The sequence below is a fragment of the Marmota marmota genome, unplaced genomic scaffold (genome assembly GCF_001458135.2).
Source record: "Marmota marmota marmota unplaced genomic scaffold, marMar, whole genome shotgun sequence".
Taxonomy (NCBI): Eukaryota; Metazoa; Chordata; class Mammalia; order Rodentia; family Sciuridae; genus Marmota; species Marmota marmota.
The window spans coordinates 84626360-84688219 of NW_026000026.1; the positions used below are offsets into that span (position 1 = coordinate 84626360).

At 37.4% G+C, this 61860-nt stretch overlaps 1 protein-coding gene and 1 long non-coding RNA gene across 2 annotated transcripts; both read right to left on the minus strand.

The window, feature by feature from the left end:
- Nucleotides 1-15406: 15406 nt before the first annotated feature.
- Nucleotides 15407-18978, minus strand: LOC125619198. Its single transcript, XR_007350710.1, has 3 exons — nucleotides 18577-18978; nucleotides 18443-18493; nucleotides 15407-18333 (listed from the first exon to the last, which is right to left on the minus strand). It is a non-coding gene; the product is annotated as an uncharacterized LOC125619198 (long non-coding RNA).
- A 10826-nt stretch (nucleotides 18979-29804) lies between these two features.
- Prrc1 (proline rich coiled-coil 1) lies at nucleotides 29805-60684 on the minus strand. The gene is made up of 8 exons (XM_048811884.1): nucleotides 60573-60684; nucleotides 57302-57424; nucleotides 56168-56557; nucleotides 55003-55163; nucleotides 51093-51195; nucleotides 45516-45703; nucleotides 36808-36942; nucleotides 29805-33145 (listed from the first exon to the last, which is right to left on the minus strand). Exons 2-8 carry the CDS (start codon nucleotides 57402-57404, stop codon nucleotides 32936-32938), a joined length of 1290 nt encoding a protein of 429 aa, XP_048667841.1. The 5' UTR covers nucleotides 57405-57424; nucleotides 60573-60684; the 3' UTR covers nucleotides 29805-32935.
- Between the last annotated feature and the right edge of the window lie 1176 nt (nucleotides 60685-61860).

Below are 61860 nucleotides of genomic sequence, written 5' to 3' on the forward strand. Positions count from 1 at the left end.
CGAGCAGGTGGGCATTGAGGAGCTGATAGGTAAAGAGTTTCAAGGCTGCTCAGTTGGATGCTCTGTGAAATAACTCCTCTTTCAATGATGTCACTAAAGACTGATATTTTGGAATGAAAGCAGAAGTGTTTCCTTTTCCTAGTTTTCTTGGCCTGGACCATAAAGCAGGAGTATGATGGTACCAAAGTATTTGAGTAGAATCTGAAAAGGTCACATAAGGAGGTAATGACCTTTGAGGTACCTCCCCTGGAGAATGAAAAGTCATTAGAAACATTACAAAATCTGGCAAGATGTTGGACTCCCACTTGACCTCCAGTGGTACCCTTCTCCTGCTCCTCTCCCCTCAGATGGGCTCCTGTCGGGCATCAGTGACCTCTGAGCACTGCCATCTCTGCAGTCACCCCTACCTCCTTTCACAAACCTTTCCATATTGCTTCTAGAAAGAAATACCTCCCAAATGTAGAACTCTGAAATTGTTCATGATTCATTTTCTTCATACTGTGATAACTCCTATACATGGTGGTGCTAATAACAAGAAATGTATTTGGTCTTTATCCCAATTCCTGGCAGAGAGCTACTAAAACTTTTGGAATTTTTCAAGTGATAAGACTGCCTTGTTATGCATCATGGGCCCCTTTGATCACACCTGAGTTTATGAAGATGAGGCCATTTAGGTGACTTATGTGACCCCTCCATAACCTGGAGATGGTAATGGTCACCAGAAAGACCAAGTGATATCCAACCAAAGTTTTCAGCCCTAGCCATAAACCTCCAGAAAGGTGGAGAAAACTGTTGGAAATTAAACTCTATGAAAATTCTCAAACAACAAGATTTAATGATGGTAGGCATTGTAGTACCCAGTGACTCAGGAGGCTGAGGCAGGAGGATCATAATTTTGAGACCAATCTGGGTAATGTAGTGACACTGTCTCAAAACTTTTTAAAAAATTAAAAGGGCTAAGGATGTAGCTCAGTGGTAGAATGCCCTTGGGTTCAATTCTCAGTACTAAGAAAAAAAAAAAAGAATTGATGAGCTTCCAAGTTGCTGAATATGTATGTGTTAGTATGAGGAGGATAGAATACTCAGAGAAACGGGGGAAGCTCCAAGTTTCCCACCTTTACCCTATACCTCTTTTCCATCTGGTTTTGACTGGGTTGTATCCTAAATTGCTAAGAGCCAAGTATATGATGCATGGCATTTTTGGTCAAAGGTGATGCCAGCTAGCCATTGAGATGATATGATTATGTTAAGATTTGTATTTATATGGATATTGGACTCCTGCTGTTCACCTAGGCCGGCTACGGGACTCCTGGAGAGTTCCCATTGGTTGGGGAAGTACAGTAGGAGGGAGTTCCGGGGGAGGAGCTCTCTGAGGGTCCGAGAGGAGGCCTCGTGGGTGGAAAAAAATCTTCCCCGTACGGGCCACCAGTTGCTGCAGTCTGGCTGGACACAAAATCACGAGCCACTCAAGCAGGAACAAACTTTATTATTTTTTGAAACTGCCGCCAACGTCTGGTACACACCCGGGAAGATTTTTTCCACCCACGCGGCCTCCTCTCGGACCCGCAGAGAGCTCCTCCCCCGGAACTCCCTCCTACTGTACTTCCCCAACCAATGGGAACTCTCCAGGAGTCCCGTAGCCGGCCTAGGTGAACAGCAGGAGTCCAATATCCATATGAATGCAAATCTTAACATAATCATATCATCTCAATGGCTAGCTGGCGTCACCTTTCGACCAAAAATGCCATGCATCATATACTTGGCTCTTAGCACTAAATAATTAACTAGTAAACACAGTGTTTCCCCAAGTTCTGTGAGCTAATTCTTGCAAATTAACAATCATGGGAATCCTCAGTTTAGAGGTGGTTGATCAGAAGTACCTGAGCCTTGACTTGTAGTTGGCATCTAAAGTGAGTACAGCCTTGTGGAACTGAGTCCTTTATTTGTGGGATCCATGCTTACTCCAGGCAGTGCCAGAACCGATTTAAATTATAGGATGCCCAGCTGGTGTTTAGAGTTGGAGAACTGTGTAGTGTGGAAAAATCCACACACCTGGTATCAGAAGTGTTGTGTAAGGATACAGAGAAAGAGTCTGTTTTCCCAGTGGTTGCAGTCCCTTGACACACAGGGTTATTTACAAAGCAAGCAAGCAAATCATTTTTTCTGATCATAGTAGTGCTTAAACAAGTGGGACAAGTCACAGAGTTGCTTATAGATATGGACACAATGTCTGTGGATATTTTTGAAAATTAAAAACAATGACTTTAGTAAACTGGAACTCAGTCTTCCCAGAAGCATGACACTAGACTGAACAAAATATAATTGTCTCTTTCTACTCTATTATAAAGGGAATCTACATTTTAGCTCCCCTCCCAATCTACTCTTATACTACAGCCCACTGGATCCATGTCAGACAACACATACTTTGACAATGTTCACAAAGCTACAATATTTCCTTGTGATCAGCTGACTTAAGTCACACTCCTCCACCAGGTTTCCAAGGTCTTCCATAAAAAAACCCACTTTTCCTCAGACCTACCAATCTCAGCTGACACCTTCTGTCTAATCCAACATGGCCCATGCTCCACCATAGAACCTGCCCTAGTCCTGCTCATTCAGGCCACATCTGCCCTTGCTGTCTGAACCCCACACCCACTTTTCTCCTAGCTCCCCATATCCACAAGCCCTGTGAGGTCCTACTCAGATGTCTCCTTGCACCCTCTCCTATTGGCAAGGCTCACAGGCTGCCAAGTTGCACAGCAGGCCTACTGGTCCCTGCCGAAATGTGGCAGTAGAAGGGTGGAGCCCTGGAGTGGTGGGCCAGGTGGGTTGGAGTGCAGGTGGCAAGCATGGGCCTGAGGTCTGGCAGGCTTGAGGTGGGTGGGTCATTGCCACAAGCAAGCCAAGGTGCACCACCAACCTGTCATTGCACCACAGCTCAGCTGGCCCAGTGCAAACACTGCTTCACACAGTGTGGCAGCTCCAGACCCAACACTGAGCATGCACAGTCCACTAGCTTCAACCTCTGGCTTCCCGAGAATCAAAGAGAATGTGGAAGTAGAGCCAACTTGAATAGGATTCAGAGCTAACCAACAATATCAGTACTTTTCCAAACCCCTATTAACATAATTTTGGACCAATAACACATTAGTACTTTTCCAAACTCTAATTAGCAGAAGTTTGGACAAATAGCATTGACCCAAGTGCTCTATAAGTCCTTAGACTGGCACACATAGACAGCAACCCTTGTTGGGTCCTCTCCAGATGTGCCATTTCTATGCACACTTGAATAAATCGTACTCTTACATTCATTCATCCTGGTCTCTGGATTTCATCCTTCAAATTCACAGAACAAGGACCCAGAAAGAAGAAGAAATTGATGGTGAGCTGCTGGGGTCTGCTGCAACACTGGAGTGCATAGCCCCCATTAAGAGCTGCAATACTCCTCACAACCTTATGCAGACTCCACCAGCCAGCAGAAGTGGAGAAACTCCAGTCTCACCTGCTAGCCAAAGCCAAGAATCAAAACTTCAGTTATCAGCCATGGTCCCTGCCATGCCCATAGCATCAAACTTCAGATTCCTTTATTTTATTACTTATTCAGTCTTCAGTGGTTTTTCTGTGCTCTAATCCCCTTCTTAGTTGTTACACGCAACTCAGCCCTTTTGTATATCAATATACTATGATGCAGGTTGAGCATCCTTATTCAAAATGCTTGGGACCAGAAGTGTCTCTGATTTTTTTTTCAGATTTTAGAATATTCACATATACATAATGAGATAACTTGAGGATGTGATCCAAGTCTAAATATGACATTCATTTATGTTTCATATATACATCTTTTACATAGCCTGAAGTTAAATTATAGACTTTTTAATAATTTGGGGCATGAAAAAAATTTTCATAGGATCCTCTTGTGGAATCATGCCAGTGTTCAAAAAGTTTGAGTTTGGTGAATTTTGGATTTGGGATGTTCAGACTAGGAATGTACAACCAACACTCTTTTGATGCTGCCATTGTAATAAGTGAACTAATATGGCAGGCCCTCCTGGGAGTGAGTCTGACACAGAGAATCTCACCTGGCTCAAATAATAAGTCCATCTGGCCCCCAAAGATCCATCTGCTTCAGATTCTTATTTTAATTGTCTTGGAAGGGCTCTTACTAAGATTGTAAAATGATGATGAGAAAAGATAACTTAAGACGCAATGATTTCACATTATGGGCTGTGGAATAAATTACATTACTGAACATTTAAATGATGTATTCAAATTATACAACAAAATGCATGGGAAATTTGTTCTCTGGGACATTTATAGACGTCATACACATCCACAAAGAATGTTCAGTGGTCATATAAATTCACTAAGTACTGGATTAAATAAACAGATTTCCCTCTAGCATTGCTCAGAATCCCCAACATGTGTGCTGGGAATGCCCCTGAGTGGGTTAGTGTACACACTACTTTGCCAACTAAACTGACCACAGGGCTTTTTTTGGTACAATTTCTGTTCCAAGGAAATCTTTTTGTCCAACACTGGTGTGGTTTGGGTGTTACCTTCCAGCACCCTCCTCTTAGGGATCTTGCTTCAACACTAACTAATGGGCAACTCCTAGAAATGTTTGTTTTCTGATCTTGGGTTCTTGTTGTGTGTAGGCTTTCTGCTCTTTTATTGAATGTATCACATTTCTCCATCTTCAGTATTGAGCCACATCACAACTATGGGTGGTTCTTAGCCTTTTTCTGCATTTTCTCAGTTCGAACTTTAGTTCAGAGAGGCAGACTCAATACTGATTAATACCATGGATTCTGAAATCCCATAGCCCAGCTTTCAATTACAGATTTACAACTTACCAGCTGTGTAAAGTGGAGAAATTTTGTAAACTCTCAGTGCTTCAGTTATAAAGTAGAAATAATTAGAGAACATACCTCATAAGAGTTTTAAAGAGGCTAATACATATAAATTACTGTATTAATCTGTTTTCTGTTGCTAATAACACAATGCCACAGACTGGGTACATTATGAAGAGAAGAGGTTTATTTTTGCTCATGGTTCTGGAGTTGTGAGGCCTAGGGGCCTCATTTGCAGATGAATTTCTTACTGGCAGAGTCTCAAAGTGGCCCAGGGCATCAAGAGCCAAAATATAGGGAATGGGCATATGAACATGTCTGTGCATGTTCTCTTCCTCTTCTTATAAAGACCATGATTTAATCTTAGGGGCTCCACTCACTAACTTTATCTAATTCTGACTACTTCCCAAGGGGCCCCATCTCTGAACACTAAAGTTAGATTAACTTTCTACACTTTTAATATCTCACAATGGGGATCAAATTTCAATACATGGACCCTTGGGGGGCACTCAAACCATAGTCAAACCAAAAAAGTGTTTATACAGAATCTGGCCTCCAGTGTGTGGTGTTAGTATGAATTTACATCATAATCCTCCATTCTATTTCTGTCTATAGCGATACCTGTAACTATTACCTATTTTTGAAGACTCATATAAATCCTAAAATATGAAGAAGTCCAACTCTTAAGTTTTAAGAACTGCTTGCTTTAATTGCTTGAGAAAAGAATCTTTCTGGGCTTTGTTGGAAAAAGAGGAGAAATAGGAAGAATGAATTAACTAGTTTTGCTGAGAAGAGAACTGTTTCTGGGATGAGTGTTACCTTACAGAGTTATTCCCTTTTAATCTACTACAGAGGTCAGCAAACACTTTCTGTTAAGGGCCAGACAGTAAATACTTCGAATGACATAAGGTTTCTGTGTTAGCTACTCAACTCTGTCATTATAGTACAAAATCAGCCATAAGCAGTATGGAAAGAAATGGGCATGACTGTGTGCCAATAAAACTTTATTGTCATAAACAGGATGTTGGCTGAATTTCTCCTGCAGGCCTGGGTTTACAGATGTCTGCTGTACTATTACCAGCTCTGAATTTCCCAACCGTGTGATCAGAATACCAACTCCAATGTGACCCTGTCTTTTCAATGTGAAGAAGTCAATTCCTCTGGGATCCAATAGAGATCAAAGACCTGTCCAAGGAAAAAGCCAACAAACTTTAGAAGGCAGCAGTGAGACCATGGTGCATCCAACTTCTCTGAAGCCTGCCCTACCCCAAGCTTTTATGGTTATGGAAGCCAGTAAATTCCCATGATTGCTTCAGCCAGGTAGCGTTGGGGTATCCTGTCACATGCAAACCAAAGACTTCTATTGATATGACATGATTATAGCTATATTAAATACATCAATGAATACTTTATGGTGGAAGCTCTTGGCATTCAATTTGTATTTTATATCTAGTTAAAACTTTTGCTGACTTATTCAGAAAAGGAAATTTAACAACCAAAGCCCATTCCAAAATGAATTCAGAGCCATTCATCTAAAAATTTCCAGGACACTTTAGACATTTCTAAATGGCCTGAGGATATTATCTTTTTAAGTATCTATTATTCCTAGTTTACTTATAAAGCTCTCTTGTATTTTGGTTATATTGCTTGTGGTGGTTCTGTTATTTTACGTAATAAAAACAAGCGAGTTCATCCATCAATCTATAACCCTTCAAATGTCTGACTCTGGCTGAGAAGGCATCTAAGTAAAAACAGGAGAGGCACTTGTACCGCCTTCATAAATCAACTTCTTCTTGTAAGATTTCTTTAATATTTCAAGGTCAGTCTTACGTGGAAAACTCCAAGATGTGGTACCCACTGTTGTATCTCCTGTTTAAAACAAATAGGGTACTATGGGGTGCTTAGGTAAAGCATTCAGAAATGCCTGTTAAGTCCACTAAAGAACTTAATCTTGAATACTGGAGATGATGAAGGCCTTGCTCATAGTATTAACTCAGGACAAGGTCATTGCTTGTGAGAGCTCTGAACATACAGCAGGAATGCCTCACACAGCAGACACAGTCCCTCACTCACACTCTCACACACACACACCCTGTGTTCACATCTGATATGCTAATCACCACTGGGGAAACTTGTGGTAAAACAGTCCTAGGATGTGAATTTTTACACCCATCAAGCTTCAGATCCCATGTAGACTCTAGCAATGGGATTTGGTTCATGTTATGAATTAGTTTTCTACTGCTGCTATACCAATGTGGGGCCTAAAACAACATGAATTTATTACTTTACAGTTCTATAAAGAACAAATCTGACACAAGTCTCCCTGGGATAAAGCCAAGGTGTCAGCAGGGTTATACTTCTCCAGGAGGCTCTAGGGGAGAACCTGTTCTGTCATCTTTTCCAGTTTCTAGAGCATGCCCACAGTCTGGTTCATAACTCACCCCCATCTCCGAAGCTGGCAATAGCAGATTGAATCATTCTCACATAGAATGACTTCAACTTATGTTCTGCCTCCCTCTTTCATTTTTCAGGTTCCCTGTGATTATATGGGGCCCACTGAGATAATTCAGGGTAATCTCCCCCTCTCAAGGTCAGAGGCTTGGCAACCTGAATTCCCTCTGCAATTTTAATTCCCCTTTTCTATAGAGAGTCACAGATTCCAGGGATGAACCCTGCTGGGAGCCATTAGCCAAGTAGGTATGACAATTTCCTTGCCAGCGTACCCCACGTTGCTTAGTGGAAGGACTCGTGGAAATAGGACATTTTGCAGTGACATTGCATGTAGGTGACCTTGCTCAAGGACCAAGGCGGATCCGAGTTTAGGGCGTTCCCACTTTAGGACTATCCGGGTTTAGGGTGGTTCCAGGTTTAAGATTATTCCTGCTGGGAATAGGGAGTATCCTGCTGCCTGAGTTCCCCTTGAGTTCTCACGGGATTCAGACAGTATTTTTGGGGAGACAGAAGCCCAGTGGATGTGGATTTGGGCAGAGAACGTGGATTTCCCTAGAACGTGTTTGTAGACGGCTGGTGTGAGTTCGGGAATAAAGAGTTGCTGTTTGAATCTACAAGCTGTGTGGTGGCTCGTGATTGTGTGCCCAGCCAGACTGCGGCAGAAGCCATAGACATCTTTGAGGGCCAATTTTCTGCTTTATACATGGAAACAGAAAAGAAAAAAAATTAACTAAATAAAAATATATTGAATGACGTGGAGAGCACTCCTTTCTGTGATTCTCAGACTGTGCCCAACCTGAGTTTCTCCATTGTATAGAGTAGTAGTTTGCCACTAGTTATTCCATTTTGAGGAAAAGTGCTGAGGTAGAATGACTCTATACCTTCTTTGTACAAGTAAATAATTACCATTTGACTAACACAACCATAAGGCACAAACTTATAAATAAATTATTTATGCCAATAAAACAACCAACTGTGAGCTTATCAAATTAATCAAAAGCAGGTGGATGCAACAGTGATCACCCCCTATCAGAAAAACCAGGCCCATGAGCTCATTGAACACACCAGGTCACCAAATGTATCAATCCCCTCACCAGAGACCCATAAATGGAAGAGCACCCCAAGAGTAGACAGAGCAGTACAGTGACCACAACACCTGGTCACTTGTCATGAACCTGGTCTGGGAAAATTGCCACAGTGATGAACCTCCATTTCTGTCCCCAGGCTTAAGCTCAGCACAGTTTCTCCCGCCCATAATGACAATACCTGGCTCACTCCAAGCTGACACCCTGAAATTGATTGATGTCCATCCAGACCATGGCCCAGAATAAGTCTGGTGTTTTGACAGCTCTGCGCCCTGAGCAAGTTCTTCAGCTGGTTTAGCTGGTTCCTGGTTAGTAGTAATCTTATCTGACCATCTGCCATGACTCTTGCATTTGTATCTGCTCTGTCTTTGCTCTTAGTGCAGCCTCCTGAACAGGTCGGGCTGCCTTGACCCTTTCATAGCCTTTTCTGTAATACACACACATTTTCATCTCCACTGATGTCTTTCTCTGTCTCAGGATTAGTCCTCATGCCTCCTTAGTTTCCTCCAATCTGTGACCATTTCTTATTCTTTTCTTCTTTCTTGACCTTGACTCTTTTGAAGAATAGGGCATTTGTAAAATGCTCCTGAATGTGGGTTTGCCTGATGTATTCTCACAACTTCACTGGGGTAATTAATAGGTGGTGGAATATCCTCCTCACCTTATATCACAGGGTATGAGGCACTGGTGTGGCTTACTACTGTGACTAGGGTCACATGGTTAAAATGGTATCTGCTGGTTTTCTCTACTACAGAGTTACCGTTTTTGCCCTTGAAAACTCTCTTCATTGAAGAGAGTTATAAATCCAGGCCAGACTCAAGGGAAGTATTAAGTTCCATATTTTGGTACGAGGAATATCATTGGATTTGTGGACATGAGTAAAAACCACGACAGTGATTAACAAGAATTTTGGAGGAAGTACCTTGAGACAATGAAAATATCCCTGTTTTCCTTGAAGAGATGCTCACTAATGGTAGCACATCTCAATGGACCCTGACAACGGCCAGTGGTGTTCTAATGGCAACTTTCTATTTCCTTCATTGCACCTCTGTTTAAAATACTTGAAATTATGAAATTATTCTGTAAGGAAGATTTTTCCCTTTGTTTTTCTTCAATAAATTTTGTAGTTTCAGATCTTTTTTTTTTTTTTTTTTGAGAGAGAGAGAGAGAATTTTTTAATATTTATTTTTTAGTCTTCAGCAGACACAACAAACTTATTTGTATGTGGTGCTGAGGATCAAACCCAGCACCACGCGCACGCCAGGCGAGTGCACTACCGCTTGAGCCCCATCCCCAGCCCTAGTTTCAGATCTTACATTTAATTCTTCATGAGTTGATAACTGTGGTGTAAGATTAGGATCTAGTTCATTCCCTTGCATGTGGCTATCCAGTTTCCTAACCCTGTTTGCTAAACAGGCCATCCTTTCCCCCGTTGGGTATTCCTGGCATCCTTGTTCAGGATCAGTTGACTGTAGGTGCATGTATTTATTTTGGTGCTCTCTCTTCTGTTAGTTTATATGTCTATTTTTATGACAGTATCATACTCTTTTGATAACTGTAGTTTTATAATATATTTTGAAACAAGGAAATGGGATGCTTCCAGTTTGTTCTTTCTCAGGTTTGCTCATACATTATAGAAATGCTTTTCAATTTCTATACAAAAGGCCATTGGGATTTTGCTAAAGATTCATGTTGAATCTGTAGATCACTGTGGTTAGTATTTTAACAATATTAAGTATTCCAATTCATGACATAAAATGTCCTTCTATTTGCTTATGTCTTCATTAATTCCTTTATCAATGTTTTATGGGTGTGTAGTTTTCAGTATATAAGTTTTACACATCCTCAGTTTATTCTAAGTTGTTTTATTCTTTGGGGTACTATTGTAGATGAGAATGTTTTCCTAATTTGCTTTTCATATAGTTCATTGTTAGTGTATAGAAATGCAACAAAATTTTGTATGTTGATTTTTATATCCTGAAATTTAACTAAATTCATTTATTCTAGAAATTATTTTATGAGGTATTTAGGATTTGATATTTATGTCAGATTTGTTTCTTTCTAACTTGGATGCCGTTCATTTCTTTTCCTTGTTTAATTGTTCTGATTAGGACTTCTAGTACTATTTTGAGTATAAAGGGATGATAGTGGACAACCTTTCCTTGTTCTTGAGCTTAGGGAAAAGTTTTGTTCTTTACCATTGTGTATGATGTTGGCTATGGGTTTTTCATATATGGCTTTCATTATATTGGGGTACTTTCTATTAATAGTATGTTGAGAGTTTTTGTCTTGAAAAGGTGTTGAATTTTGTCAAGTGCTTTTTCTACATCTATTGAGAGGACTATGTGATTTTTACCTTTTATTTTGTTCATGTGGTATATCACATTAATTCATTTTTGTATTTTGAATGAGCTTTTCATCACAGGATAAATCTCACTTGGTCATGATATGTGATATATTTCATCATGCATTGTTGGAATTTTACATAATATTTGGATAAGTGTGTTTGTTTGTTTATTGTGGTACTGGATATTGAACCCAGGGATACTCTACTACTAGTATTATTTTGAGACAGTCACTACATCTTACCTCAAACTTGCAATCCTCCTGCCTCAGGCTCCAAAATTTCTGGGATAACAGGCATGCAACCCTGTGTCTGACCAAGGTGTTTTGTAATCTACTCTTTTTAGGAATAATGGTCTATAGTTTGGGGGATCCCCTCCCATATAATCTATCTGGCTTTGGTATCAGGTCTCACAAAATGAGTTTGGAACTGTTCCCTCCTCCTCAATTTTGTAGAAGAATTTGAGAAAGATCATTATCAATTCTTCATTAAGTGCTTAATAAAATTTACCAGTGAGGACATCAGATCCTGGAATCTTCTTTGATAGATTTTTGATTCAATCTCTTTAGTTTTTATTGGGTGTTCAGATTTTCTGTTTCTCCATGATCCAGAGTTCGTAGCTTGCAAGTTTCTACAAATTTATCAATTTTTTCCAGGTGACCCAACTTACTAGCATGTAATTGTTTAATCTAGCTAAATGTTAAAAACAAAACAACAACCAAAAACCCCAACTCTTAGTTTCATTGGTGTTTGCTGTTACTTTTCTAGTTTCCATTTCCTTTTAAAATTTTTAAATTTGTTTTAATTAGTCATACATGACAGAATGCATTTATGCACTTTGATACAATCATATGTAGATGGGATATAATTTCTCATTTTCTGAGTGTTCATATTGTAGAATCACATTGGTCATGTGGTCACGTATATCCATAAAGTGATAATGCCTGTTTCATTCTACTATCTTTCCTATCCCCACATCTCCTCCTCTCCCCTCCCTTCACTTTCCTCAACCTAATGTAAGGTAATTCTAATCTTCTCTAGCCCCTTCCCCGCTCTGTTGTGAATTAGCATCTGCATATTAGAGAAAGCTTTCGGCCTTTGGTTTAGGGGATTAGCTTATTTCACTTAGCGTGATATTCTCCAACTCCATCCATTTACTGGCAAATGCCATACTATTCTTCTTTAAAGCTGAGTAATATCCATTGTGTATATATACCACATTTTCTTTATCCATTCATCTATTGAAGGACACCTAGGTTGGTTCCATAATTCAACTATTGTGAATCGAACTGCTATAAACATATCACTGTAATATGCTGACTTTAAGTCCTTTGGGTATAAACTGAGGAGTGGGATAGCTGGGTCAGAGCTTATTTTGTTCTTCTTCTGTAGTTCCTCCATGTATAACATGTTGTTTATTTGAGAGCATTCTTTATTTTTCATGCAGGCATTTTCACTGCAAACTTCCCTCTATGAACTGCTTTTGCTGAATTCCATAATTTCTGATATCTTATGTTGCCATTTTTGTTTGTGTCAAGATGTTTTTAAATTTCCCTTTTGAGCCTGGCAGAGTGGTGCACAACTGTAATTCCAGTGGCTCAGGAGGCTGAGGAAGAAAGATCTCAAAATCAAAGCCAGCCTCAGCAAAAAACAAGGTGCTAAGCAGCTCACTAAGACCCTGTCTCTAAAAAAAATACAAAATAAGGCTGGGGATGTGGCTCAGGGGTTGAGTGCCCCTGAGTTCAATCTCCAGTACCCTTCCCCCCAAAAAATTTCCTTTTGATTTCTTCTTGGCCCTCTTGGTTGTTTGGGAGCATGTTTAATTTCCAAGTATTTGTGAATTTCCAGTATTATTCTGATTGATTTCTAGTTTTATATCATTGTAACAGAAAATGTGCTTGATACGATTTCAATCTTAAATTTGTTAAGATTATTTTGTGGGCTGGTGCATAATTCATCCCGGAAAATGTCTGTGTGCAGTTGAGAAGCCTGTGCATTCTGCTGAGGTTGGGTGGAAAGTCCTGGATGCAGCTGTTGTGTCCACTTGGTCTATAGTATAGTTCAAACGTAATGTCTCCTCATTGATTTTCTGTCTGGATGATCCATCCATTGTTGAAAGCTGGATCTTCAAGTCCCCTGCTATTATTGTATTATTGTCTATTTCTCCTTTCATTTCTTTTAATATTTGCTTTACATATATAGATGGTATGATGGTGGAATGCATACACATTTATAATTATTATACCCTCTTAATGAATTGGCTCTTGTATCACTATGTAATGACCTTGTTAGTTTCTTGTTGCAGTTTTTGACTTAGAGTCTATTTTGTCTGATATAAGTAAAGCAATCCTGCTCTCTTTTGTTTTATGTTTGCCTGGACCATCTTTTCCCATCCCTTTACTTTCAGTCTGCTCTTAAAACTGAATTGAGTGTCTTGTAGTTTGTGTATAGTTGGTTGGTTGGTGCTTTCTCTTCTATTCAGCTAGTCTTTTTTTTATTAAAGAATTTATTCCATTTACAATTAAAGTAATTATTGATAGGTAAGGACTACCTATTTCCATGTTGTTAATTTTGTACTGGATATTTTTTCTGTCCTTTCTCTCTTGCAGACAGCAAATCATCAAATCTTCTGTGATTTGATGATTTTACTATAGTGGTTGTTTTGTTTGCTCTTTCATTATCTTTTGTGTATCTAGTATAGGTTTTTCCTCTGGGGTGGTGATAGGCTTACATAAACACCTTGTAGTTATAATGATCTATTTTAAATTAATGACAACTTCACTTTGATGTTTCACTTTGAAAGAGCATGACCCAACTATGTGCCATGGTAGAACCACTTACTTCAGTTTTAAGAACAAACAGACTGAAGTAAAGTGATAGCATACAAAAGCTCTACTCTATGACCCCTCCACATATTTTGTGTTTTCCATGTCACAATTTACACCTTTTTTTATTTTTAAATTGTCATTGTGATAATCAGATTTCCATTGCTATGATAAAATACCTGTACTTCAGAGGTTTTAATCACTTGCTGTGAAGCAATAATTAAAGACCAGGCAGTCAGTGTAGATAGGTAATTAGGTGGGTTCAAGAAAATGAAGGCCAGTTTGGGTCCAGGAAGTTGGAGACTGCTGGGGAATTAAAATGTTAATGCGACCAGAGCCCTTCCTCCACCCTTATCAAGTTAACCTGTCCCTGCTCCAACCTGTTGCTAAGCTAACTTGTTCCAGGAATTGTCCCTCCCTATAAGGAGCTGTAAAAGTTGTTAATGCTTCCTTCCTGGATCACCCCATTTGGCCCTTCCCTTTGCCCATCTGCTTCTCACCTTTTGGCCATCCCACCTGCATCTCCTGAGCCCAATCACAGTATACAGGAGGGAGAGCTATAAGCGGGGAAAGAGCAGGAAAACAAAGAAAGTCTAAAATATATAAAAGGGGCAAGAGACCCTCACTTCTTGGGATACCAGGATACCAGCTATGGCCCCCATCTCCCTCCCAGGAGAAGTCTGTGTTACTATTTTTGAATAAAACCTGCTTTATACGCTTGCCTGGGCCACTTCTCTTAAGTTCAAACTTCAACGTTTGAGGAAGCAGAACTCGTCACTGATAACCAGTGGGTCTCAGTTGCTTGGTTCCACTGTTTCTGGGCCTGTGGTGCGGCAGAGCATCCTGGCAGGGAGCACATGGTAGAGCAAGGGAGCCAGGAAGCAGAGACAGGGACAGTAAAAGAGACACAGGGGGTTGGGACAAAAAAAATCCCTTTCAAGCCCATGCACCCAGGGACCTACTCTAATTAGACCCCACCTCCAGAAGTTTCCACCACCTCCCAGTAGCCAACCAGACCTTTAACACATAGATTTTGGGTGACATTTCAGATGCAAATTATCACAGTCAGATAATCCAGAGATCTCCAGTTCCTAGGGGTTGATTACTGGAATGTGATTTTATTTCTTTGGTAGTGTTACATTTTATTGATTTTTTTTATGTTCCTTGAAAGTCTTGTATTGGTATATTTGCATCTGAAGAGCCAACTCTTCTATCCTTACTTACTGGCTTCACCAGACAGCTCATTGAGGGTTTCCCTGCTCTCTTTTAGACATTTTCTATGTATGTGCCTGTTCCACCCCTATCTTTCCCTCTTAGTGGGTAATTCTTAAAGCAGTATGCCTTATCTTGATTCTACAAAGCCCAGCTGTGTTAGCTTTTTGTCACTGTGACCAAAATACCTGACAGGAACAACTTAGAGAAGGGAAAGTTTATTTTGGTTCAGTTTTAGAGCTTCAGTCCAGCGTGGACTGACTGTATTGCTCTGGGCTCAGAGTAAAACAGAACATCATGGTGGAAGGGCATGGTAGAGAAACTCCAATCCATTTATGGTGGCCAGGAAGCAGAGCAAGCAAAAGCAAGGGCCGGCAGAGAAGATGCACCCTTCCAGGACACACCCCCAGTGATTCCCTGCCTCCAGCCACGCCCCACCTGCCCAGAGTTACCTAACCTCTTCAAACTAGGATGGACAGATGGATTAGGTTATAGCTCAATCATTTTACCTTCAAACATTCCTGCATTATCACAGGAGTTTTGGGGGACCCCTTATGTCCAAACCATAACACAAGCTGGGTCCTGAGAGCCTCCTGTTTATTTTCTTTATAGTGGTGCCCCAAAAGTCTCAAGTTGGAGTATTCTCATCTTTTGTACTAAAGCCTGCTCTCCATACAAGATGTTTATGCTCTCTGTTGCTGTCTGCAGGTATGTGCTGAGGGAGCTGGTCTGGTAGGGCTGGGGGTGGGGGGGAGTGAGGCCTGAGCATCAGTTAGAGTGCCCGTGGGGCCAGTCGTCGCACAGTTGAGGTGCTCTGAGTGGTTCATGGTGAGCTTCCTGCTGGAGTCTACGGAGCACTTGGTGGAGTCCATGGCTCCTGACCCTGCTCCCAGCCTCTCCTAACTACTCAGCCATTCAGATCATCTGAGTATTCTTGGAGGGATGAGAAATCAGTGGGCCTCCTGCCTGGTATCCCTCACAGCTACACTCTCACGTTCCCTTATGGGGAAATCTCGGGCTGAGGGTGTGTTTCTTGGAACTGAGCTGTGCAAAGAGAGATATATGTGGGTAAGGCGAAATTCTTTTCAATGCATCTGTTCTTGTTTTGTTTTGTTTTGTTTTTCATTCAACAATGTGCTGGAACTTCTCTGCTGGACTCCCAGACTCCCATGGAGGTGATCTCATCTTTGAGTAGCTGTCACAGTGCACAGTCTTCTGCAGGGGGATAGTGATAGAAAGTTATTTTGCTATCTTGCTGATGTCATCTTTTGATTTATGAATTTTAAGGATTTATTTTATTGATTGGTTGAAAGTAGCTATATGGAGATGACTATTGTAATAATCCAAACTCCTTAACTTTAATTTAGGAAAGTTGATCAATAACATACTCACTATGCAGCACCTCAGGGTTTGCTTTTGCAAACCTCTGCACAGACCACAGATATTCTTCATTCATCAAACTTCGATTGAGCATCATTGTGTCCCAGGTATTGTGCCATTTACGGATGATGCAGATAGGAAAAAAACAGTTTTCTTTCTCTCTCAGGCATCCAGGTACAACACATAGAAAAAATTCAGCACTTGTAGTAGACACTGGAGTAAAAATTTATAAAAATGGCCAGTACTGGCACCAAAGAGGGAATGACTATTTCTTTTGAAGCAGAAAAAGCAGAACACAAGGTTAGAGCAAAGTTCTGGAGTCGTATTTATAGAACTGGAATCCCAGCCCTACCACATATAAGCCATTGACACAGAATCTTAGCACCTCAGTTCCCTCGCGTGGAGGTGATGACGAGACCTATCTACAGTAAAAACCAGGCAGCATGTGCCACACAGTTTCATTTTCAACCTGGATAAAAGGAAAACTCTATTTCCTGGTTCCCCTGCAGCTAGGAGAGACCATGTGTCAGACTTTGGGCACAGAATGTGGAAGAAGTTGTTGGATACCAGTTGGAGTCTGGGACCCTAAAATATCTATGTGATCCTCCACATGCTCTGTCCTTTCTATGGAAAGACTGTGGGATGACTGGGCCATGTTATGAAAGAATCTTAAACCCAGCACTCAATGACTTGATGACAGCTGCCTGTTTTAGTCAGTTTTTAGTCACTGTGACCAAAATACCCAACAAGAACAACTCAGAGGAGACAAAGTTTATCTGGGGCTCACAGTTTCAGAGTTCTCAGTCCAGAGAGCCAACTTCATTGTTTTGGTCTCAAGGTGAGGCAGAACATAACAGGGGAAGGGCATGGCAGAGGGCAGAGGTACAGAAAGAACATCTCTACATCTCTTCCAGGGCACCCTTCAGTGACCCACCTCCTCCAGCCATGCCCCACCTGCCTACAGTTACCACCCTGTTTTTCCATTCAAACCAGAATGGACTGATTAGGTTACAGCTCTCACAATCCAATCATTTCATCTCTGTATATTCCTGCATGAACAGGAGCTTTGAGGGGACATCTCATATACAAACCACAACATGCCCAAGAGGGCCGCCCAGCCAGGCACATGCACATCAGATTCTGCTTGAGAAGACAGCCCAGTCTCACTGCGATGCTGGAACTGCCTTATTCCAACAACCAGCCTGTCCTTCAATGTTCTACTTCAAAGGTCACTGAACGCTGAATGAGTTAAAAAGCTCATGAAATGCTCTCAGTACCTGCTAGCCACTAAGGCTGTCATCATTGCCAGGATACAAACAAGGAGCCCACTACAGAACTGGGACTTGAGGGAATGGACGGTGAAGGGGTTGTCAAGAGTTTTTGAACAGAAGGGGAAAAAAAAATATGAAAAGTCAAGGAAGGTAGAGAAAAAGTGACAGAGAGAGAGAGAAAAAAAAAAAAAAGAATATAAAAACCACTGAAATGGGACAAAGGGAGCAAGAGCAATCCAAACAGTGGCCAGAGCAGCTGCCCTGAAAATATGTCCTTGCCGCCTAGCGTCCAGCCTGCGCTGCTCAAGGCAGCGTGGCCAAGCCCATGGCGCCTGCAGACAGCTGCTCACTGGCGCTCTGAGATTTCTCCCTCATCCATTCCAGATCCAGATGGAGAGACAGGAGGCCTGGCCTTTTCATTTGTTACCACCGGATGGAAAGCTCTTTCTTGGACACTTGTTTTTATTACTTGAAATGTGTTTCTTTTATCACCTTCCGGTCACAGGCTCAGTCTTAGAAACAGCAGAAAGCTCTGCAAAGGCTAGGCCAGGCGAACAAAGCACAGAGCAGTCTTTGTCTCTGGGCTGTGAGGGAACAAAGGACAAATGTGTAGAATAGCACTAGGAAGCTGCAGAGGGCTGTCTCCAGTGCCCTCTGATCGACACAGTTCCCTAGGCCCAGGGGTTTCACCTGCAGCCAGGCAATGATCTTTCTTAGTGCTAAGCTCACCAGAGGCTGAGGAGCTAAGCAGCTTTCATCTCCTTATCCCTGACCCACAGACCCACTGAGAAGCATCCTGGAGGGGGACAGCCCTGGAACTTACTTGAGCCGAACTTCCTAAGGTTTGCTTATCCAGAAAGCAGTTGTTCTGGGGTCCCTGTTTGTTGAGCTTTGAGGACAGCTAAGCCGTCACTTCTGCTTGTGAGAAGAAAAGGAACCATCTACACAGTTAGAAAATCGACACCAAACCGACAAGACTGAATCAACCTCTTTAATATGTAAATCTTATGGAACAGAGAGCTACCTGGGCAAAACACAGTAGTTGTCCTTTCCAGGCAAAAAAGGCTACCTGTGCCTGAAAAATAGGAAGAAGCTATAAGGAAAATCAGATCCAGAAAAACAAAATGTGGTTGTATGTGAAATTTATGAAGCCTTTACCTTTCTCTCCAGATTCTTCTTCTGTCCAAGTCTTCCCTGCCAATTTCTGGCCCTGGTGTTTTCCCAGATTTACTTTCCATCAGGAAGCATTTGAGAGCAGTGCTTCTTGCGGATGGACTCCTTCTAACCAAGCCCCTCCTAGGAGCCCTGAGCATATAAATTAAAGTGCATTAGCCCCCTCAGGCCTTTTTCCCGGAGAGGAAATCACGTCTACTTACACATATCTGTAAATCAAGACCTATTTGTCTATGGTGTTTTTGTGGATATGGCAAAACAAAACCCAGGCTGGCTTGGCTTGCATGAGAGCTGAGCACACAAAGAGATCCATTCATGCCTTTGGGCTTCAGAGAATCCTCTGGTCCAACCAAGGTCAATGATATGATCACAGACTGATTTCAGAAGTTAGTTTTTTAAAGGTGCATTTCACTGCTGCTAAAACTATTTTTCCTCTTTTAAAACAAATGCTCAGAAATAAAAAACAAGCCTAAGAGGGCATATCAAATCTGAATGGTAGTTGTGTCTCTTTAAAATACGCAATGGTGTTATATAGTAGATTAGCTGTAAAGTCTAATCAAAAACACCTCCCATGCTGCAGAATTTGACTCACAATATGTAATACAGAAAACTCTCAGAAATGTTCACAATTATTATTATTACTATGTAAATGCACAACTCCTGCATCTTAGCTAGAATGGTCTCCTAGGGTGGGGAGTAGATTTTATTCTTTCTTTGACTCCTTTCCTTTCTACTTTATTTCCTCCCTTCTCTTATTTTTTCTTTATTATCCTTTTTTTAAAAAAAATGAAAAAAAGGGAAAGAAAAAGTGACATTTATTGAGCACCCACTCTGTTGACAAGTGCTTTCCAAGTATTTATGCAACCTCACAGCAACCACGATTCCTTCCATCAGTTTAATCTGATAAAAAATCCTGTCACACTTCCAATGAGCCCATTTTTAATAGATTTGATTTTTAAAGTAGCAAAGGCAATTTATTAAGTGTATTGCTCTAAGATGTCCAAGACCTTAATATGTCCAATATCTATTTAGATACCTGTGTGATCTGCAAAGCCTACACATTGTCTTTAATTTAATATGCACATCGCACATACTCAAAAATGCACACTCTTCCTCTTTACTCTGTGATGTGTGTGCAAGGTTTCATTTGCTGGTTGTGCTGTGTCCTGGCTCTCTCTCTGCCTCTTCTTCCTCTGTTTCTCAAATGCCTGATGAGTACAAGGCAGATGAACAGTCTTGAGAAAAGAAGTCCCTCTGCCCTTCCCATCACCGTTCTGACTTTCTTTGACTAATCCCTCCTCTGCAGCCTCCTTGCCCTGCCCTCTGCCCTGGTTGGCTCCTCCAGGATGTTGACCTGCAAGGGGTAGGGAGTTAAGGAAGGGAAGTTGCTCCAAGGGAGTGGGGAAGAGACCTGTCACTGCCCAGTATTTTCCCAAAGGAAAATTTCTTCAAATCAAATATCTGAAGAATGAGACAATTATTCAAATGGAAAGAAGTTGAATTTATTTAAAAGATTACATGGAATCTTGAGAAATTAGTAGATAATGTCCCTTATTTGACCCATTTCCATCTTGATGCTTGTCTCATACCTGGGGCAGCATATAGCTTCCAACAGATGGGACCCAAAGTTGCCTTCAGACCTGCTCTTCCTTAGTTGGGGGGAGGTCTGTATTTTCCCAGAGATGTATTCACTCTTCTCCATGGTTTCCCACACTTATCAAGCTCCTCCTCTCTTGCTTCATCACTTTCTTCCAGGAAGGATTAACAAAATCAACCTGTAAGTCAGGAATGGTGACTTAAAGTTTGAGGCCAGCCTCAACAAAATCCTGCCTCACAATAAAAAATAAAAAGAACTAGGGATGTAGCTTAGTGGTAAAGCGCTCCTGGGCTCAATCCCCAGTACCAAAATAAATAAATAAGTGGAAAGGAAAAAAGAAAATCAACCTTCACATATGCTTTTGGCCAAATAAATTTTACAGCGAAGAAATTTATACTTTTTACCAAAATAGCTTCTAAGAAGCATGTAGGGAAGTTAAATTTTGCTGGGCAGAATTGTGCCCTTGAGTTCTCCCTGGATGTAAGGAAAATAAAAGCTCCTGACTGTTGGGCTCTTTGCTCTTTACAATCATAAAGGAACGTAGCATTATATCTTCTGCTGAGACACAGGTTGTGTGACTTCTCCAGGTCACAAAACTAATCAATGGTGAAGCTGGAGCGTGGCCCACACCTGTCTGATTGAAAATCCTTATCTTACCACACGTTTCACATGCCAAGGGGACTGTGGGGGCACCGAAAGTCTGTCTGTCCATAAACATCTGTTCATATAGATGTCTCTACAACTAGCCCCACAAGTACCTTGTAGGGCCTGTAGGTGGTGCTGGTAGTAGCATGAGAGGGACTGCCTATGTCGGGTCTATTAAAAATGCTTTCATCTGCATTAACTTGTTTTACATATGGAACTGAGTCACAAATTCACAGTTTCTTCAGTATTCCAGGATTTCTCAGAGCTTTTTTCTATAGTAATGTTAGCTAAGAATCTCAGAGACAAATGGAGTTTTTAAATTTCCTAAATTTTTGACCAAGGGGCCCTTTGTGCAGTAGGCAGAAGCACGGAGCCATTGTTTTGCCAGGCATTGGCTGGGAGATGCTGGGGTTGGTGGTCTGAGTCTTAACACAACGTTCTCAGGTATGCCAGTGAATTAGTTCATCAGGATCCCCCCGCCCCGCCTATTCCTCTTCTATTCTTTTCTAAAAGGAAGCAGAAGATAGAAGATATGGGGGTAGTAGAAGGGTCATGACAGGACTGACGGGGTGAGGGGGTAGCGTAAAGGTGGGGGTCATTTGGGCAAGTGATTTAACCTTTCCCAGCCTGGGGCTTCTAACTCATAAAATGGGCATGGCAATGTCCCCCTAGCAGTCTTACACAAGAGATGCTGAGTATGGTATGGGGTACACGTATTATCATCAGTATGGCTGCTATTTATCATCCTATTACCTCTTTCATTGAGCATCGTGACCTGGGGAAAATTTTGAAACCAAGTGAAGCCCATTTCTTCCCCTTTAAAACAAAAACAAAGGTTCTATATCACAAGGCTGTTGAGATGCTGTAAGCCTCTGCCCAGTGACAAGCACATGGTGGCTTCTCACTGTGTGATGTCAGGTTGTTTTCCTCCACCAGCCCTGCCTCTGGGGGGGGGGGATGGGGTGGAGGGGTGGGGTGGGGTGGGCACCCTCCAGCTTGCTTGCCTCAGTCCTGGAGAAAACGCACAGGTTGAAGGCTGTTCTAATTCATACTTCTGAGTCCTTCTTTCACCTTCTATTTGGACAAATTTATTTCTCTTGGGATCATGAAGCTCATTCATCATGATAGGCATTTTGGTGTGCAGCTTTTGGGTTCACTTCCATGTTTAGGATGGACATTAATTACAAAGCACACCGACTGCAGATCTGATGTGACGCCTCACAGCAACTGCCACGGCAGAACCCAGCGCTCTTGCTCCCACAGTCTCAATCTTGTGACCTCTCGTCAGGTGCAAATTGTGGCTGACCTGATCCAGGTGTGCCTGGGGTAGGCAGTCTCTGTAATTTTATTTGGTTCCGAATTCTTGTCAGTGTTCAGCAGAATCTAATGGTTCTGTGGTGAATATTCCCCTCCTTTTTTTCCCCTCCTTTTTTTCCCCTCTGATCAAAGAATAACTATGAATTGGGGAAAACATTACAGATGAGAAACAATGAGCCCAGTTTTTGCTTGTGTAAACTCAAGCAAGGGCTGTCACAGGGATTCAGTTCCCTGAGGCAAACCCAATAGAAAATGCCACAGGCAGCTTCCCCGTGACACTTCATTTCTGCACAGTCCCAGGCAGTGTTACATAAACTGAATGTCCAACCTGCTTTTCTTTCTAAAATTTCAATAGACCTTAACTTGCAGGTCTTACAGAGACATAACTGTACTCCACACGGAGTGGCACACTATAGTTTTGCCAGGTGGAGGAGACTTCCTGTTGATATCAACCATTTTCATTTGTTGCAGGATCAGAAATAAAACCATATGAAAAATTCATATAAGATTCAGACATTAACCAGCACATGGTAAGAGCCAGATAGATAACTGGTAGCAAAGTTCGTGCAGAGTCCTGTAATTTTGTGAAGAACCATTTGGTCTTCAAGTCTGCAACTTATTAGATTTCTGAACAAAAGAAAAATCCAAGAGCACTATGAAGTCAAATTTAGTATGCTTACTTCACTCCGGAGCAGAAATGGAGTTACTAAAGACCGTTTGACAATTTGTAGTTATTTGAAGAGCATTGCTGGATTTAGACACCTAGGTATTTTATGTGCACCTGGTGCCCTCTAGTGACAGGGTGAGCAGAGTCCAGTAACACTAAAGCCTCCTTGAGGTTGAGAAAGCCTATCCATACTTGGAGGGAAGAGTCAAGAAGCTCTTGGATCAGGAGGCTGAGGCAGGAGGATTGAGAGTTCAAAACCAGCCTCAGCAACTTAGCAAGGCCCTAAGCATCACAGTGGGACCCTGTATCTAAATATAATATAAACAAAGGACTGCAAATGTGGCTCAGTGGTTAAGTGCCCCTGGGTTCAATCCCTGGTACCATGTTGGAGTCCCTTTATAATTGAGAAAGCACCTATCAACGGGCAACCTTAGGTTTATCAGATAAGAGTTCCTAAATACTTTTGAAGTTTCACTTTTCTTTAAGAGAAAGGACAGTTTCTGCTTCATATCTCTAGGAACTTCACTAGGGTGAGTGCTGAGTTTTTCAAGGTAATTGAGGTATACTCCCCAAATCACACAAGTCTCTCAGCTCCAGGAGACCCATAAAGAATCAGAATTCAAATGTTCTACAAGCCACAGCCAGAGCAGAATACAGGCCCCTCGTGGGCTGAGATCCTTTCAGGTCAGTGGAGGACCTAAGTGCCTCAGTATCTCCCACACACATCTGCTGGGCAAACCTTTTATTCCTCCAAGCAGTTCCTCGGCCCAGAGCACAATCTCTGCCACTGAGACCCACATAGTGCCAGGGAGAGACCATGCTGTCATTCTTATTTCCTTCCCTGTGGTGGCACGGTCATCAAACTATGTGACATCTTCTATACATCTGTTCCAGACACCGCTGCCCTAATTCAGGTCTTAAAACCATTTCCCACTGAGACTATTTTTTTTTTTCTCTTCCAAATTGAATTTGCTCACCAGTCATTCATCTTCTACACTGCTACTAGCTCCTTTTCAAAAGAAGCATTTTCTTATCTAGCAATATCATGAAACAGAACAATAATAAGAAATGGCCCCAACCCACTTCTTTGGGCTCTCTTCCCATTTCTTCAGATAGAACATGCTGTCTTTCTCTGAACAAACTAAACCTTCATCTTTTCAGGCTCCCACACACTTTGCTCTCTTTGTGGAGACCTCTGGCCATCCTGAGAGATCTATAAATGCCATCTCCTCCAGGTACCATCCCCCAACATCATGCTGGCTCCCACCCATGACCCCACACTGTGCTCTGACAGCATTGTTGGTCACAAGAGTCTTGTTATCTCATTTATGCCTTTGTTTCCATGTCAACCTGCTCAAGAGCAAAACTCTAGGCTTACTTTTTTCATATGTCCCAGAGTTGCCTAGCTTGCAGTAGTATGCACACACACAGTAATATATAATTATACATGCATGTAATAAAAGATATATATGCAATCTTAAAGGCCAGCTTCATTTGATCTACATCTCATCAGTCAAAATTCATTTTGGAAGACTTGTGAAAGAGCATGGAATTCAGCATCTGACAGGACAAGGTTTGAGTCCTTTTGCCACCTCTTACTGTGTGAGCTGAGGCCAGTAATAAACCTCTCTGAGCCTCAGTGTTTTCACTTGAAAAATGGAGACAATAATACTTCTCATGCAAAGTGAAGACTAACTAAGTCACTATATGTGATAGTGCCTGGAATGTCATAGGCACTCACTGGTTGGAGTTTCAGCTTGCTAGTTATTCTCTATCTATCTTATATACAACATATATATGCACAGGGTAAAGTAGATTTGCTCTTTCTTCCTTCAGGAACAGTGAAATTCAGAGAATCCAGTTGTCTCTGATTTCATGCCGAATATATCTATCCTTTACATCATGACTCCTTGTACATTTTCACTTGCATTGGGCATAGACTGATTAAAAAAAAAAAACTAATGGAAGCTTATTCAAGGGTCAAGTATTACCTCATGGAAATGTTTTTCTGCCATTCCTCAGTTTTATACTGAGAAGTGGGGGAAAGTGTGTTTTTACTAATAGGTGGTTTAATAATTTTCCCCCCTCTCACCTCCTATATATGCTCTGGGGTGAAGTCAGCTGAAAAAACAAATCATGTAAGTAAACTGCCACTTCATCTTGTTTCAGAAGCTCCTGCTAGCAGCACAGCGTCACCTACCCAAAATGGGTGATGTGAAAGAGATACGTGGACTCCACTCCCCCCGCACCCCAATTTCCTGCTTTCTCTCTATAGCATTGGATTCATAAAACATTGCCTGGGTGGCTAGCTCACTGTCTTGAGGCCAAAGCAAGGCACAGGGGGACCAGGGAGGAGAACTTGGTTGCCAAGTCCCTGCTGATGAGAGTATTTGTCTACACTCTTTCAGAGTACTTAACACAGGCAAGAGTACAGGGGAAAAAGACCCGGCTTGCCAAAAAACCATTACGCAAATGTAAAACTGTGGTATTAAGGCTTGTCCTTGTAAGTGTTCTTTCCATGACCAGCCCTATTAATTGGTGCTTAGTCTCAAAACTATTTCAGTTTTTATGTTACAGAAGAGACTTAAGAATCCAATTAGCTATATTTATTAGAAACACTTGTATTTTTCTTTTATTTTTGTATCGATAATGGGCAAAGTTACAGGAAGAGTTTTAGGCTACTGCATTAGGCTCTAATTTTTCACCAGGTGTTGGGACACATCCTGCATAACTAACTCTACACAGGGGAAACTCACCTTTCCCCGCTTTGGGAGAAAGAACAGATGAAATAGCTGGATTCCAGGAAAATAAACGGGAACACTGGGTAACCTGATTGATAACTGAATGTAATCTTGATGTTTAGGATACACGTTATGTAGCATCCCAGCAATTTCAGCAATGATCAGATCTTGAGTTCCATTGGTACCAACTCACCAAACCATATGTAACCATCACAAAACTCTCATATTAAAGCTCTGTTTTATTCCAATAGGTCACAACAGGAAGTCCAAAGATTGACTCCCAACCTTCTATCATAACTATTTTCATCAGTTACAAGAATTGGGCAATTTTATCTAAAAATCCACACATCTCTCTTGGGGAAAAAAGAAATAAAGATATATATATATATATATATATATATATATATATATATATATATGATATTATATATATAAATTAGATATTATATATATAAATTAGATATTATATATATAAATTAGATATTATATATATAAATTAGATGATTTGGCCACAGAGTGCAGTCTCTGAAGCCACAAGTGGCGGACACTGAGTGCGCCTGAGCCTCTGGATGGGTCTTGCTTTCTGCTGCTTGTCACCCATGTCCCCTCCCATCACACTCACTGCTGATTGCCTGACCCCTACAGGTGCTGGCTTTGCCTACAGTAGTTTACGAAGAGCTTTTATGCATATGGTCATTGGTTTCTAATAAACATTAGATGAATGGCAAGTTCAGTCTGTCCTGAAACAGCCAGCCCATGTTTCTGCCATAATTAGCTTACTCATAATTGATAGGCAGTGTTGGTTCATGTAACCAAGTAACAGCATCTAACTGCAAAATCACAAATGCAGGGGAACTCCTGAAGCCCTGCAGATTCCACTGATGACGATTTCAACATGTGTTGACATTGCCTTAGATGAGTTCCCTGCCTTGCCTCATTGCACAGTTCCCTGGAAGTGCTCATTGCACAGTTCTCCCTGAGCCTTCTGTAGTTTATCTTTTTTTTTTCCCCAAAAAATAACTTAGTACACTTGGCCCTTTATGACTGCCCTCCCTTTCCATCAAGCTAGTTTCCTAAGTTTTCCCCCCATTAAGGTAAAGGTCTGTACTGTTGTATTTTTTAGGAATGTAACATTTTAATTGTTTTTTCTTTTTAGATATACAAGAAGTAGACTGTATTTTGACATATTATACATATATGGAGTATGACTTTTTCTAATTAGGATCCCATCCTTGTGGTTGTACATGATGTGGAGTTTCACTGGTTGTGTATTCATACATGAACATAGGAATGTTATGTCCAATTCATTCTTTCCTATTCTGAACATCTCCCCTTCCTTCCCTTCATTCCCCTTTGTCTAAACCAATGAACTTCTACTCTCTCCCCACCTGCTTATTGTGAGTTAGCAATTACATATCAGAGAGAACATTCAGGCTTTGGTTTTTTGGGATTGGCTTATTTCACTTAGCTTGATAGTCTCTAGTTCCACCCATTTATTGGCAAATGCCATAATTCCATTCTTTTTTATGGCTGAGTAATATTCCATTGTGTATATATACATTTTCTTTATCCATTCATCTGTTGAAAGGCACATTGGTTGGTTCCATAGCTTAGCTATTGTGAATTGAGCTGCTATAAATATTGATGTGGCAGCGTCACTATAGTATTTTTTTAAGTATTTTAAGTCCTTTGGGTATATACTGAAGAGTAGGATAACTGGGTCAAATGTTGGTTCCATTAGGAATGTAACTTTAAAAATTTGGGCTATTATAGTAGTGGTTATTACCAGGTTTATTAGGACTCTGGCTTCAAAATTATAAAGGTTTTGATTAATCTGTCCCTAACTTATCTTTTTAGCTTCTGTTAACTTCGAGCACACAATTTTACAAAAAGCAGAGGTTTTCAGGAATACATAAATCAAAGTACAATAGAATATGTAATATAGTCAAAATGACTCCTGAAAAATTGTTTTAGAAGTAATTGACATGTCAAATGGTCAAGTCCAACAGAGTTTATCCCCTTGCCCTATATAGTCTTAAGTAACTGGCCAGCATTTGGGGGCTGTTACTCAGCTTTTCATATCTGCAACTAAAATAACTGATAAGAATAACTTAGAGCAGGAAAAGGTATTCTTCTTTCTTCTTTGTATTGGGGGAGGGGAAAAACTGGGGATTGAACACAGGGTCTTGTCTTTAGGACCTCATTAAATTGCTGGCTGTTCTCAAATGCAATCCTTCTGCCTCTGCCTCCCAAGTTGCTGGGATTAGATGTGCAATACCATGCCTAGCAGAAATGGTTCTTTTGACTCACTGTCCCAGAGGTTCAGTCCATTGTCAGCTGACTCCTCCATTACCCAGGATCTGAAGTGAGGCAGAAGGGTCTGGTAAAGGAAAGTTCTCTCCTCATGGTAGCCAGAAAGCAGAGGGAGGAGAAGCGCGGGGAGGGGGAGGGATAGAATCACTCAAGGGCACACACCTCCAGTGACCCACCTCCAGCCTTGTCCCACCTGCCAGCAGCTACCACCCAGTACGGTAGTCCTGGTAGGTTCCAGCTCTCATAATTTCACCTCTGAATATTCCTGCAACAACACAGGAGCTTTGGGGGGACTCCCATATCTAAACCCCAACAGGCACCTTTCATGAACAGTCCATATACTTAAATGCTTCTGAGTAGAGAGTTGTTCATGAGAGAGACCAGAGCTGAGTACATATCTTGCTTCATTTATATCTCACAATGACCTTTGGTATCTCCAATTTTATTTTTCTGATGAAGAAAGTGAGGCCCACAGGGATGCAAAATTTGCTCGAAATTTCTGTACTCCCAAGAGGTGAGCACAAGTCTCAGCCTAGGGTTTTAGGCTCAAGTTCTTCCTTCCTCTAACAGCTTCCTTTCAGAAGTCACAGAGCTCCACCGGACCACTCTTACATCCATTCAAACCCCTTTCTACATCATCATGTAAAATTGTCAATGGATTTTTAAGTCTTTTAAAATCTAACTAGCATGTGGCATTTTAAAAAAGCGTTTTTATCGAAAATAAATGAAAACATCAATTAACACACTGTATAATATGGAAAGAAAATAATGGCCTATGGAATCAGACTTGTGCTCCTTTTATCAAATATCTATTCATTTTTATTAATGTGTTAGTACTTATCATTATGTTAGGCACTGAGGCAGAGTGGTACGGATGCCACCAGGGTGCTGGAGCTCAACTTCTAGTCATTTAACTTTATTTTAAAATGTACAGAACAGAAATATCATCTATTTTGCAGAATTTGGAACTATGAATATAGTATATCACACAAAGGAGCTGAAAATGTAGTCCACCCAAAAGCCTGCACGTCGAATTTTAGAACAACTTTATTCATAATTGGCAAAACTTAGGATACAACCAAGACGTCCTTCAGCAGGTCAATGGAAAGCAGTCTGTGATATATCCAGATAATAGACTATAATTCAGCATTAATAAGAAATAAATTGTCAGGCTATGAAAACACATGGATGAATCTTAAGTGCCTATTACTAAGTGGAAGAAGCCAATCTGAGAAGGCTACAGAGTATATGAACATTTGACATTCTAGGAAAGAAAAACGAGGGAGACAAAAAAAATATCAGTGGTTGCCAGGAGTTTGAATAAGTAGAACAAGAAGTTTTAGGAATGAAATCACTCTATGAGATTATAATAATGGATCCACGTTTCTTTTATCCAAACAGTACGCACAACACCAAAACACCATGTAATGTGATCTAATGAAATCACCCCATACATTGGGATGATTATGATGCATCAATGAGATTCTTGATTGCAACAAATGAACCACTTTGGTGGGAAATCTTGATAATGGATGAGGCTATGCATTTGTGAGACAGGGGCATATGGGAAATCCCTGTACCTTTCTCAATTAATTTTTCATGAACCTAAAATTAATATTATAAAATTATTTAAAAACACTTCTGGAGGTCAAGGACAAATTAAACCCAGTACTAAAAAGGTTTCCAGAGAAGCACAAGCCTTAACTTCTTGCCTATTACCTTTATTTCTCATGTATATCTCTCCTAATAGCTCTTTCTCTAACCCTGACCCTACCAACTGTGGTGTATTTGAATGCGACAGTTCCACCAGAAAGATGGTGTTTGAAGTTGCTGTTCTGTAAGAACTCTTGACAATCAGTAATCACTTCAGATAAAAAAGTAATATCTAATGTAGTATCAATATAAGTTAGTATTTAAAAAATCACTATACAACTTTGAGAAATAAGTATTTATTTATGTAATATGTACATACTTACAAAACTGATTTTATCTAACACATGATTCTGCATAATATCACAAAAAGAACACCATGTCCCAGAAGTAAAAATCCACATAATTTATGTTTAACCCAACAACTTTTAAACATAGAATGTTATCAATTTGGCTTTATAAGTCACAAAGTCCTATTTTGAATTTTTTTTCCAGCCAAGGAACAGAATAAATTCAACATCATGTTAATTTAGTCGACCCTGAGTAATTGCTAATTGCATAATTCGAATAGATATACATTATACAGTTTCATTTATACTCTTAAATGTACTCACACTTACTACCATACTATCTTTTTGCCTTTTTACATCCTAATTTTCTACTTCATTAATCCTCAAAAGACTGAGGAACAAAGAATGAAAAAGCAATAATAACAAAGAATCAGAAGATGAAACTACCAGCATCACCCAAGGCCTTTCCAACTTAAGAAGTACATGGCATAGCCAGGTCCATGGGTGTCTCAAAAACTCAATAGGGGCGTGGGGTTATAGCCCAGTGGTAGAGGGCTCCCATAGTGTTCTTGAGGTACTGGATTCTACCCCCTAGTACAACAAAAAACAAACAAGAAAAAAAATCCAATACAATAAAAAAACAATACAAGGAGAAACCTGGAACTGAGCAATAATCTGAGGTTGATGTTAAATTAATCTTCAGCATTTTTCCTATTTTTCTCGCACCAATTTAAATAAGTGTACAAGCTTATAGAATTCAACAACTTGGATTAAAATACATAAAACATGAAACTCAATAATCTGGGGTTCTTCAGAAGAAAAAAATTTTCAAGCAACCACAATAACGATAACAAACTGTGTTAAAGACAGGTTTTCCTAAAAGCTTGGGAAAGAAAAAAAGCAAATAGCTATCTACTCACAACTTCCCAAAATGTTCTTGTGGAGTTATTAAGGAAATGGACAAGAAGAAAAGGCACAGAGGAGATGGAGGCTCTGGCCTTAAGATTGATGATCACAGCAAGACTGTCTGGCTAAGCTGCCAGGAGAGAGCAAGTTACTTTCCTTGATCATAATGTAAAAGGGAAATTCCAGGAGGTTGGGAAAGCTGAGAATGTGGAGTCAGCCATGCTCTATTGCCTTTCAGAGAACTGGGCCAAGGAAACGGAGGCCAGACGAAAGCATGTATTTCTCTCTTCTATCTGCCCTTCTCTCCTCCACCTCTCCCACTCCTACTGTTCAGAAAGCAGCAGAAGGCTCACCAATAACTAGGTACAGGAACGCTATCAAGCTCCAACCTAGCCATGGAGCAGCTCTGCCCCAGAAATTTGAGGATTCCAGGAAATGGCAATGTTTGTGATTCTATCAGAACAATCCTCAATGATATCAAATAAGATGTTTCAGACTTGGGAAAACAAAATGGAAAGAAAAACTCAGATTTTTAGGCTCTATAAAATTTCCCTATAGTAGGAGGGAAAGTAGCAGAAATATTTTAAGTTTGGGCATACTTGTCTTCAGTCTATAGTAGATTGTTTGTGTCATGGGGCCAAAGCCCTGATAAAATACTGTTAGAGAAGGATGGACTTAAAGGAGCGAGGAAAATAGTATAAAAGGCTTCTCTTTTCACTCACAAAGAGAGAAAAATGTATTTTGATCCTATTACCCCAAACAAAAGTGCACCACAGCAACTTGTTATGTCTTGTTTCTGTTTCTCATTACTCTGAATGATATAAAAGTTGGAATTTCACTTTATGGTGCTCAGAAATGAACATACATTATAGTTTCAAAATGAATACTTAATTCTTCTCACTCTCAAGTAAAAAAGGGGAAAAATGAAATAATTACTTTAAATAACATTAATACAAAGCAAACCTTACATATGAAGACAGTGCAGGATACAACCTTCATCACCCTTTATAAAACTGCCAGATTGTGCTAATTCTTTTACATCAAAATAACAGTATAGAAGAGTAAATAAAATTACGTTTATATGTGAAACTATTATCAAAGTTATTTGAAGTTGCATAGAGTTCAACTGTACAAGAAAAAACATTTACTTAATTTTTATTTATATAAATCCCAACTGTAAAATATATTACTTGAGGGGGGAAAAAGCTTTCATTAAATACAAACATAACGAACTAAATAAGCCAGATTGAATATAAAATAGTTTATTTGAAAATTTCCATAAAAAATAAAGGCAGAATGGCAGTTAGAAAAGTTGTGCTTAAGGCAAATGAAAGAAGAAGCAACCATACTTAAAATCTGAGGCATACCCTCTCATAGGCAATAAAGTAATCACCTCTCAAAAATGTCTTTTGTAAAAGTTTGGAGAATGGGTGGAAGCACATAAAATGGCCACTGTCAGAATTTATTCTTGGAAGTACTGAACAGTATTATACAAAAATAATATGAATACTCTGATCTAAAATATACTCAAATTATTTGCCCTTTAGTTGTCATATAGCAATGAAAAAATAAAATGTATTACCCAATGTTCATAGTATAAATCTATAAAATGCCAAAAATTAGTTTTTTAAAAAAAAGGAAACAAGGATGACTTTCCAGATTGTATGTGTACATGATGACTAGATAGAAATGATCAATTCTGTATTTGGCCCACTTTGTATAAAACATGCATAAAAATGTGTGACATCTCTCTAAATACAAGTAGGTGTCCTAACGTAAATTGTTGAGCAAGCTGCTCTCCATCAGACCTGAGGCCATGTGCACATACAAAAAAACAAAAAGAACAATGTTTTTAAAGAATATTCAATAGACATGTTCCTTAATTAACTATGTCTTCTTTAAAAACAAAACAATCAAGTACACATCTTTAAATTAAATGTCTTTGCACATGAATTTCCACTATATGAATTTGGTATATTAAACTGTGCTATAAATATATTTGTATATTTTTTTCTGAGAACTATATGTATAATTATATGATTATAAAAAGGATCTATTTCTTTTCTTCTATTGGAATGATAACATGCCTCTCTAGAAAAAAAAATTACAGCCTACAGGAAAATTACAAAACTGTTAAATTCATTGAAGCTATTCAAGAAGGTATAACGACATCAAGCTAAAAGTGAAGAAAGTCTCAGTATCCTAGACAGGTCTTCCCTCACACGGTCCTAAGGGGCAGGCGCTGTTTATACATGCCTGCAATTGCTTTGGCAGCACTGTAGATCATCTGTCGACGAGACATGCCAGTAAAAGCCATGTGCCAATCAGTCCGGCTGACATTCAGTAAACTCTTTTCCAGAACTTCGCCCACTGTCACCAAAAGGCCTGACCACCTCAGATTATAGTCCTGGGGAGTTAGGCTTTGAGCCTACAGAGAAATAAAATCCATATTACTTATAATGCATTAAAATGTTGGAATTCGATATGTAACATCTCAAAGTAACATCTCTCAGGTTACTTTTAATATAGATTATGACAAATCCTGAGACACAGTTATACAGGCAATGGTATGAAGTTACAAGGCCATGAAAGAATCAAAATAATACAGCACATATCTACTTTGTTAAAAAATAACACCATTATGCTCTTTGGTTGTTGCTCAAATATAATCTTGTGTGTGTGTGTGTGTGTGTGTGTATGCGTGCATGTGCGCGTGTGTGTGTGGTGCTGGGAGTTGAACCTAGGGCCTTGAGCATGTCTAAGTCTTAAATCTCAGAGCTGCACCTATACAGAGCTCAGAGTCAGACGACTTAAATTCTAGTTCCATATTCAGTGTCACTAGATTATTATCTTTGCTAAAGTTATCATTCTATAACCATAAAATTGCAACCAGAAAAAAAGGAAACTGCAATAATAAAGGCTTCAAAACTGCATGATTAGTCTGTAGAAAGTATCCCCAGAAACATGATTAGCATGTCAAGTAATGTCCAGTCCAGGACAGCAACAATCATTATTATATCATTTGTAGCTGGCCCAACCTAGCTATATCTGCTTCCACTCAAAAGCCAGAAATGGTGTGGTTTTTCATTAGATGTGGTCAGAGGAGGTCATCCATACGTAGAATGGATCTACTGTACAGTGATCCCCAAATGTGGTGGGTATTACTATCTGAGGGGCTTCCCTCCACCAAAAAACCTTAGTTTCTCACACCCTAACTAAGAAATCTAATTGGAAACTCCATAGCTGGTTCCAGGAGAAACAAAACAAATATAAAACAGCTTTCAAGTAAATTTGACAGAAACAGCATACCATCTGAAAAACCTGCTCCAGTGTTGTTTTCCAAAATATATATTGCACTGTCAGTATCTGACTATATGAAAGAGACATGGCAGAAAAATGATTAAGGTCTCTAGAGACACTATAAAACTGTGCCTCTCAAATTGCTATATGAACATAAATCCCAAGAAGTTCTTGTTAAAATGCATATCCTTATTTAGTAGCTCTGGGTAGGGCCTGAGAGGCAACATTTTTATCAAGTTCGCAGGCAATATTTAAGATGTTAGGCCAAGGATCACACTTCTGAGGAACAATGTATTTGATATTATCTGCAAAAATCCAGAATAGCAGGCTTGTAAAGTGGGAGAAGGAAGAATCGTTCGCATTTAAGTTTATCAAGCATAAATTACATAAAACTTTTTCCACATTTTCACTACTATATCTATTGATGGTAACAGTTATTCCTTTAAAGGCTGATTTCTATTCCCTTAAATTAAAAAATTCCAATAATTCAGTAGCACAAACTTAATATATTGCGGGATGGATAAAAAGAAATATAAAGAGTTGAATAGCTAGAAATAAAAGGAAGGCATTTCAACGCACACACTACTGTATCTTCTGAATGTTAAAACCATGTGGCAAAAAAAAAAAAAAAAAAAGACAATAGAATGAAAAGTAAATGCCACCCTTTGAATATCACTCTTCAGTTAACCACATTAACAGCCTGCTGTGCACCTTTCCACGCCTTTTCCCTCTATTCATTTATATATACTTTAAAGGGTATATATGTACCTGTTAATAGGTAGGATCATACTAGCTGTGTTGGCTTTGACATTTACTTAGCAATATGTCATAGGTATCTTTAGATACTAGTATATGTAGGTCCACTTTGTTCTTTGAGTATCATGTCTATTTTTTTCCAATCTATAATCCTAAAAGTGAAACAAAAATTGTCTTTTTAAAATGGTCAGACATCTATCACAGGGGTCAGCAAACTTTTTCCAGAAAGAGCCCGAGAGTAAATATTTTAGGTTTGGGAACCAAAAAGTCTTTATTACAACTACTCAATTCTGCTGTTGCAGCACAAATGCAGCTATAAACAACATGTAAGCAGACTGCAGGGTGTGTTCCAATAAAACTCACTCACAAAAACAGGGAGCAGGCCAGATTTGACTGTGGGCCACTGTGTGTTGACCTCGATCTACAGCAACGTTAACAATGGCTGTGATAGGAACATCCTTGTAATTATCAGGTTTCTATGTTTTATCATTAGACCTGAAGTGTAGTTTGATTTTCTGGTACACTTATATCCTTCTAATCTTAATTAACAAAGGCTATTTAATAGTACAGTTAATATTTCTAGCAAATACCTTCAATTCTACTGAAATCCTTTTTATTCTTTACTCTGTTCATATGTTGAACTATTAAACTAATTTGCTATTGGCAAATGGTTCTTTGACTCTTGGAATCAATTCTTTATGGTCAGGGTATATGTTCTTCTAATGTATTTCTAAATTTTATTTATTAATTTTACCAATAATTCTGACCTTTAATTCTTAAGTGATAGGACTAAAATTTTCTATGGCGTTAAGAGAGATGCTCTATCACCACGAGCATCACCTGTGAATATTCTGTAGGGGGGTTTCTGATTAGATGGAATTCTTTCACTATACTGCTTCGCTGAGGTAATTAGGTTGAATCATATGGAAGTGACAACATTTGACTGTTTTTGACTATGAATGACAGCAACTTTGTATGGTTCAACCTAATACTCTTGAAGCAACAAGTAAAATTTATATTTTTCTAGAAAAATCTATCATTTTATTTAATTTTTAAAAGTTAATGGAACAACAGTAATCTATTATTCATTTACAATCTTTTAATCACCTTCTCATTGGAGTGAATTTAGTTAACATCTATAAAATGGTTTTCTTAATCCTCTGAAAAGAAATTATGGTATAAATAAGTTTCAGCAAAATTTCAAAATTCCAAGCATTAATTCTTGGTCCCTTTTCGAAACCATAAACCTATAAAAGGCCAGTGATTGCTTTTAGCAATTTGATAAACTCACATGCCAAATTAATATGTAACTGTATACATGCATATTCTTGGGAGAAAACCCAGTAATTTCAAATGCCAATAGTTTCAGATTCTCAAATGCCGACATGTGCCAAATAATTGTAAGAGGGGAAAAAAGTCTAAATGCCATTTAACAGTACAGAAATTTCAGTATAGATACATGTTCCATTTTGTCCATTAGAGAATTAGAAAAAAATTTATACAAAAATATAGAAGGATCATTACTTATGCTTACAATCTTATGGAAACTACACAGACAGGTACATGGTTAAATCTATTTTCAGTCAACAACCTTAAAGACATACCTGTCACCTAAAGTTTCTAATACTGACTTGTTACTAAAGATGAGTAACTAGAAAGGAAGATCAGATGAAAGAAAAAGGAAATAGAGATAACAGTGAAAGTAAAGATGTGAAATAAAGAGGAAAGTAAATGAAATGTGGACATAAGCAGAAAAGCAAACATTCTGATCTCAGAGTAAGAAACATAATCATAAAAAAAAAAAAGAAGCAAATGACAATTGGCCATTGAATGTATACCTCTCAAAAACAGGTAGAAAACAAAAACAGGGAAATAGTAAGACATGGAATGACCAGAGATCTGCACAAAGAAACAGACTACAAGAGAAATAAAACAAACAAAATTAAAACATTTTAAACAAAAAATAAATTTAAAATTTGAAGGATAATATTGCAAGTTTCTCTGGAGCATAATGAAAAAGCCAAGAAAACCAACCTGTTGTACAAATTCCAAAGGCACCGGTGTGGCTTGCGTGAAAGCTTCTAGGTGAATGCCATGGACAGGGTCTTCAACTATCAAACAACCAATGTCAAACCACCTGCAACAGAACATGAGTTTCATACTGATTACCTGCTAAATACGTTACAGTGAACAAACAAAAAGGAAAAACAAACTAATTAAAAGAAAAATTAACCTGTAAGAAGACAATCCATAAAAACAACATAAAAAATTTCTTGGCTGGCTAAATTCCAAGAAGAGAAAAACAATCTAGAACAACAGCAAAGGAAATGTTTAAAGGTCCCCTTGCTAAGACAGGGAAACAATGGAAACTGGGAGCTTAAATATGCAACAGATAAACTTATATTCATTCAAACATGAGTATAACAGCTTCTCATGAGTGATATTTTTAAAAATATTACTAGGCTCAACATGAGAAAGTTAATATATTACCAATTTCATTAATATTCAACCAATTAGTAAAGTTATTAGCAATTTTTAAAAAGTTCCTCCAGAGGGAAAGATACTTATAGGGGCTGGAGTTACAGCTCAGCAGTAGAGCACTTGCCTGGCATGTGTGAGGCATGGGGTTCCATCCTCAGCACCACATATAAAAACAATAAAGGCCCATCAACAACTAACTAACTAAATAAATAAATAAAGTCTATTAAAAAATACTTATAAAAAAGCACGAGTTTCAAGTTATCACCTAAAGTTTCTAATACTGAGTTGTTAAGACAATTACAGCAACACCAGAATCTCTATTACATGAATTATGAAACAACCAGACACCGTGAAATCATGAATTTAAACAACAAAAGCATAGGAGCAGGAAAATAATCTCTATTCTTAAAAATATGCACATCTAATAAAGTGCAGTGTGTCAGGAGACTATTTACATATTCAGGGAAAAAAAACAAGTAAAATATGGAGTAATATAAGCAACTCCGCTGAATATTAAAATAGCAATCTGTAATGCCTATAGTATTCATATCCTAAAACTGCTACAAATTGAGAACACTATTACAAATATTTTATAATGTTCTAATATCCATAAATAAAATTTTTCAATCATCTAATTTATCCTAAAATGTAATTCCATAAAAGGTTAACCCACTAGTTTGGCATGGTAGATCACTCCTCTAATCTCAGCTACTTGGGATGGCAAGTTCCAGGATCAACTGGATGAGACTCTGTCTCAAAATAAACACTACAAAGGGCCAGGCATAGTGGCATACGCCTGTAATCCCAGTGACTTTGGAGGCTGAGGCAGGAGGATTCCAAGTTCAAAGCCAACCTCAGCAATTTAGCAAGGTCCTAAGAAACTTAGCAAGACCCTATCCCCAAAAATATATAAAAAAGGACTGGGGATGTGGCTCAGTGGTTGAACACCCCTGGGTTCAATCCCCAGTGCCTAAATAAATAACTAAATAGTGACTTATTTTATATGGTATACTAATCAATATTTCATATTTTGTTACAATAATTTTTCTCACTCAAGAAAATGTATTTATGAAATATCCACAAAGCCAAGCTTAGCTGAATTTTATTTTGCATTATTTTGCATGATTTGTGTACATTAATGTCTATCATGAATAGTATACTGACTAAACTGTTAAGCATGAGAAGCAGAGTCACTGAAGCATAATAGAATTTCTCTTGTCATGCAAGTGAATGCACATCAGAACTTCAGGGTCCCTTATTCTTTAAAATACTACCATGCTAGAGATTGGCTTCCCCCTTCTCTTCAAATCAGTCAACATGAAACTGCAATCACCATTATCCCTCCCCACAACTCCTCCACTTCTGTTCCCAGTGCTTCTTTCTAAGGAAACTTTCAGTTTCTCTCCCCGTCCTAAACAAGCTCTATTCCTTTTTAGGGGCCAAACACCTTGTATTTCTTCTTTAACTGCCTTGCTTTTCCTGAATTTGTCTTTTCTAGACTCAGTTCTAAGCATGCATTTTCTTGAATTTATTTTCTGTGCATTTATTTCCAGGAACTCTGAAAGTAGCCACAGTATGAAAGATCAAGTGTTGGGGATTCTAGCTTTTACTCTGTTGTCTTCTCTTCCCTCTCTCAGCACTCTGTGTACTTTACGGTCACAAACCCTCTGTCCTCTTTCCTCCTCAATCCATACTAGCAACCATCACCAGACTTCCTGATATTATTTAGTATTTAGCATTCTTGGTCTTTGTAGTATTCTACTGTTTTGCTTAAAAGGTATTTGAGGGGGGAAATACCACATTAAGGTGTGATGGAGGAATTTATGGCAGGTCAGTGCTCCCGGTGAAAAGCTACATGAGTTACATCATATACTGAGAAAAACTGAAAAGCTGCAGAAATAAGGACAAAACACGAGGACAAAAACCTTCCTTCCCCAGCTTAAAGCCTTAAGCTGACAAAGCTGAGACTGTGACTAAAACACACACTGCCAGCTTCCTCATACAGCTCTGCTTATAGGAGAAAGGTGTGTACTTCTCAACATCACCTGAGGATTCCGGAGTGTTTTCTAAACAACATCTGGTTTTTGAAGATTAGTAGGCCTTCAGGGACAGCACCATATTCAGGGACAGACTAGAAGGAAAAGGAGACTAAAGTCCCAAATATTAGGACTCACAGACAAGGAGTTAAAAATAACTGATGCAAAACAACTGAACAAAGAAGAAAGATAGTCAAAAGAGATGAATATATGTAGATACTCAGCAAATACATTTATTTTTTAAAAAAGAATTTAACATATGAGCTGCCCAACAGGCTGCAGGATCAGTGGACTAGAGAAGGAAGAAATTAATGAGGAAATAGAAAAAGCAGAGTTTGGAATAAAAACCTGACAATGTGGAAAGTGTGTGACTCTGTCAAAAGGTGAACAAGTTGTAATCTGAGTCCTAGACAAAGCAGCAAGTCTTAAAGAGTGATTTAGAATCCCAAACTGATGAAGGACATCAATCTACAGAATCAATAAGCTTAATAAGCTCCCTGTTCCCCCAGAAAAAAGAATTATAAAAGGAGGCCAGCGAACAAGACAAACATACCTAGGCATACCACAGAAAAACTGCAAAAACAAAATGACAATGTCCTAAAAGCAGCCAGAACAAACAACAAATTATCTTTACACAAATGAAATAATATGATGATGGCTGACTTCTTTTTTTTTTTGGTATCAGGAATTGAACTAAGGGGCATTTAACCACTGAGCCACATCCCCAGCCCTATTTTGTATTTTATTTAGAGACAGGGTCTCACTGAGTTGCTTAACACCTCGCCACTGCTGAGGCTGAGGCTGCCTTTGAATTCACGATCCTCCTGTCTCAGCCTCCTGAGCTGCTGGGATTATAGTCATGTGCCACCGTGCCCACCATGGCTGACTTCTTAATTGAAAGTGTTGAAAGAATTACCAACCTAGATTTCTACATCCAACAAAAATTAAGATGAATTAAAGCAATTTCAAGTAAGTAAAAGCGAAGAAAATTCACAGTGAGTAATCCTATATTATAATGTAGTATCAAAGGAAGTTCTTTAGGCAGAGGGAAGATTACTGACAGAAAAACAAAAATGTAGGAAGAACTTCAGAATCATAATAAATGAATACTGACTGCACAGAACAATACTAGTGATGTCTTAGGAGTTTAAAACATATGCAGAATTAAGATACTTGACAAGAATACTGCAAAAAGTAAAAAAAAAAAAAAAAAAAAAAAAANGAGCTAAACAAAGAGAACAAGAAAAAATGATCAATCTCATTCAAATGAAAATTAAGAAGGCTAGAACATTTTTAGGGACAAATAAATTTTTTTAAGACAAATGAAGAGAACATGACCACTCTAGGAGAACAGGTACAACATTTTAAGACACTACCTTGGAAAAATGAAATTATTTAAACTACAATAAAATCAAGACCAGATATTTTTGCTTGCTCTAGCACAGAGCCTAACCTAACAGGCATTCAAGTAAGAACTTGCTACATGAAACACTAAACTAAAGGAAAAGAAAATAAAGGCTTCCCAAGGCCTAGGTAGCAAATGTTCATTATATAAATAGTATAAATACAATGCCATTAAATCTAATGACACTGAAATAAGGAGGCAACTGCTGACTCTGAAAAAAAACATAATAGGTAAGGTGAACTTATTTCTTTATAGTAGATATTATAAATTTCCCTAATTCACTCATCTCAGGAAGGAGTTATGGCTAAATTCTTCATTGATAAAAAACTTAAGGGCAGGGGACATAGCTCAGTTGGTAGAAAAGTGCTTGCCTTGCATGCACAATGCCCTGGGTTCAATTTCCAGCAACACACACACATACACACACACACACACAAAAAAAAAAAAAAAAAGAAAGAAAGAAAAGAAATGAAACTCAAATACATGTTAATTAACAAAAAAACAACTAATAGATTAGTGGGATTTTGCATCATCAAACCTAGATATCATGCTTCCAGGGAATAGAGACTGTTTCTTCACTTTTTACTATCCCACAGTGCAGAATTTATATTTAATATGATTCACAAAATATTCACCAAATTAATTGGTACCTGCAAGCTACAAGATGATAAACTAAGCAGAAAAGTTTAATTCTTTTTTTGTTTGTGGAGTCCAAAAGAGAAAATCAAAATGAAGTCATATCTGGCCTTTTTTTTTTTTCCTCTGACTACTACATTAATTAAATGTGGCCTCTTTCATTGGAATTACAAGATACTTTAACATCAATCATTCTTTACAAATGTTTTAAGAATGAAATTTTATATTGTAGGAGGGATCAATAATTAGGTAAGTTAGAGCTCACAATGAAATAATCATCAAACTGAGCTATGAAACAGAAGGGTCCTAGAGCTTACATTGTACTCTGAGAATTTATACTAGGCAACTTGGTTCAGATAAGTAACTATACTTTTACACATCTTGAAATGGCTTCTAGGTATTATCTATATCTTTATTTGTTGAAAATAAGCTATGAAACACTGATCATAGCTATGATTTGCTTTTTGATAAAACTAATACCTGGCATAGAAGTTTCAGAAACTTCCTAACTTTAATTTTGGCTGAATTGATTTATTTCCTTAAATTATTTCATATATTTAAAGGGGCAAATTAAGTTTAGTTCAGAAAAACCACTCACTTCAAATAAAATCTGATAGGATGAAAAAACAAACTGGTTAAGTTTTGTATTTTAAGATTCTACATTAATTTTTTTTCTCATTAGCTCCCTCTGTTTCTCACACACACACACAACAACAACAACAATAAAAAAACCTGACAAATTAATAAAAATATTAGTTTTGATATTTTTAAAATATGTATATATTTTAAAATATCTTTATTTATCTACTTTTATGTGGTGCTGAGGATTGAACCCAGTGCCTCACATATACAAGGCAAGTGCTCTACCACTGAGCCACAGCCACAACTGTAGTTTTTATTTATTTAAAAGATTGTGAAAAAAAAAAAAAAAACATATCTAAATTTTAAAGGCAAAAACTTTAGAGCAGAAGTAAATCTGTCAAATATGAATAAAATCATGAAACAAACCAAACTACCAATAATACTCTCAAATAAGGTTTTTCTTGAGGAAAAACTCCCTATCAGCCTTTCAAGTTCAGTGTCGCTTTAAAGTATCTTGTGTGTAATAATATCTAATGAAACAAAATACTTAAGACCCATTAAAAATCAGAATGAAAAAGCAGGCTTTCTACATGATCAATTTTTCTAAATTTATATTCTTTTGTGCTGCTAAAATTTTGTAAACTGTCCCCGTCTCCATTCTTAATACATTTTATCTTCTTAAATATGTATATTTGCACCCTTTCTTTTTCCCAATGACAAGCTCATACTTCAGTACCCAATCATCTTTCTGAATGCCTGCAATCTCAGCATCTATTCTTACTCTAACCCCTACAGTCTTCACCATCTTTGCCTTGAAACCCAAAGCCATACATTGTCACTGCTTAATACAACAATAGCAAGTTCTAATCTCCCAGATTCAAATAACCTCTACTAGAGAATTAAATGAATAAATTTTTTTTTGCCATCCCACCTATGTAATACCAATACTGTCCTCCATATTTATATAGTACTTCACAATACACAAAGCCCTTGCTTTAGTCTCTAAGTTCAAAGAAATGTACTTACCATTTTCTTTGTTCAATAACCTGTTTCTATTTTAGGATTTTATCCAGGTTATCCTCTCTAAAAGTAAATCTGGAAAAGTCTTCTTTCTCAGATCATTAATACTTTCTAATTTGCAAAAGCACTCTTGAAATTTGGCAAGTACAAACTCAGTCTTAGGTATGTGACTTGCATCTTTAAAGTAAACATAATCTTTTATAATGTTAATATTTACCTGTGCACAACTGATCAAATGTACAATTATTGTGTATACAAATTTAACTTACCATACTTTTTTCAAAATTAGATTGAAGACAAACCCCACAGTCCACAGTTAGCTTTGCTATATTTTATAAAGAGTAAACCTCTAGCACCATAGAAATTCTAACTGAAAATGTGTAGTGAAAGCCAAGTTCAAGGGAAATCCCCCAGAAAGTAGAAACATTTCAAAGTGCATGTATTCTTCACAGCATTCTTCTGTAAGAACAGATAATTATGAAAAGTAATCTGATTTGTATTGTATATAATGCACTATATTTAGATATAATGTAACCATTTTACCTGACAGCCTCAAATTCTGAAAAGTGATTTTGGGTGGTGGGGGGCATGTAAAGGGCTTCATATTCTATTCAAATAAAGTACTAAACATGAAAAAGTACCTCAAATTCATAAAGCACTATCCAGTACAATTTAAAATAACCTAGTATCAATGTGGGATAATTATATTTAATAGCTAATTATAATCAAAACTTGAAATATGCTATGCTAGTTACCTCATTCTGTTATGAAGAGAGTGAATAAGGTAAAGTGGCTTTCAGATGGTCTCAGTAATGTACACTATTATACATTCCTTATGGCCAGCATGTCATACCAGAACGTATTTCTCCTTAAATGCAAATACAGTTATCCTCATTATTTGTGAATCCTGTATCGGTGAATTTTACTCATCACTAGAATGTATTTGTTATCTCAAAATCAGACATACACAGAAGCACAAGAAATTTGAATTGTCTGATATGCACATTTCCCAATATGCACATTTTCAATTACATGAACAAGGAATACTATCTGTGCCTTCTTGTTTCAGTTTGTGTACTGGAAACAAGTGTCTTTTTCTCTATCAGTGCCTTGGTTTGGCATTTTTGTGCTTGTTGTTGATCTCTCTGTTTCAAATGGCCTCCAAGTGTAGTGCTATATGCTGCCTAGTGTTCCTTAGCACAAGGAGGCTGTGATATACCTCATGGAGAAAATGTGTGTATTAAATAAATCTCATTCAAGCATGAGCTACAGTATTGTTGCCTATAACATTTCAATATAATGAAGCAAAACAAAACAAAACAAAAAACACCAAAAACATGTATATAAAGATGTATTTAAACAGAGCACAAAAAATATAGGCTGGCAAAAATGTAATCCTGTATTTCCCTTGCAAACAATGGTTCAGTATGCCCTAATTCAGTGTCTGAGGCAACCTCCTAAGACATAACCAGAACAAAAGCCAAGAACTATCTGTCTCACAAACAAGATTTCTTAATGAATTATAAATGAGAAGTACGAGAAGCTAAGAATGATTCCAAGGTTTCTTGCCTAAGAAAATGGAAGGATAGAAATGCCATCTATTGAGACAGAGACGAGTGGGAAAGCAAGTCTAGGGGACAGAAAAAGTTTAATTGTAGGCATTAAATTTAAGATATTCAAGAAAGTCATCCAAAGGGCAAGTTTTATATAAATTAGGACTTAGGTCTCAGTGGAGACAGAAACAGAACCGCTGGTACACCTAAGAGGCTTAAGACCAAGAAAGGTAGGAGATCACTAAGGGAGTAGACAGAGAAGAGGACCAAGAAGATGCTGAAAAGAGGCACAGAAACATCAGGGAAACAGTGAACCAGGAAGCCAAAGTGTGGTATCAGGAAGACAAGTGAAAAAAAAAAATTAAGAAAGAGATGGAGACAACTGTCTAGAAAGCCACTGATAAGTCAAATAGCATGGAGAACCCTGAACTGTCAGGGGAGTGATGCAGGCAAACACCTGCTTGGGGCAGGTTTAAGAGACTGCAAGAGAAGAATTAGAGAAAAGTGTTGGCAACTCTCAAAGAAAGCAAATTTAAGTAGTAGGGTATAGGGCAAATGAGGTCAAAGAATTTGGTGGTGCTTCCTTTGGCTTATTTCTTTTTTAAGTTGGGAGAGACACTTGTATGCCACTATTTATCGGTAACAGTACAATAGAGACCAAAGAAAAAAGAACTTAAAGAGGAGACTGCAGAATTCCTGGAACTTTAACATTTTCAGGATTATTAATACTAATAATAACAAATTTGTGAGATTCAATATATATTATAATTCTAGGTGCTGATCTGAATGTTGTTACTAAGTTTTAAAGATTTCTTTTGGGACTCTCTTTTTGTGCTGAGTATATTTCAATCCTTCCACCAATAATTACAACCTATCTTAGATTTCTTTAAATTAAAACTCCACTATATCTTCAATATACCTAAGAATTTTCTAACTAAAAGTAATCATTAATTCAACATCATTATAAAAACACAATTAGCTCCATATAAACCACAACATCATTATCACAATGATGAAAAATTAATTGAAAGGGAAAAAGGTGTTTTTACTCACTTTTAATCCAGCTGCATAGCCCACTGGTTGTGGGGCAATATTAGATTGTCCAGCTTCCCCTATAACCACAGCTAAGCCAAAGACTTCCTGAAAGGCATCTCGGACAGCAGCCACTTTTACTTCTTTATTTGAAGTCACCACAATATCCAGCTCACCTCCAGATTCTACAAAAAAAAATTACAATTCCAAATTAAAATAATGAAATTCTCATAATTACTACCATACCATATGCTAATATTTACATAATTACTCCAACTTCATAAAACCAGGCAAGATAAAAATCATTACCATTTTTGTATGGCTAAGGAAACTGAAGCTGACAAAGTCTTGCCTTAGGCAACACTGCTGTTTAGTGCTCATGTCAGGACCTGAACCCTCTTTTTAGCACACCATTTGATATAATCAGATACATTTTTCACCCTTTAATCAAGTATAAGAGCATCTCATTCCAACATGTGATTAGCCCCAAACTGCTAATTTTTTCTGAGTTTCAAAAATAGGAATTTAATACAGTATATGAAGGAGTCTTAAATGGTACATACCTTCTAATAATTCTGAGTATCATATCTGCCATAACTAGGATATTTTTTGGTAGTCTATGAAATGTTCCTGAATACAACAGTAGTTTGCCTGAAAACAGTATTCTGTAGTCAAACACTGTGGGAGATACTGCACACTGCATCCCCTTCTGTGAAATTCACAACATACACTGACAGAGCAGAGATTCTGAGAAATCTCACAAATCATGAGTTTAGCCAAGTTCTTCCCACATTTAATCTGTTCATTGAATACTTTTACAGCATCTAATAATGGTTCCTAAAAGTACTCCACAGATTATTTATTTGGGAATTGATGACACAACAGATATGAAAACAGCTTATTTGTCTACTACACTAATTTAGCTAAGCTTCTTCTAATTAAAATTTGGGTGGAGACATTAATTGCATTTTTAAGATTATAAATACAAATAATTATTCTGTTATTAGTTAATAAAAACAGATACTTATTATATGAAACTTCTAATACCATGTGCTTGCCAGTTTGCAGTCCTTCAACTATACAGCAATCCTAGACTTAAACTTCCAACTTGTGAAGTATAAGTTATATATTTGTGATATTCCAGAAAATGAAAATAAAAACTATTACTAATGGCAAGTGGTGCATCAAAGAGTTTCATAAAAACTATGAACTAAAAACAAGAACTCTCATAACATATGCTTTTTATCAAAGAAATAGTTTCAGTATGGGGATCATCAAATTTTTTATTCTACATCTTCATCGTTTTTTAAAAAAGCATTTATCACACATTTATTTGTAAATCACACATGCACTACTGTCCTAATAACAATATTTAAGCATATCTGAAAACCGAAATAATTTATGAAATTTGAAATTTTAAAAAGGTGAATATACCACATTTTATTCATCAGTTCAAATACTTTAACTTTCAATTATACTAAAAACCTGTGTTTTTGTCAGAGTACTAATCTCCAGGATATATAAAGAACTCAAAAAACTTAATACCAACTAAACAAACAACCCCATCAATAAATGGGCTAAGGATCTGAACAAATACTTCTCAGAAGAAGATACACAATCGATCAACAAATATATGAAAAAAAGGTTCAACATCTCTAGCAATTAGAGAAATGCAAATCAAAATTACTCTTAAGATTTCATTTCATTCAGAATGGCAGTTGTCAAGAATACAAACAACAATAAGTGTTGGAGAGGATTTGTGGGGAAAGGCATACTCTTACATTGCTGGTGGGACCACAAATTGCTGCAATCAATCTGTAAAGCACTATGGAAATTCCTTGGAAAACCTGGAATATAACCACCATTTGACCCAGCTATCCCACTCCTCAGTCTATACCCAAAGGACTTAAAATCAGAATACTATAGTAATGCAGCCACACCAATGTTTACAGCAGCTCAATTCACAATAGCTAAACTATGGAACCAACCTAGATGCCCTTCAATAGATGAATGAATAAAGAAACTGTGCTATATATACACAATGAATATTACTCAGCATTAAAAGAGAATAAAATTATGGCATTTGCTGGTAAATGGATGGAGTTGGAGAATATGCTAAGTGAAGTAAGCCAATCCCAAAAATGTTCTAATAAGTGGATGCTGACCCATAAGGGGGGTGGGTAGGATATGTGAAAAATGGAGGAACTGTAATTGGGCAAAGTGGAGGGGAGAGGATATGAGGGCAGGGATGATGGTAAAATGAGCTGGACACTCTCACACTAGGTACATGTACGACTGCACATGTGGTGTGATACTATATCATGTACAACCAGAGAAATGAAAAGTTGTGCTGCAATTGTGTACAATGAATCAAAATGCATTCTATGCTGTCATATATACCTAATTAGAATAAATAAATTAATTTTTAAAACCCTGTGCTTTATTTCTAAATATAACTATTTGACCAAGTATGTTTCATTATTTTAAAAAATCTTAATCTAATATTTTGCGATACAAGTTGAGTATTATCCCTTATCCAAAACGTTGGAGATTAGAAGTGTTTTGGATTTCCGAATTTTTCAGATTTTGTAGTATTTACCTATATATACCTAATGAGATATTCTGAAGACAGATCCATGTCTAAACGTTAAATTCATGTCTGTTCCATATACACCTATACACATAGCTGGAAGGTATACTATTTTTAGTGAGTCTGCATTTTGACTGTGACCTATCACAGGTCAGGTGTGGAATCTTCCACATGTGCCATCACAACAGTACTCAAAAACTGTCAGATTGAGCATTTTGACTTCAAATTTCCAGATTAGTGATGATCAACCAGCATGGTAAATTCAAAGGCCTGGTTCTAAGCACAGTATATTCTGATATTTAATAGCCATTAATGGCTATCCTTGGTAAAAGAGATATCTCATGAAAGATGTTTGTAAGTAAAACATCTGCCTCAAAAGCAAGGCTATTTTTTCCAACTAAATATCTGTGGAACAACTGAAGGTTATTTTTTATCAAAGACTCCTTCTCCTTGATTATGTAATATTCCACAGATCACTTCTCAACTGGGAATTTCAGCAGTTATCAGAACCTACAAGCAAAGGGTCACATAGCAAAGAGAAGAATAAACACTCCTTTCTCACTTTTTCTTCCACGTGGGACATGTCATTTTTTTAAATTGATGAGTATAATTATACATAATAGTGAAATTCATTATTATATATTCGCACATGTACACAGTAGATCAATATAATTGACATATCTTAACTATCACTAAATACTGATCCATTCAGATGCAGCTCAAAGGCTTTTCAGTTTGTGATGAGTGGCCCTGTCTTTAATGATAATAAAGAGAACTAGTTAAAAGAATTTAGAAAGATCCAATTTGGAGGCAATTAAAATCTGTTTCTCACAGTTCTTGTGATTTCTTTGATATATTTGAAATTTTATATCAAGTGATTTCTAACATATTTGTGTAAAAATGCCATAAGTTTTATTGAGTTTTGTTAGATCAGAATGGTATTGCTTTTGCTGTCAGTAAAGTGTCAGCTTTTACACACTGTTGTATCACATATTAAAGGTAACTAATTATATGTTGTCATAATAACAGAAATTTCATTTCTTTATCTTTCTTCACCAACCCCGCCTTTGATTTTATGCCTTTTTCTTGATGTTGTGCAGATTACTGGTTTGAGAAATTATCTTGGGTTGGAGTCCTGGCTTTATCATTTATCAGCTTTGTTACTTTGGGGAAGTCACTGAGCTTGTTTCTTTGTAGAAAACTACCTGCCACCACCTGCTGTAAGGATTAAATAATTGCTTTTACAGTCTAACACAGACTACATCCATTAAAATAGCAAAACCTCCAAAAATATACATTTCTTTCCTTCATTCAAAATACATACTTCTGAAGAATAGAATATATATAATGCATTAAGTATGTCAAACTGGTTATTATGAATATACAAAACCAAATATATAGAGAGTCAAACTTCTCAATTCTTAGACTGTTAGAAACATAAAGAACAACTGAATTGGTCTAATTTTTTTTTAAGTTTCATAGGCACTTTTTATTTGATATAATTTAATTCAGAGAATTATCACAAGACTACTTTTTTCATTCCACAATGAGTCAGCTTATTTTAGAAAGGGACATACAAAATTAGCTATGTTGTCATGGTTTCTTGGCTTCTAGGAGTTCTTGTGAGATGCCTTTGTATTTTCACTTGATATATCTCAGCACTATTTTATTTTTTATTTATTTATTTTTCTTATATATGCCATTCTTTTATTTTTTTAATTTGTTTTAATTAGTTACACATGACAGTACAATGATCTTGACATATCATACATTTGAATCAGATGGGGTATAATTTCTCATTTTTCTTGGTCTAATTTTTGATTGAATTTTCTACTTCAAGGGAAGCAAAGTGGCTAAAATGTAAAAAATTAAACTTGGATTCAATCTAGCTTCACCAAGCTATGTGTATGTGACCCAAAATAATTACTAACACATCTTTGAATTCAATTTCCTGACCTAAAATTTGAGAAAAATACCTACCTTCCAGAACTCTTATGAGAATTAGTACCTGGCAGAATAAGTATTCAATAAATGGTACTTAATCATTGCTAGGTCTTGTCCACTGACATGTACTAGACAGTGAACTAACAACAGAGTTAAGACCAGTGAATGCTCTTGATTTTATACTAACACTAAAAATAATTTTCCTATGTACCTATATGAATACAGCATAGTGAATCTTACCATGATGTACATCAACAAGATTGGAGCCCTAATTAGAATAAGATATATTCTGTGATTGTATAATTATATCAAAAATAGATTCTACTGTCACATATAACTATTAAAAATAATAAAAAATATAAACAAACAAATTTATTACAGGTACTGTTTGAGTACCTGTAATAAAGCTCTGGTTTGCAAAAGATTTTCTATAGGATTACTAATAATGGTTACTGACCTAGATAAGAGATATTACTTTACATGCTGAATATGTATACAAAAGCTAAATAATAGAGAGTATCTCTATGCCAACTGTCTGAAGGATTCTTGGTGATAGGAGCTTAAAGGCATTTAAAATAGTTCTCCCAACAAATCTAGTAAACATTTATTATTAATAACTAGATTAGCATCCTTAAAAATATTATTCTTGACTTAAGCATACATACATTATCTAAAACAACTGGAAAAAATCCCAAACCAAGTATGAACAAAAGCATCACTTCAAATGTCAACAGTGAATAAAATAAAACAAATTAATACAAAGCAGTACTAATTTATATTTTTAAGAAAATAAGTAATGACACTAAAAATTCATATTGTTTTTACAGTCTATTCTGTGGAGTTTTCAAAACTTATTTAATGGTGACTAAGCAAAGGGTGAATTAATAGTACCAAAGCTAAGATGGACAGCTTAATACAAGAATATAAGAGGAATGTCCACTGATTACATGACCAATGGAAATGAACTGAGAATTACAATTAGTGGCTGACATTTATGCACACTTTAAAACATGGCAGATACGTTTAACTTATATACATACTAATATATGGAGCCATGCCAGGGTCCAGCGTTGTAATCATGCTTTCTACTGAATGTTTTGTCTTATCAAGCACAGACTTCACCATAGGATTTCCAGCCACACCCTGCATGAAACAAATTAGTACATAAATTCATAGATACTCATTCAAAACAAAGAATATCATGAATTTTTTGACTGTGAGGAAAATTTTTAAGTTTACAATGCATCCCAGACCAGAACTTTTTAAAAATATTTATATATAAAAAAATGAGGTTGGAGCAATGTAAATTGTTATTATTAATATTTCTAAATGGTCCTCTCAAGTTCTCTTCCCGTTGGCATCACAGATCCATAGCTGTGTGTAAACTAGCAGCAATCTTCAGACCACATTTTGAATGGCCCTGGCCTGGAATGTATGATATTCTATGTACATTTTATTTATAAATATATTTTTATACTTCATCTCTACTTATTTACCTAAAATATTAGATGAAACATCCCTCAGGTTCTCAAATACAGACTGGAATCTGATGCTATACATATCCATACTCTGTTCCCTAATATACAAAAATAGTAAAAAAAACAAAAACAAAACAAAAAAAAAACACTTTTCATTTGCATCCCCCTGAATGGTTCCCTATTACTTTAACATATAACATTTAGCTATCTTCTTTTAAAGTTTCCTTTCTTCCTACTTCCAGTTTCTCATTTTGTTCATTCCCATTCTCTTCTCAGCCAGACCTCTTCCTCTGGAGTCTTAGAACCACACTGTTAGGCTGAGGAACCACATCTCAGGGCCCATTCTTTCCTTCTGCTTCTCCCAGAGTGAAAGCACCTGAGGAAGCAGTGCCTCCTGAGATGGCATCTGAGTAATAAGTCAGATGCCCTCTCTCCTAACTTACCATTAAACTAAGGCAACTCAGAACAAAATGAGTTCCTGAGACTGAAATTTAAGACTACCTACCAACTGCATGCTAGGAACCATGAGCTATTACTATTCCAAGCCCTGGAGAGCTAAGCTGGGGATGACGAGTGGAAAGAGAGACGTTCTTGGCAAGGGATAAAATAGTTATAGTCTCTATGCAAAGAAAAGTTTAAAAAAATTGTTTTGTAGTTGTAGATGAACAGAATGCCTTTTGTTTATTTTTTATGTGGTGCTGAGGATTGAACCCAGTGCCTCATACATATACTAGTCAAGTGCTCTGCCACTGAGCTACAGCCCCAGTCCACAAAGAAAACTTTTAAATTACAAAATATTTTTTTAAAAAAGGAAGCTCTGAACAACGCCAGTCATAAAACATGAAGCTTAAATAATGTAAAATTTCACTGAATCACTTACCAATGTAAAAAATATTTAACATATGTAAAAAAAAAAAAAAAACCTTCAGAATATTGGGAGTAATTTGGCAGAATGATTCCAAAATTCATTGATAAAAATAAGTGGGAAAGACCAACAATTAATGTTTTGTCTCAATAAGCACAGATAAGACACAACATTTGAAGACAAATCAGCGAGCTTATGCAACTGAATACTGACATATTTTTGAATGGAGAGACTTCAACTGCCCTCTCTATCGTATGCATCACTGAATGCCCCCTATACCCATCTCAGCACACAGCAGGCTTTCAATATATACTAGTATAATAAATTAGCCTAGAGTTAAATTAACCCAGGATGTTATTTATCACTGTGCTAGATCTTTTCCCATATAACATCTTCTTGGGACCCCTGTCCCTACCCTATCCTTTGTCAAACACTGTATTAATTTCTTTCTGTTGTTTTGCCTTATTTAGGGTGTCATATATGAAATAAAATATGGCTTAATTTTCACTTAATATAATGCTTTTGAAATTCATCTGTTATTGGAAGAATCCAATTGCTGAGGAGTATTCCATTGTATGGATATATAATTTTTCAATCCATTCAGCAGTTGGTAGATGGTATGATTTGGATGTGTTTTGTCTTCTAAAGGCTCATGTGCTAAAAACTTGGTTCCCAATGCAGTGGAGCTGAGGTTGTAAAACTTCTAGAAGTGAGGCCTAGTACAGGGTGATTAGGTCAGAGCAGCACTGCCCTCAGAAGAGATTAATACTGGTTTCATGAAGTGAGTTCTTGTAAGAACAAGTCATTATAAAGCAAGGCCATCCCACAGGCTCAGCCCCTTCTACGTGTACTTCTCTGCCATGTTATGATGCAGCCAGGAAGGCCTTCACCAGAGACCAAACAGATAGAACCACTGGATCTCGGACTTTCAGCTTCCAAAACTTCAAGCTACCTAAACCTATTTTCCTTGTAAAGTACACAGCATTAGGTATTTTGTTAAAACAATATACAACAGATAAATGCAGTAGATGTTTAAGATGGCTACTATTAATATTCATGTACAAAATAAAATAAACAGTATGCTAATACTGAAAAGAAAGGCAGAGGGAGTAGAATAGAGTTTAGAAGCTGACATTAACATACAATTTAGTAACTAAAATAAAGGTGACATATCAAGTCATTGGTGACATGAGGTTCAACAGTCCATTAAGTAGCTGAAAAATAATTGTTTGAGCTCTACCTCATATAGTAAAGTCTTTCGGCTATATTAAATAGATGTAAAAAATGAAATGATAAAAACCTTAGAAGATATCAAAGAAAAACATTCATCAAATATTATGGCTAAGAAAAGGTCTTTTTTTCTTTGTAGCATAAAAACGTAAAATTGAAAAGAGATTTACAGAAATGACTCCTAAAATTTTAAGAACTTTGTGTCAAAAAGGATAATAAAATTAAAATAAAGAAAACTGCAACATATGATATGGGCTAGGGAAGTGGCTCAGTGGTAGAGTGCTTGCCTGGCATGTATGAAGTCCTGGGTTGGATCCCCAGTACCAAAAACAAAACAACATCAACAACAACAAACCTTAGGAATTCTTACAAATTCAACAAGAGAAAAGAAAGTTATCACAAATTAAAAATAAAAAAAAAAGAACAGAATTCGCAAAAAAAAAAAAAGTGGCAAAAAATCTCAAGAAAATATGTTCAAATTCAGTACCTAGCAAAGAAATACAAATTAAAATGAGGTTTTGAGATTTTTGGCCTATTAAATCATAAAATACTCTATTTCAAATTAACAACTAGTGCTGCCAAATGAAAAATGCTGAACAATGTATGTTGGCATAATACATGATTTTTAAAATGTCTACTTGAACATTGACCAGAAATTGAATCAGAGATAACCATAAAGATTTACATACAAGAATGCTCATCATAATTTTATCGATAAGAATAATGCTCATCATAGTTTTATCGATAAGAATTACAATTAGGAGAAACTATACAACATGGTGACTTATACTTAAAAGCAATGGGTTGATTCTTGAAAAATCACTGAGAATAGATTTCAAGTTTTCTCACGATAAAATTATATGTGAAGTAACGCATATGTTAATTGACTCAATTCTGTTATTCTACAATGCCTACATATTTTAAAACATCATACTGTATATGACAAATCTGTATAATTTATTTCTGAATTAAAATTAACTAATTTTCAAAAATTACAATTAGAGAATGTCAGTATTAGATCTGTAAAATAACAAATGGGAAGTAAATGCAATAGAATGCATATAAAGTAGCTATTAAAAATGCACTCTGAAAAATATTTTATGGATGGGAAAATGTTCATGATAATTACTAGGTAAAGACAAACAAAAAAACACAAAATAATACCCACATCACTATCTATTTGAATTTAATTAACAGAATATACAAATATCCATAAATATGCACAAACAACAGATTACAGCAACCACAGAAAACTTATAAGAAAAAGGACTTTTATTCTTTCCTTATGAATTCTGTACTTTAAAAATTTCTCTAATGAACACCTATCAGTTTTATAATTAGAAAATTAAATATAATTTTAAAGTAAATATTCCTTACCTTAATAAAACCCCAGATTCCTCCAGCAGATGCTTCATCCTGACCTCTATTAATCCTAGGATCTTCTTGTTCCTCTGGGAAAGTGATGGCTGATGTGGTTCCAGTTCCCGGTGCCAGAGATGTCAGACTAGCTTGCTGAGTAATAGGAGTTGGCAAAATACCTATTCAATGGAAAAAATTTTAATATGTTAATTTATTCCACAAACTCTGTTCCTGTAACAAGACAAAGCAAATAAGTAGCTTAAAACAATTTTAATAATGTAACCACACAGTTAAGCATTTCAAGATTAAGTTATACAATTGCAAAAAATTTCTTTCCCTTTACATAGGCTTACACCAAGTGTCCTAAAAAAGGACAAATACACACGCATGTGCATACATATATATATAAAAAAGTTTTGCATGCTTGTCCCATTTAGCACTTGGATACAGACAGCTGTAGTTCTAATCTCCTTAATCCACAAAAATAATTGGGCAACAAGCCCATCATTAAAAAACATAACAATCAGTACATATACTTCAATTTAACACAAAAATAAAATTCACATAAACAGACAAGGGTATAATACCTGTACTCTGTAATAAATTTTGTTTGTAAAGGCAGATAAGCAAAGTTGGATAACAAAAAAATTACAGCAATGTTGTTTATTTTCCCTAAAATGAGAAACAACAGGCAGAATATGACAAGGATCATGTCCCCACAAAAACTTGAACACAAACTTCATAGCAGCATTATCTAAATAACCAAAACATGGAAGCAACCTAACATCAACTGATGAACTGCATAGCTAAATACACTAGATCTGTTATTCAGCCATGAGAGGAATGAAGTACAGACACATGCTATAAAATGCACGAATCTTGAAACTATTTTCAGCTAAACTGATGCTAGTCAGAAAGACCAGTTATTACATGATTCCATTTATATGAAATGCCCAGAATACACAAACCCATTAAAAAAAAAAAAATCACTGGTAACAGATATGAAGTTTCTTTTTCTGTTGATAAAAGATTATGAAATGGATTATGGCAATGTATGTAAAATTTTGTAAATAAACAAAAATTAGTGATTATATGAACTGTATTTCAATAAGGCTGGAAATTTAAAAAGAATAAAACATTTACTATAGCCATATATTTCAAAGCATTAATAAGAGAAAACTACCTGTTACTGGAGGTGCAGAAAATGAGGGCATCAGAGGTGTCTGGGGAGCTCTTCCTGCATGTCCCCTTGTAATATCATAAGTTGTACCAACAGAAAATCCTGATATAGGAGGACCAGAAGTGGGTGCAGGTAAGAGAGCACTCGGGGCAGAAGTTGAAGGTGGAAAGTGGGATAAAGGAGGACTGGTGAAGGCAGCAGCAGTTGATGGAGAAACAGCAGGTGGCCCAGAAGTACCAAGTGGTGGAACCGAAGGAGCTGGTACAGGAGGCACAAAAGGTAGTGGTGCTGTAGGCTGCACTGGAGGATGGGCTGGTGAAGGAGTAGGATAGACTTGTGGTGGCAAGGAGTCTACCATAGACACATTAGGAGAAGGAAAAGAACTGGATGCAGCTGGAAAAAAAGTGGAGAGGATAAAAATCACAAAACTGAAAATACTTTTTATTTAATCATCAAACTCTCATTAGTGCCTTGCAAAATTTTTTAATTTAACAGACCATATCCCAAGAATTAAAATATGTAATTTAAGATATACAACAAATATGATTGAGCGCAAATGATTATCAACTCCCCTAACTAAAAGCAGCAGGCAATACTGAAATGCATTATGGCATTGTTAATAAGTGGATCTGTCTTTTTTGGTGTATTTGAATAAAATAAAACTATTTTTCACCCCTGGTTTGTAGATAAAAACCTATACACAGAAAACTCAAAAAATCACCACAAAGTCATTGAACACCAGACAAAGAAAATACATGCTTTTTAGGACATTTCTATCATAGTAAAAAAGATGACTTGTAGTCAATATAAATATAAAAAGAACAAAATCAACCTAATATAAAATATTGGTATTTTCTAAAATAGCAATAAAGTAAGACTATTTCTTTCCATTCTTTAAATTTAAAAAAGGCTATTTTCTTTCATCCTGACAAATATTACAGAAAGTTTAATATATTCTTCTTTTAATTGATTCAGAAAAGGTAACAGTGTCTTCATTTTCCTCAAAACACACTAGGTAAGGGCTGGAGATATAATTCAGTTGGTAGAGTGCCTCACATGCACAAGGCCCTGAGTTCAATCCTCAGCACCAAAACAAACAAACAAACAACCACACTAAGTATGAGACAACACATGTACCTATAGGAACAGGGGTAGAAGACATGGTGGCAGCAGCCAGTCCTGCAGGATTCGGTGGAGGAGTCCCAGGTGGTGTTGTCTCTATTCCACTTTCTTCCATCATTTTTCTTCAACAATGGTATGCTGCAAAAATGTAATAAATTTCACACAGTAACCAAAATTATACTTTTAAAGCTTACATAGTTAGAGAAAGAGTAATCATTAAAAGACAAATGTCTGCCTTTACTATTTATAATATAACTTATTTACAGATGACGGACTTATCAAAATTCCTAAGAACAAGGTCTACGAAATTATCTATGCAAACAATCTGTGATATTTCCACACATACTCTATAGTTAGAAAATAATTTTATGTTAACTATATAACCAACATTTCAAGTAGCAAATTGCCACCATTGTCTTATTTTCTGCCATATGAATACATATTAAAGTTATGCCTAGATTCTGGTCACTATTTTATTTAAAATAAAAATAAAACACTTGACGTAGCTTTGAAATCCATCTTCTTCCCTCATAAAGCAGTCTATTTAGGTTGCATCAATTAACATTACAAAAATTTCTAAATATGCTTGACTTGATAAAGTATTAATCTCTTCCCACAACTCTTAACATTTTATGTTAACAATGTGCTCAACTTGGTAAGTGCATTCATTTATCATTTCCCTAGTTCACATTGTAAAGGACACTTAGTAACAGCTAAATGATATGTCTCAGGTTTTAGAAATGTTAACTACCAAAAAAATGCCACTAGAGAGCAAACTCCCAACAGATGATAATAGATTATAAAACATAGGAAAACTTCCTTCACAAATCTTAAAGTTCACCTCAAGTATAAACCAACCTCTAAACATGCCTAATTTGTTTTTAATGTTTTTATTAATGTAACAGACATTCAACAAAGGTCGACTGCTTCCTAAGCACTATATTGGTATCTCTACACAATCAAACAATAACACCAATATACAATGACACCTATACAATACAATAATACCAATGTACCGATGTAGTCTGAATTATGTACCATGAGGGTAGGAAGAGCTGTTTGACAGAAATATGATTTTGACTTGGAAGCCAGGAAAAGGGTCCCCCAAAGAAGTCACAGAACTGAGATCTGACTACAACAGGGCAGAACTACAAAAATGGCAAGGAAGGGGACAGAGAAGCCAGTTAACAGTGAACATAGGTCTAAATACAAGGTAAGGTAAAGTGGGCAAGACACATTCAAGAATACTTGTGTGGGCTGGGGATGTGGCTCAAGCAGTAGCGCGCTCGCCTGGCATGTGTGCGGCCCGGATTCGATCCTCAGCACCACATACAAACAAATATGTTGTGTCCGCCAAGAACTAAAAATTAAATATTAAAAAACTCTCTCTCTAAAAAAAATAAATAAATAAAAAATACCTGTGTGGTAAAGGTAAAAAAAAAAAGAATGAGGACTGGAGAGAAGCAGGAGTCAAGCCTGTGTTGGGTCCTATCAGCCAGGTTAAGAAGATAAACTTTATTTTGTTTAAAGAACAGAATGTCACTATAAAGCATTCAAGCTGGACGTAGCATATTTGTCTTTTAACTTCCTTGAAATTTTAAATTCCTAGGAAGATGCAAAACTAGTAGAGTTTTTCAGTATCCCAAAGCCAGTTTCTCTCAATAACAGTAAAACGTTACTAAATAACCACGTTACTTAAATACATTATCAAACCAGGAAATTGGCATTGGTACAGACTATTTACTAACCTACAGACCTTATTTCAATTTCACCTGTTTTTATATTCACTTGCATAATGCCTCTGAGATTCATCCAAGTTGTTGTATGTAACATGAACTACTTTTCATTACTGAATAGTATTCTATTGCATATGTGTCATTGTGTATCCATTTACCTGATGAAGGACATTTACACTGATTCCGGTTACTAAAAATTCATTATTTGTGTACTGAAAAGTACGCAGACTAGGCCATCTCACAGACAAAGCAGAGACTACTCAGAGAGTAGTTCAAATAGGAGGTGCCAATAACTCAGAATACTGATTCTCATAACAAGGAGGGGGTGATTATGCACTACCCAGTAGGGTTGTGTTGGCAACATCTGCAGATATTTTTTGATTATCATCACCAGAGGGGTACTGCTGGTATCTAGTTTGTAAAGGCTACAGATACTGTGAAAAAACCCTCAATATACAACTCATCCATAAGAATTATCTGGTCCCAAATGTTAGTAGTGGCAGGTTGAGAAACTCTAGCCTAGACAAAGGGGATGATGATGGAGATAAATTAGATGGATTTAAGAAATGTATAGGTGGTAGGGCTGGGGTTGTGGCTCAGTGGTAGAGCGCTTGCCTAGCATACACGAGGCACTGGGTTTGATCCTCAGCATCATATTGTGTCCACCTAAAACTAAAAAATAAATATTAAAAAAAAGAAATGTATAGGTGGTAAAACTCAGTGACTGGTGAGGTAGATGGGGAAGAGGCATGGTTTGCAAAATTGGATGAGGAACACTATAAGAAGTCAATGCTGATGTTGTCTTTGGAGGAAGAGGGTTGGGATCACAAGGTGTTTTGTCTTTGACATGCTAATAAGTTCAAACTCCTTGATACATCCACCCAGGGACATGGAGTTGGTCTGGAGTGCAGAGACCACACAAGTCTGGGTGTCACCAATGTACTGATCTAAAATCATGTTCTGAGATGAGATTATCTAGGAGACTGTGACTTTATATTTAATTTTGTTTAGTTAGGTAGTAAATCAATATGCAGAAAATGAGATGGTCAGAAAAACAAGAATATAAGGAGACTGTGGTGTCCAAATGACAAAAGAGTGTTTCAAGGCACAATAACAGTATTAAATACTGCACAGAAGCCAAAAAGAACACTATCTGAAAGGTTCATGATTTGCAAATTAGCCATGAACTTGATGAGAGCTGTTTTCAAAGAAAGAGTAGAGATAGAAACTAGTTTGAATTGGATTGAAGATTGGAGGGGTGGGGTGAGACAAATAACAAAACTTTAACTAAAAGTTTGGCTGTGGCAGGGCACAGGCATGTAATCCCAGTGGCTCAGGAGGCTGAGACAGGAGGATTGCATGTTCAAAGCCAGCCTAAACAACAAGCAACTCATCCCTGGCTCTAAAAAAAGTACAAAATAGGACTGGGGATGTGGTTCAATGGTTGAGTGCCCCTAAATTCAATCCTGGTAAAAAGTTTGGCTGTGAACAGAGAGGAAAGATCTATGGCACTAACATAAGACAGGGAGGTAAATTCTTTCATTCCATACCTATATCCAGAGGTAAGTAACCTGAGACAGAAATGCCCCTCCGGGGGTCTTATCACTTCCCATAATTCTTCATCATTTTTTTCATCAGTCATTCCTCTTCCTACAACATAAGTGAATTCTTACAATGAGTAGTGGAGGTTGTATTTTAACACAATGCTGATCCCAAACATTAGCAAATGCATTGGCAAAAGAACTTGTACAATGAACACAAAGTCATTGCATTAAAAAGCTTTACTAGTTGAGAAAAGGTTTAATGGGAATACTGGTGTAAATTTTTAATATCATAACTTCTACTAAAAAAAACTATTATGATAAAATAACATTGAGACATCAGTTGGTAAAGCTTTTAAGGGAAAAAAGTAATAGTATTAATATATTGAGATGCAAGACAATATAATGAGAATGGTTTCGACAACTGAGTCCTCAGTCTCTTCCCAAATTCTGCTATTCTAATTTCCTTGGGCCTTGTTTGTTTTTTGTTTTTTAAAGTGGATAACTACCTGTAAGAAAATAAATGGAATAACAGAGCTTTGATGAACTTTAAAGTCTTAAAAAACATTATTACTTTTGAGGTACTAAGAGCCACATGATTGCCTCTACTACCAGTGAGCACTAGAGCACTGTGTTTTCTCCACATTCTAAGCTCAGTTCCTAAAATTAACTCCCCTAAACGTTCACTGACTGAAATAATGTCTGCACAGGGCTGGAATGCCAAAATGTGTCACGATCGCAGAAATGTACATGTTGTCTCTCAAAACAACTACTTTTGACCAAAAAAAGAACAACAACAACAACAACAAAACCCTCTCCTGGGCATATATTCTGCCAATCTAGGAAACTGGCTATTCTACAAATTTGACTGAAACGGGTCCCAAGATCAAACAAAGGGAGAGTGCAAAAGCCCTCTGGAGCAGCGGTAGATACCTACGAGAGAACATCGGGGGAAAATAAGCTTTCTCCCAATGCCAGTCCCGGTTGGTTAATGCTCAAACTCTCCAGGGCCACAGAGACCGAAATCCTATTGCACGAGACGGCGGCCATCCTCCAGGTTCTGCCACGTCCCCAGGCCGGGCAGGGCCGGGCTAAGGTCCGTAGGCGCCAGCCACCGGTCTCTTCCTGTGGCCAGCGCGCTGGAAGGTGGTGTCAGCTGTCCAGAGGCTGCAACCTCGGCCCAGGACAGAAGCAATGTCCGAGAAGAGACCCCTCACCCCCCCGCCCCCCGAACCGCAAGCACCGTGCAATCCGCGGTGGGGACTCACCCCTTGTGATGCGTGCACCTGCGGGCTAC

What these genes read in the sequence shown, in the direction of transcription:
- Prrc1 (XM_048811884.1), bottom strand. Translation starts at nt 57,404, where the DNA reads ATGATGGAAGAAAGTGGAATAGAGACAACACCACCTGGGACTCCTCCA. An exon ending in GAATCTGGGGTTTTATTAAG is followed by an intron (nt 51,196 to 55,002) that starts GTAAGGAATATT and finishes TGTTTCATGCAG; the next exon opens with GGTGTGGCTGGAAATCCTAT. An exon ending in GTAAAAACACCTTTTTCCCT is followed by an intron (nt 36,943 to 45,515) that starts TTCAATTAATTT and finishes CGTATTTAGCAG; the next exon opens with GTAATCAGTATGAAACTCAT.